Consider the following 60,131-nt stretch of genomic DNA (forward strand, 5'->3'; position numbering starts at 1 on the left):
AAATAAAAACAAAAAATAAATAAAAAACTAATAACAAAACAAAAAAACAGTTACCGACCGAGGGTAAGGGTTATGGGTAACAATGATAGAAAAAAAAATTAAAATTGTTAATCAAAAATACTATAAAATAAAAAAATATATAAAAAATGATTTGTAAAAAAACAAAAAAAAAGGTAAAAAAAGTTACTGACCGAGGGTAAGGGTTATGGTTAACTAAAAAAAACTAATAAAAAATTAAAGTAAAAAGTTTTAAAAAAATATAAAAAATTTCAACCAGAGCAAAAGTGTCTTCGTGAAAAAATACCCTTTCGTTCAAAATTGACCCTTCGTGCAAAAGCGACTTTGTGCGTATTTTACCCTTCGTTTTCCTTTGTGCTTATACGACTCCTAAGCTTTTTTTTGAGTTCGCTAAAGTAAAATCAGTTACATGTCAGTTCAAGTTCTTTAAGGAGTTTAAAGAGACTATATCTCAAGTAAAAATTTGAATTTAAAATAAAAAGTTCCTTAAATTTTAATTAATATTTAATATAATAAAAAATAAAATAAACGTTTGTTTCATAACCACTAAAAATAGCCATGTTGTAGTAAAGCTATTTTTTGTTATATATACAAAAATTATTCAAAATTAGATCAAATGCACCAGAATCACCAAAAAGTAACCATTACTGTGGTAAAATCATTTTGACAATAAAAAAAAATATTGTTTTTATAATCGCTCAAAGCTGTCGGAATTTTAAATAATCTAGTTCGAATTGTCAGAAATTTAAATGCCATGCACCAACTAAAACAGTTTATATCTGTCTGATCAAGTTTTATGCTGCTTTTATTGACAAAAAATTATATTGATAGCTTTTTTTAAATTTGATAGTTTAGATATTTTCAAATATTTACCATAATAGTTTAAATCCAAGTAATTTTAAAGTACTATATGAAAAACTCATTTAACTAATTTTCCAACAATAAATGTGCTGACAACAATAAACACGGTAACGTTAGTTTAAGTTAAAAGTTTTTAGAAGGCTATGAACCCAAAACAATTGATTTAAAAAATGTACTAGATTCTCTAGATCTTTTAGGTCATTAGTATATATTAGGTGTCAACCTATTTTTTGATGATTTAAAAGTAAACGCTACTGTGTTTATTGTTGTCAGCACATTTATTGTTGTAAAATTAGTTAAATGAGTTTTTCATATAGTACTTGAAAATTACTTGGATTTAAACTATTATGGTAAATATTTGAAAATATCTAAACTATTAAATTTGAAAAAAGCTTTTAATATAATTTTTTGTCAATAAAAGTTGCTATTTTTTATTTACTATTGCTATTTAGCTTATTTAAACATAAAAGACCAATGTCTTAATAAATTTTAAAATTTTATTTAAATGACATTTTGTAACCAACTTTACTTTTTTGTTGATTTAGAGAAAGGTATTATTTAATCAACTAAGCCAACATAACACATAAACCATAAAAGCGTCTAAATACGGTTTGTCGTAGTGTATCATTAAACAAAAAAATATTGTGACCAATTATAATTTTTGTGTACTAAATTTCTTAAATGAAATCAACATTGGCTTCTGTCCTTTTTAATTCTTAACAAATCATATAAACCATTAAGTTAAAAAAGTTTAATAAATTTATACTTTTTATTTTCATTTTGTAGAACAACTAAAGTAAAATAAGTAAAATATATGATATGTTTAATTGTAGAATTAGTTTTAAAACATAAAGCTTATGTAGCAAGCCTTTTTGTCAGTAGCTACTATTAAAGTATACCTATTTCTAAAAGTTAACATAAAGTTTTGATAATACCACTTTAATCATCAAACCACAAGCTTTCGCTAGACTGAAAGTCATGATCGATGAGTTTCAATAAACCCGGGTCTCAGACTACCAAAAGTTTGTGGTCTGTTGATCGATTTGATTAGAACAAAAATTTGTGTAAACTTTTAGAGATAGGTTTACTTTCATAGTAGCTACTAATAAAGGTTAGCTTTAAAGCTTTAAGTTTTCGTAATATTACTACCACTTGACAATAGACGTCGCATATTTTTTACTTTTTTTACTAAATAAGATTTAAAACTTTATAGGATGTAAGAATTTTTTTTTAGTTTTTATTTTAAACCGAAGAGTATAAATCAAATTTTTCGACGACAACTAGTTCTAATCAACGTTGTAACTAACAAACTAGTACAAAAATAAATTTTTGATGGTAAATTACTTATTAATAAACTAAAATAAAACTTTAACTTTTTTTAAATCTTTAATTCTACTGCCTGAAAATAAGTAGAGGTTTCAACTTTAATTTTCTCACTTACCATAATGCTACTTTTTCTTTATCTTTCTCCATTTACTTTAATATTTAATTTCAATCCAAACCAAGTATTGTATTTTTTTATATAAACTTATATTAATTAAAAAACTTCATATTTTGTTTAGAAAATTTACTTTTTATTTATATTACAAATTTTTATTAATATTATTTAAATGCGTTAAATTATTTTTTTGAAAACTTTCAACAAACTAATTTTACAGCTAAATTGATTTTCATTATACATAAATTTTAAAATAATACAATCCTTTTATTTTAATAGCTTTGTTTTTAAATAAAGTTAGAAATTTTGTTTAACTTCTTTCAATTTTTTTTTGTTTAATTTTGTTAAATATAAAAGTATTTTGTTTTAAATACACCTAATATACATTGTGCATAAAGTAAAGTATACATTTTATACTTTTGTGTTAAGAGCTAAAGCATTTGAAAAATATCTATCGGAAAACCTTAACTTATTTTAAGATTAAGCTAGAATATTAGAGTGTTTATCTAAAAATCTTCCTTGGAAGTTTTCAGTATTTTGACGTAATCTACGTTTTAGTTTTAATTATTTAAGTTATAACTAAGCTGTTATAACTTATAAAACCTTCAAATTAAAAAATTAAACTGTTTAGTTTTAATTATTTTCTAGTTTTGAGATTTAAAATAATTTTATTGTATACGATAACAAATTAGCATAAGTAAAAAAAAATTAAGTTATCATATAAGATATTAAACAACATTTTGATATTACTTTTGATCAGTCAGTAGTTTATCGTATATATTTGAGTATTTTTAAGATTTGACTACGTTTAAATCATAACAAGAATCAGTAGAACGGCTAGTTTATTTAATTTTAGTGTACTTCAGTTTATAATATTGAATATAAAACTATATTGAAACTAATCATTAAAATCAGAGGCGTGTTTTGACTAGATTCCTGTTTCCTGTGAACCCCCTGAAAAAAAAAGAAAAGATAAAAGAAAAAATATTCTTAGAATATCACTAAAAACGTTGTTTATTGACTTTGTTTTGGTTATTTGATAAACTTTGAATTATGAAATTTGAATTTTTAACACTGAAAGATTATAAGTTGCCGTAACAAAAAATGCTCGTTTTTGCCCAGCTGAAATAGATTTCAAATAAAATTTTAAAAGTGACGTGATGATAGTTAAAAGTTTTAAAGTAGCATTTTTTTTTCTGGGAAACTTTCTACTAAGATTCTTACTAGTTAATCTTTTGAGAAGCATCAAGTAGCATTAAGTCAGTATTTCTACATAAGTTTGTACATATATACTTCAGAATATTACTTTGTGTTTTTTAATTAACTCAGTTTCGCTAAAAAATGTAAAGGCTTTTGTTTCTAATGTTTTAATCGAGTTTATTTTACAAGTTTTAGTAAGTTTTAATATTTAAATTTTTTAAAGAACTTTGGTTTTCTTAGTGATGCATTTTTGTAAAATGCATCTTTAAGTAGTAACAAATTTATAGCTTGGCTTAGTTTGTTAATGTTAATTTTCTTTTTTTTTTTTGCTCTCGTTATAATTATTAGCTTGACTGTTTTGACTGGAACTACTACTTAACTAGGTAATTTGTTTACAGATCATTTAGCAAATTTTTCTATTATTAAGGCAAGTTTGTTACTAATTTTAAATAGTTCTTTGTTTTTAGTATCTTAAGTAAAAAAGTTTTCATTCCGCATGTTAGCTCTATAATGTAAGGATTTTTTTTTTTAATTCTATATAATAACATCACAGAACTTAGGTTAATATTTTAGTAAAAAATAAAAAAAAAAAAATTTATTATCAAGATTTTACATTCTGTTTTACTGGTATTTTTAGATTGTTTAAAGTTCAAAGGTTTTATTTACCTAGGAAAATTTTGTTCCAGCTGTGCTTTTTATTAATTCTGTTCCAAACAAAATATGAAAATTAACGATAGTGCTCGTAAAAATTATGTTCCTAATTGTTTTATTTAACTGACTTGCAACTTTGTTTTCGACAACTTGTAAAGGTTTTTTATTGAGTTTTGTATTATACAATAGATTTATTAAATTTTTTTTTTCAAAGTTTAAACCAATGATTATAGTATACTAAGACTACCTGCAAGTTTTGGTCTTTAATTACCTATATTAGTCATAATACAATGTTCGTTACTTTCATTAATTAAATAAACTGTATATAATATATTCGTTTTAAATAACGGATTAGAATTTTTATATACAATTTGTAAATTCATGACTTGTTTCTAGCCCCTTTAGTTTTAATTTATCTAAATATAATACAGTGTAATAAATAAAATGTTATAATATTTTTCTATTACTACTTATATGTTTTTTTTTATTTCTAAGCAGAAAAAAACATTTTAAACACAGAGTTTTTCGGCTAAATATTGCGTACTTAACTGGCAGTGCATACCTAAGAAATGCGTACTTAAGCGGAAAATTAAGAACAAAAAAAATGTGAACTCCCTTAGAAAAATGTCTAGACACGCCCCTACATTAAAATAGATAGAAGACATTTCAAAATTAGTCACTACAAAACATACTTTTACAGATTTTAACATTCAAGGTTTTACAAACTTAAAAAAAGTCCTTAGAGTACTTTGTTGTTTTTATAGTTAAATTATAAAAATAAAAAAGAAGGTAGATATTAATTTAAAATTAAGTTGGTAAAAACAAATTCCATGAAATGTTTATAGTTTCAAAAAAAGTGATACTAAAAACCTATGAACTTAAATTGCTCATGAACACAATTGTTTACTATACCAATGGTTACCCGAAGAAGTATTTACAATTCTTTCATTCTTTCAGCTAAGGCTCTAGATATAGCACTAAAAGTTCTGCCTAAGTATTTTGTACTCATTTATTTAATTTAGGCTTTTTATCTCAACTAAAACGTAAGTATACTAAATCCAGTTGATTGTAAAAATTTAAAACAATTAAAATGTTTGGTTTTTTAGTTTTATTTAGGACACCTGCTTATATCTAATTTTTTTACAAAAGTACACAGAGTTACTTTTTTTAATTGGCAGAATAAGTAGTAATAAAAAGTTATCTTGTGCTTGCTAATATTAGACTTACAAGCATTTATTCTTGTGGCTAATACAATACAACAATCTTAATTTTTTACCATCTAGTACTTAAAACAATATTCAAAAGTGTAAGTAAAAGTATTGTAATAAAGAGAAAACTTAGAACAAAATAGTTCATATTCATACTAAGAGTAAATAAATATTTTATTAATAAATATGAAATCAAATGAAAATTTTCCAACGTGATGTTTAAAACAAAATCGGAAGATCAAAAAATATCTTTTTTTTTTGCAGCAAACAAGTTTTTTAATATTAGCTGAGTAAAAGTTTTATTTTTAAACTTGAGGCAGGAATAAAAGTAAATCAATTTTAAACCGATATAGTTGTTCAAAAAAGTTTTTCGACAAAACATGTTAGGCAAACCTAAAAACATTTATACTATTATTTTAAATTATCTAAAAACTAACTATGCAACATATAAACTAAAAATCAACAAGTTTTAAATGAGTTACCAATTTAAGCTTTAATTAAAATTAAAACTAAAGTAAATTTACAAAATTATTAACTTATTTTACTAAATAATTGTAAATGAAAATACTTTGATACTTTTACTTTAACGTTTTCGACATTAAACAATTTTATAAAGCTAGCAGTATGTACAAGCTCTAGAATTCTTAAAAGTTTTTTAAAAGGCTTGAATTAATTTTAATAAGGTTAAACTTTAAGCATGAGTTTTAAATAAAAGGTGAGAAACATAATGGTTAAAGAATTACTTTTTTTTAAAAACATATAGCTTTGAACATCATAACACATAAAAGTTTTAAGTTCCTCTTATTTTTACATGCATGCCTCTCGCAACTTTTTTTATGTATGTCTATGTGTTATAAAATTTTTATATAGACTACTACAAGGGTAAATAAACTTAATTTAACAACTTTCTACCCGTTTAGCTTTTTATTTTTTTACTTCTTTAAAACTTTAAGAAACAGCTTGATTTAAAGTGCTCGTTGTAAAAACGTTGTTTATAATTTTCTTAAGACGATTCTTTTAAAAGTGATAGAACTAATTTTCACATTTATTTGTTTGTTAACTTTAAAATTATATTACAATTAAATATTATTTAAATGAACATTTAAAAAGATTTAAAGTTATTCCGTGCAAAAGTGTCACTCTGTTTTTAAGTTACGCCGTGCCAAAGCGTCACTCTGTGCTAAAGTGACGCCGTGCTAAAGTGAAGACAAGTGCTAAAGTGACGCTGTGCTTTTCTGAGACCTACCCCTTCAAGTCGAGTGTAAAGGCATAAAGCAATAAAAAGCAAATCACCTAAGTCAGCTGAATATACTCTTGTTAAAAGATTCCTTATTGAAAAAAGTTTTGTAAGTATATAGTTAAAAGTAAAAAAAATATCAAATTGCATTTGGGATTTAAAAGACAATAGTGCAGACTTTAAGAATTAAGAAAATTATTAAACAAAGTAAAGTCAACATTTGGTTTCTCATTTTGTTTCAGACTTTGTAGCTCAAAAGAATCTAAATAGATAAACCAAATAAGACTAAATAAATAAACAAGAGAAGAAAAAAGTAAAATATATGCACCCATTACCAAAAGTTCTTCTTTTGAAAATAAAACGCATAAACCAACAGTTTAAAGCATTTTTATAAAATAATTTTTTACGCTTTATTTAATAACTTATATACCTATTACAAAAACAAACCGTTTTCTAAATGAAAATATTGTTGAATTAATAAAAAATTAAATACAGCGTATATTTAATCTCAACTAACTGTAAATAACTATGCTTTTTTTAGTAGAAGTTTAGTTTCAATTTTTTTTTCGAGTACTATTGACTAAAATTAAATAAAATATATACTTTTGTTTTAAAATCTATTAATGGTAAAAGAGGCTCTGCACTTTTTGTAGGTGTCAAATATAAGTTAGGTAAACATAAAAAAAATAAATATAATAAATCAAAAATGTACCAATAAACAATAAAAGTTTAGCTTAATAATGTTGAACGATCATTTTTTCATTAATCAAACAAACATAAAAAATAAATGAGACCCAACAAAACTGTGTGTACATATTAAAACTAAGTATACATATAAAATAATTATTCTATAATCTATACCATTATAAATTTACTCTTTAGAGTGATAGTCCAAGTATTGTTCTAGGTCTTTCAGTTATAAAATTTGATTTATTTGAAAACTTTGTTTTGTGTGAACGAACAGAACAAGCAAGGATAAATCTATTTTGGATTACATCAAACCCTTTTAAAGTACTACGAATCAAATTTTATACCTTTATACACATCTTGTAATTGAGGAGCTGGCAGGCATTATGTGGTCGCGGCCGAAGTTCAAAAATTAATTTTTCTGACTACGGTCGTAGTTTCAGTTTTTATTCTTTACTTCAAACCTCAGGATACTTAGTTTAAGATTCAAATTTCCCGTGTATTTTACTTAGGACCTTTTTTTTCGTTATTTACTTCAGACCTAAGAATACTTAGCATTAGTTTTATTAAAATTCCCGGGCCAAATTTGCATGCTCGTGGGTCGCAGGTAGCAAAAAATATTGTTATTTATATCTTAATAAAAAGCTTCAAAAATACTTTGCTATGACATACTACAATTTTACAACTTATTTCAAGAAACACAATTACACTGTTTCACTGTAATGCGGATTTTCAAATTGTAAATCTGTAATAAAATAGTAATAGTAAAAACAACAAATAACATAAAACTTTTGTGAAGTAAGTTATATGATGAGGAAAATAAAATAATAAAATAAATGTTATGAAAGTTATAAAAAAATTATACAGTAATCTTCCTTTATTGTACCAACATATGTTTCTGTGTGTTAACGAATCAACACACTTCAACTATCTATTCAACTATCTATATCTATCGTTTATAATGGAAAGTTATTCAATAACTACGTCCTATAGTTTTTATGGTATTAGTATTTGATGACTCAGCAAATATGCAAACTATTTGCATGATTTTCAAGCAATTCAAAAAAAAGTAGTGGAGATTTGAAGTTACCCTTTTCGCAGTGTTGTAAATGTCAAAGCTGCTAGATCTAAAGATCATAATTAGGCGAGTTTATAACTTTCATCTGCTGCAAATTGCTGATGAAAAGCAGCTGCTGCAAGCAATAGGTTTATATTCTTCCTTCCTTTGTTATGAAAAAAAAACATGGGTCTCAAACTCTACCCGATACAAAGATAAACGTTATCTTCATTTAAATAATTAACAATAAACTTATGTAACTATAATAACTGAATAGAATTCCACTTTTTTGAATTTGTAATGATAGCAAAAATTTAGTCTAAGAATAGATTACAAAGAGCCTATTATTACTCAACAGTATATCTATTTTACTCAACACAATATAATTGACACTATTTACTATGTTTGGGACTTAAAAGGAATCATTAACAAATTATATCACATTAACATCAGAAGCAGTATTTATGTCATTGAATTGAGTTAGTAGAAAAGTAATTTGAACAAATTCCTAAACTTGAGGTATTTCCACATTTTTAATTCATCCTAAAAACATAATTTATTATTATAGTAAATTGAATTCTGTTTTTTAAAGAACTTTTTTATAATTTTATCTTTGAGCATTTTAATTTTTTTTTTTTTTACTAATGCATTGATTATTATTGTTATTATTATAGCCACAAACGATAAATATGTTTTTTAGCCAAGCTCAATCAACTAAGCAACTACCTGATTTACTACCAACTCAGTTAAACTATTTGTTCTTTATCATAATATATGCTTTTTCCACACTAACAACTTAAAATTAAAGTTTGAAAATGGGATAGTTGAGAAATAGGTCTATAGTTGTTAGCATTTTGTTTACCATATTAGTAAATTGGAGCAACCTCAGAGTGTTTTATAGACTAAAGAAACTCATTTTTATAATCACCCCTTACCAGAAGTTAAACAAATAATTGCCCCCCATTTCATGAATATTCTTTTACTAGTATATTATCCATTAACAACTTTTTTGCTGCTTACTAATTAACACCTGATAGCCAAAATTGACTCTAAAGGGGCTCCTTCTACACATTTATTATAAAATTTATTTCATTATGGAGCAAAAAAATTGTATTTTGTTTCACATACCTAACACCTTGAACATCACTTAGAAAAATTTTATTAGTTTTTGTATTTTTAGTTCAACTATAAATTTCACTCTCTGAAATAACATATAAAACAAAATTATTTTAATTAAATATAAACAAAACTCATAACTAAACTTATTAACAGCATCTACTCTTGTCATTGTTTACTCAAATGCAATAGATAACACATATTTGTTTTTTAGATCACAAATAACTTTAGTGTCATTTACAACTTCATCACAGTCATCTAGCACACCATTAATTCTACAACTAGAGATAGATTTAGTAGTTAGTTACGATTTACAATGCTTCATAACTCTTTACTGTTTGTTTTTAATTAACTATCTAAAATAAACTTAAATTTTTGTTTAAAAAATTTATTATTAAAATGGAAGAGTCCATTATTTTATTCTACAAAAAATAAAACAGTCTTTTATTTGAAAGCTCAAATTATATACAATAGATAAACTTAAAAAAACAATATGATATATTACCAGTTTACTAAAAATTGTCTGATAAAAATCTATAAAAAAATACTTTTTATAGCAAAATTTCTTGGAATTTTTTATAACTTCCTGAAAATCTACATTCTTAATTTGTAGAGAATTAAACTCAGATTTTTAGCTAGTCTAGTCTTCCTTGCATTATAAGAAAATACCTTTTTGTAACAACTTTTATAAAATTAAATAAAAAATTATGGCTTTGAAAAAAAAAGTATTACTTAAAAAAAGACTATACTCACATTTAAAAAGTATTCAAAAATAACTGGTTTTTATTAAGTTTAGCTTAGACAGAGAAAGTTTAAGAGAAACTGTTTAAAAATTTAAGGAAAAGTTTTATTTTTATTGAAGTAGTCTTTTTTTTAAACTTTCCTTTTATAAGGAGTCTATTGACCTATCTAACTTTACACTCTTACATGACAAAAAATAAGTTTAATTTAAAATACAGTAAAAATCTTCTACTACTACAGGGTTGCCACACACTCAGGCTAGTTTTAAATATAATAAAAACTCAGATCAACTCAAGCTACTTTGGAATTTTTTGAAAAACCCAAGCTGGCTCAGGCTAGTTAAATAGTAAAAAAAATCTTTTTTCTTTTAAAAATTGTTTATTTTAAAGTTGTTTTGTTACTATATTTGTACTTAAAGATATTTGAGCTTGATTAACAATATTTTTTAGATTTTTGGCTCATACTACTTTTTTTCCTTATTAACTCAAGCTGACTCAGGCTAGTTCTTTGTAACTCAAGATGACTTTTTTGCTTTAAAGAGTAGCAACCCTGCTGCTAGCTAAAACAAAGGTCTTCCTTAAAATAAGATCAGTTTCTGAAAAATTCTTAACCTATCTATGGCCTTAGTTGATCTAATTTTACCTTAAGTTTGGTGCATCATATCTCAACTTCTAACCATTCAAATTCCAACATTTGAAGTTTTTTAATTTTTTATTGATTATGGTTATACTTTTCAGTAATCAAAAAGAACACAATATATTTGTTAATAGGCTGGATTTTCTCATAAATTTTAGTTATTTAAAGTTTCAAATAATCTATTAAGATATAGATAAAGTTGTATTGTCAAATTGCTCTAGATTTCATCAAGAAAATGCTTCTAATTTAACAGAATAAATCCTTCTGGGGTTGAAGTTAGTAGAAAATAAGTTACAGCAGTTGAACATGGTTTGCTAATTGTATGCTTTAAAAGTTAATAAAAAAATTTTTGAAAGTAAAGTAAGTTTATACTGTTTTTATTTATTTTTGTGTTCTGACTTTTTAAGTTAAATGAGAATTAAAAATAATTTTAAATCAATCAAAAATAAAATTTTAGTTTTAAGCTTCCTTTAAAAAAAATTATTGAAAAATCAGGTTTGCAAAAAAACTTAAAATAACCTGGAGTTTGACAATTTAAGCAAAAAATGCTTGAAAAACCTAAATTTTGTACATTTTTTACATGTAAAATGATTAAATTTTGATTAGGTAATCTATCATATACAAAAGTTTTTTATATAGTTTTAAAATTTATTATAAAACATATTTAAAGTAGCATTACAGTATATTTTCTATATTTTATACTAGTTAAGATATTAATTCCTTTAACTTAATTTTATACTAAATATGGACAAAAAAAACATGTACTTTCATAAACCTGGAAGAAATTTAGAAATCCTGGAAAAAAAATCAAAAAATCTTTGGCAACAATGTAAATTAATCAAATGAGAAAATTAAACTTTTTTATATTTAGCATTTTATATATTTTAGTTAAATTTTTATGATAACTCCAAACTTTCTATACAACATTTGTTTTAAATTGCCACATAAGCATATTTTTAGTTTAAGCACTCATCATAGTTTTAATAGTTATTCAAAACAACCATAAACATTTCTTTAATTTTTGGTTTGAATTTTTTTTTGTCAAGACTATTTCATATATACATAATTTATCTGTATTATTTTAAGGCCATAGGGGGGGGGTAAGACATATTTTTTACAAGCTGATCTTAATTTAAAGAGTTTTTTCTAAGCTTGAAGATGCTTTTTATCGTTTTAAAAAATTCAAATTATTTTTTGAGATATGACTAGTCAAAGTCGGGCCGCATAATAGGTTCCCTGTGGAAAGGGAAAACTAAAACAGCAAAAAAAGACTATTTCATTTAAAATCTATCTCCTCCTACATTTTTCAATCAATCTTTTATAAACTTTCACAGTCTAATTTTTATACAATAACAAAAAACGTTACTTTGGAATTAAAAAAAAATGTGTAAAAATGTTATTTTTTTGAAAAATAAAACACATTTTTTTTTAATTTTTGTGATAAAGTTTTTATTTTTTTACATTATTAAAATTCTAATATAATGTTTTTTCCTTTTAATATAAGGAACATTTCCTGAAAATTTGAAGAAGATTGCTTGAAAAATGAAGGAGGAGATAGATTTTTAGTGGATTTTTAAATTTCTGAGAAAGTTGACCCCAAAATATTTGCTTTCAGTTTGTATCGGAAACTTTTTACAAAAAATAAAGTATCTCAAAACTTAAATGAAATTTTAAATTCTATAAAAACAGGCTTGTAGTTTGTATTTGAAGCTTTCATATAAAAGCCAAAGTTAATTTTTGTAAAAAAAAATGTCAGACCCCCCACCTATGGCCTTAAATGTTAGTAGCTTAGAGGAGAATAGTACTTAAATTCACTTATTTACTTTAAACCATTCTTAATTATAACTTTGAAACAAATTTCAAATAGATAAAATTTTCTGCAAGTTGCAATTATTTAAAATAACTGTAGTAATTAATGTATGGTACTACTTTAAACCACAAATTTTATAATATACCTATAAAATAGTTATCATACACTCAAGATAATTCAAGAAAGCTTGAAGTTTCTTAAAATTTCATGATAACTCAGGCTAGTTAAAAGTTTTTGAAAATCTCAGGATGACTCAGTTTATTTTTTTTAAATCAGGATAATTTTAATTTTTTTTTTGAACAATTTGTCAAATTTTTTTTAACAAATCAAGATTTTTTCAAAGGGTTTTTAAACTCAATCAACTTAAGGTCTCTTAGGACAGTTTTTGGTCATTCAGGTTAGATTTTTCACTTAAAGAGTGACAAAGCTGCAATAATAAAGCACTGTTTGTTATCAAGTTTACAGCCTAATTGGCTTTTATAACAAAAACTTTAAAAAACTATTTTTAGAAGTTATGTTTTTAGCTGAAAAGAATATTTTCCATTGCAGTTTGCCAACACCTAGGCTAACCACTGAAATTGTCTAGTTTTTATTTGTATAAAAGAACATTTTACAAATATATATTGTTTTATTAAATAGTAAATACTAAAAATGTGTACATTTAAGGCAAATATTTTCAAGATTTATGGTTGAAAGTCTCTTTTTTTTATGTTAGTTGAATTAAAATTAATAAATTAAATAACAAAAACACAAAAAATAATGTTTATGAAACCTTAATCACTGTATTTCTTAAAGTTATTTTGATTTTATTTATTAACATAATTTGAAAGAATTTTTCAACTTCAGATATTTTTTACATAATAAATTGATTAAAACACTTATGAAGTTGAATAAACCTAATTAAAATTTTAAGGTTAAAAGCTAACATTTTAAAAAGAAGTATTAAAATTGATAATGGACTTAAGTCTTGAGCTCAAACAAATGTGCTTGTATTGCTTTGACATTCTCGAAAATAACCTGTCTGGGTCAAATGAAGTCAAAAGTCCTGCTTTTACTAATGATGCATATCCTTTGTTTGTGACTTGGAAAATGGGCCAAGAACTAGACCTACGTGGGTGTATTGGTACTTTCAGTGCAATACCTCTTCACGAAGGAGTGAAGGACTATGCTTTAATTAGTTCCTTGCAAGACAGCCGTTTTGATCCAGTTACACTAGATGAGTTGCCAAGCTTGACATGTACAGTATCGTTGTTAGTTGGTTTTGAAGATTGTCAAAATTGTTTCGATTGGACAATAGGAGTTCATGGTATTCGTATAGAGTTTATGAACAACGGACGTGTTCGTAGTGCCACTTACTTGCCAGAAGTAAGCAGCGAGCAAGGATGGAACCAGGAAACAACTGTTTTAAATCTGCTGTATAAGGGTGGCTATAGAAAAAAAGTAACTGAAAACTTTCTTTCAACAGTCAAGACACAAAGATATCGTTCTGAAAAGCTTTCTATAAATTACCAAGCTTGGATAGACTCTAAAAAAGCATAATATTGTTATGTAGACATCATTTTGTTGTATACTGCTTAAAACTACTATAGAGGGACAATTTTATTCTACATTTGCACTAAAAGTGTAAATTTGTCCCGTACACTTTATTAAACTTAGCATTTTCATCAAGAGTAAAACTTTATGCTTAATGCATTTTTGAACTTTGTTTCATTAAACAATATAGATCAATTGATTAATATAAAAACTGTTTGACATTTGTAATATTATTTTCTCATGTAGTTAAATTAACTGTTATAACATATTTAACTAAATGGAAATATTCTTGTGTATTAAAGAATTACTCAATTATACAAAAAAAATTATTAACAAACTTAAACTACTTTTAATTTTTTTGTTATGATGAGTCCTAAAGTAAACTACTTCGCTCTATTAGTGATTAACTTTTAGAGATATATGAATAAATTGTTTTTTAAGTCGCTGAATTACATCATCAAAAACTATAGTTAATTTTCTATGACAAATGAATGTGAAACAAAAAACAAATTTATAACTGATATGCTTTAAGTAGCTGTGCATATTTATTCCATTCAAAAAAGTTTGCGTTACAGATAAAACAAAGTTACATAAAGTAGAAATTCATTTAAATATTTTTTTAAGTAGATGTCTCTAATAGTAAAAGCTTAATCTATGGGAAAGATTAAGCCCGCAAACAGTTTTTAGCTTAAAGTAATTTTTTAAAAACAACCATAATTAAGATTTTCTTATTAAATGTTTTTAAAACAAAAGTTCTTATATATTACTTGTAAATTGGTGCTTGTTTAATTTAAATTTTCTTCAAAAGAGTTATTTAGAATTTTTTTTTAAGATTACAGTAGAGCTTGAAGTTTTTTCAATTAATTCTCCCATTTAAAACTTTATAGTAATTGTAGCCCGTTACTCTAAAGCAGGGGTAGGCAAGCTGCAGCCCTCAAAACCAAAATCTGCGGCCCGCGAGGTACTTTTTAGCTCAATATATAGCTTTTTAAAAACAGCAGTAAAGAAAGTTAATGTGGTAAAAGTTCACAATTAGGCTCTTTATTTAATAACTGCACATTACTAAAGCTCTACTATTGCTTGAATTATCACATTTTTAATTAAAAATAGTGTTTCTATGTTGATGGCTACAAATATTTTGAAATAACTGCGGCCCGCGGAATACCTTTTTTATACACTATAGCCCGTGAGCATGTTTTTCTAGGAAAATTTTCCCGCCGCTTATAAAAGGCTTCAAAGTCTGGTTTATTAAAACTTTAAATCTAGCTTATCTTTGATTAAGCATTTACATTGTATGTTGAAGGGAATAAATGCTCAAAAAGTTTGGTCTAAAGATCTAGTGTACGAATATACATTTTTGTTATCAAGTTATACTCTACGGATACAGTTTAATGTCTTGTCCAGTACTAGGTTAATAATGCTTTATTTTTTTTGATAAAGAACTTAAATTTATTCAAAGTAGTACTTATGTTGAATTGCAAGAAAAAAATACACTTATTTACATTATTCGTTCAGATCCTTATGAAGTCATACTTTTGTTAACTTTGATAATGAACATTTCTAAATTCTATAGTTGCTTAAATGTATTATAATTTTGTTTTATATGAATCAAAAATATTTAAAATATTATATGATGAATAATTTTTTTAAAATTAATTAAAGTTATTCTGTTAGTGACTGACCACTTAAATTTCAACACATTTTTTGAACTAAGGTCTATAAAAGTTTGAAATGTATTTCTTCAATTACTTTTGTGATCTTGTTTGAGCTTTGAATTTTACGATATTTATTATTATAAGTTTTAAATATCTACGTTAAGACTTTTCTTAACAATAGTCAAATCAATGGATCTACCAGATCCAAAAGTTTTGGATATTTTGTTCAAACTAAAATCTGGTCGAATCCAGTAAGTTAAGAATTTTCAAAACTTAAGAGGTGAACCAGACTTCTTAGTTTTATTTGAATCATGATTTCCGAAACTTTTTTTTTATTTGACTCCCTTTGAAGAAGTTAAAAATGTTATAGCCCCCTTTCTAATAAAAGTAATGTTAAATACGCCTGAGGCCTTTTTTTTTTGCTCTTCAGAATTTTATCAGCTTCAGAATATCTAGTATAACTTTTAAACGAAAGCCAATAATTTTTAACCCGAGATGATTTCTAACCCAGTCATAAAAACTTGTTTATTTTCAGGTTTATTTTAATCAGGATTAATAGTTTTTTTAACACAATTTTAATCAAATTGTTTTTATATTGTGTCAAACAAAACTAAATGTTAATATAATTTCTCTTGAAACATTTTATATATAATATTTTTTTAAGGTTCCACTATTTAAATTCTATTCTTTATTTTTATTCTTCTTTTTATATCACACTATTTAAGTGTAACTTTTTTGATTATACAAGAATCACTAAACTGTTTTGACAATTCTGCTTTGTAGAACTCTTAAACTAAGCTGTATTTAATTAGATCTTTTGGTCTTTAGCGTAGCTAGAATATTTTTAGCGTATATAAATTTTAAAAGTTAAACCTTTAAAATAGCAATATTCAGGTACAAAATATTCATACTGCTGTCTATAAGCATCGGTCTAAGTCTAGTACAAATGTTGTGTAGTTGTTGACTAATCTATTACTGTTGTATAGTCATTTAGTTTCAATTTTCAGGTTAAAAACTTGCTCGACCTACTTAGATAATAAATTGGAGAACTTAAACAAACATAAGCCGAATTTCTATACTTTTGTTTTATTTAGTGGAAAATCAAATTTTTCATATATAACCTTTCTAAATAAGACTCATAAAACGGTTATGTCATTTAACAAACCGGAAAAGCATGTAGTGTCTGCTGATTGTCTAGCTCTTATTTAGTTGATAAATTTCTACATAGATCAAAAAACACGAACACTTAAACAGACATGTGTACTGATATAAAAAAACAAAAAAAAAAACTTATAGTTAAATTAAGTATAGTTATGTGTAAAAACTCAAAAAAAAAAACCTTATTTTGTAATTTTAAGGTAACTTAAAAAGAATAGATGTATCAACGTTAATACTACTTTAAGTCGAAATTAAAACATTTGAATGTTATCTAAACCTGATTTAACTCTTTTTGAAAAACAACTAGTCGAGTTCTGATCACCTTCGAACTTGTTGTACGAATAAACAAGTCTGTTTTCGCGTAGGTGACTTTTTTTGCCTTAGATCTAAGTAAAAATTTATTAATAAAGTGAAAACAAGACGGTCAGCTATTACATGCTTTTGCGGTTTTTGAAACGGAATAACTGTTTTATTTGTAAAGTTTTATAAATTCATGTTTTCAAGACTTTACTTTACAAACTAAGTTTCGGTCAAAGACCTCGTCAGTGCTTAATAAGTACTTGTAAAGTTTTTTTTTTAAATTCTGATTTTTCACTAAATAAAACAAAAGTGTTAATTCGCCAAATTTTTGTTTAAATTCCATTATCCGAATAGGTCTTTGCAAGTTGTAAAACTATTTGTGCAAGTTTTTAATCTGAAAATGGAAGCTAAATGACTATAAGTAGTATAAGATTGGTCAACAACTAAACAACGTTTGCGCTAGACTTACAGCTTAGCTTATAGACTGCAATATGAAGAACTTTGTGTTTAAGTATTACATTTCAAAGGCTTATTTTTTTAAATTAACTTGCGTTGAAAATATTCAATCTAAGTAGATAACAAAAGATCTAAATTAAATATAGTTATAACAGATTACTTAAAGAGTTCAACAAAGCAGAATTTAAAAAAATTTAAAAACAATTTAAGAAACCTTATTTAATGAAAAAACATATATTTAAGCAGATTAACAAAACAAAAAATTAGAAATTATAATGAGTTCAAAATTAATTAGTACTGAAAATATATTTTAAGTAAAACTACAGTAAGCATTTAGTTTTGTTTTAGACAAACTATATTTCAATTTAAGAACAATTTTGTTAAGATTAACTTTTTTAAATAAACCCTGAAAAAAATAAACAAGTTTTTACTAATCGGGTTAGAAATTATTGGAATAGAAATGATCGGAGGTTAGAAATAATCGGGTTAGATCAAGTTAGAAATAATCGGGTTAGAAGTGATCGGGGTAGAAATGGTAATAAACCGTTTTAAAATTACCCTTAAATACGCTTAAGACCTTTTTTTTTGCTTATCACCGTCAATTTCAGTGTATCTAGTGTAAGTTTCAAACTATGGCCTTATGCCCTCCTCTTTGGCTCCTTTGCAACTAAAGGCCCATTTTTTGAAACCCTAATTTAAATCCTTCACAACCTATAATAAATTTTGTAGGGTTTTTTTTTATTCGAAGAGTCATACTTACCAAAAATAACTGTTTTTGCCGACATATTAATAAAAAATTGAATGCTAAGTTCTATTGAAAAATCAATTTTTAAGTACTATAACGTACAAAAAGTCGAACTATTAGCAAATGTGTTTTAAGAAAGCTATATCTTAGTTGGGGAAACGCTTAATTCCAACCTGCACAATTCCCATCTAAATTAATTCCAAATCAATTCAAACCAAATCAATTCTCACCCGATTATTTTGAAGTAAAAATATAATTAAATAAAGGTAAAAAAATATAAATTATAAGAAACAAATAATGACCAATGGTTAGGGGTAACAGTGATAGTTGAAAAAAAGTATATTTATTTATCGAAAAAAAGATTCAAAAAAGTTTTGGGTAGGATTTTTCTGGGTTGGAATTGAATTGGGTGGGAATTGTGCGCGAGTGGGGATTCTGAGTATTCCGTTAATGGTAATACACAAGTTTTTTTCTCAAGAATAAATTTACGTATCACGCAAAAGGTTTCTGCTTGACGAGCTAGTTTCAGTAAATGGATCGTACAGGATTACATGGCATATCCCATTCAGACAATTAAAATTCTTAAAAAATATTTAAAGAGTATATCTCAAAAATCAGTTTATATTTGAAAAAGATTTAAAAATGTATGTAGGTTTTTTTAATGTCTACAAGACTTTTTTAAACAATTTTTGAGATTTTAAAAAGTTACCTAAAACTGTTATGCTTTAAGACTTATTTTTGCCTTAATTCAAAAAATATCAAAAACTTTTTTTATTTATTATGAAGCAAATATTAAGTAGCATTACGGTATCTTTTTTAAAATTTTATCTTATTCAAGGCAGTTTTTTATCTTAAGTTTAGTTTTTTACTCTTAAAAACATGTAAAGTTTTTTAAAAAACTATTGCAACCCTGTATGAATTAGAGGTGCATGACTATAAAAATTCATAAAATATAAATTCCGACAACTTAAATACTTTTAAAAAATTTAATGGTCATAAATAAAAAACGTATGTAGGTCTAATAAATGGGAACGAGTCAAAATTGCACGAGGTTACTAAATTGCACGAGGGGACTAAATTGAATTAGTGCATGAAATTGCACGAAGATACTTTTGCACGAGGACACAAAATTGCACGAAGAAAATTTGCACCAAGGATCAATTTTGCACGAGTTACATTTTTGCACGAGAGTAAAAAAAAACAAAAAAAAATTAAAAGTAAAAAAAAAAATTAAAGATAAATTAATAAAAAAACAAAAAGAAAAAAAGTTACTGACCGAGGGTAAGGGTTAGGGGTAACAGTGATAGTAAAGATAAAAATACAAAAATAACTTATAAAAATTATCATGAAAACAAAAAGTTAACTAATTAAAATAATAATAATAATAATTTTAAAAAAAGCTACCGATCGAGAGTAAGATTTAGGGGTAACATAACAGTGATAGTAAAGAGTATAAAAAAAAACTAAAATTAAAAAAAATAAGTTACCGACCGAGGGTAAGGGTTAGGGGTAACAGTGATATTTAAAAAAAACATATATAGGTAATGAAAAAAAATAAAAATAATATAATTAAAATAAAAATATTTAACCCGTGCAAAAGCGTCTTCGTGCAAAAGTGACCCTTCGTGCAATTTTGTACGCTTATGCAATTTTGACAGCTACCCCTAATAAATACCTACAAACTTTAATTTTTATTTAAAAATGTTTAAGTAGTTTTTAGATATTGCTAAAATAAGTTTAAATATATGGTAATTTTAAGTAATTTTTTAAACTTCTTTTTTGATAAATATTATTATCCAAAAACCAAAAAAGTGTTTGTAGGTAGCTGTCAATTTTGCACGAGCGTACGAAATCGCAAGAGGGTACAAAATTGCACGAGTGCACAAAATTGCAAGAAGATACTTTTGCACGAGCAGACAATTTTGCACGGAGATATTTTTGCACGGGTTGAATTTTTTTGAGTTTCTTTTTATTTTTTTAGTATCACTGTTACTCCAAACCCTTACCCTTGGTCAGTAGCTTTTTTCTTTAATTATTATTATTATTTTTTTTTTCTATAAATTTTATTAGTTATTTTATTTTACTTAATATCTTTGTTACCCCTTACCCTCAGTTAGTAACTTTTTTTTTAAATTAATTTATCTTTTAGTTTTTTTTATGTTTTTTTTCTAATTTAGTTTTCTTTTTTTTTTACTCTCGTGCAAAAATGTAATTTGTGCAAAATTGACCCTTGGTGCAAAATTATCTTCGTGCAATATAGTTCCCTCGTGCAATTTAATAACCTCGTACAATTTTGTTTTCGTGCAATTTTGACCCGGTCCCATTAGTTAGGCCTACGAACTCTTTTTTAATTATTTTTAAATATATACTACTTTTTGAGTTGTGGCCTTTTTAACACTATTTTAGGAACTTGACTTGTCCGAATTTGAATTGTCAAGTAACCATAATTTAGTTGTGAGTGAACAAGTAATATCATTTTCAGGCTAATTAAAAATGATAAGACTTAGTTGGCAAATATTTTACTTACGATCCGTCTCTAGTAAAACGTTAACTTATGTATCTTTAATTTACACAAACGCTAGCTTTAAAGGTATTTTTCAAAGGTATGAAAACTTAGTCGAGTACTCTTGAAATCTCTAAATAGTCAAAAAAGATTATTAGATCTAAAAACTTTCACTATTTTCCATGTATTTGTATAAAGGATGCCTTGCTCTATATTGAAAAGGTTGTTAAGCTTTGTTTGAAATTATAAGATAACTCTACATAAACGACTTATTGTACAAGTATAATACCAGTTTACATGTATGTTGCAAATATTGATTTACAGAATTCACTATCCGGATATGTCCGGATATTGCCTATTTTCACTACTATCCTGATCCGGCCGGATCCTAATTCTGTGGATCCGTTTGATCACTTGTTTTGGCATATGATATTAGAAAAAAAAGGACTTACTATTAAAGACGAGCAATATTCACTTTTATTGAAAAAAAATCCATAAATAAAAAGCCTACCAAATTAAATTTATACCAAAACGTTTCCTTAAAAAAACACTAACAAACTATCGAGCGTATTCAAGTTTACGGTATCAGTACTTTTGAAAGTTTTAATTGTTGTGTTTGTAGGTTTACAAACATTGGTTTTTGTTTTCTTATTGCTATTAAACGAAATTTTTGATGAAAAAGACAAAGCTAAGCTTTTTAATTGCTCTTTATTGACATACTAGACCATAGCTTTATAAATAAAAGTATTTTGATAGGTTGATTTATAGTAACTTTGCTATCTTACATGACAAACTAATGCTTTTTTATGTAGTGTTTTAAATTTTAATGATTTTCTTTTGTTTCTAAATAAGACACTTTTAGTACACTTTTTCAACGACCTATTATAAGGCTAGGCTACTAATTTAATTAGTGGACCCAATGTGGTACCGTTCTTTACATAACAAGCGATATTAATATATAAAAAAATGACAAAAGCTTTAAAGTGTGTTGTTTTTCAGTTATATATTGTCAGATAATTATATAGTAGTTAAATTAATAGATAGTAGATAAATACTGTCGAAGTTTAGACAAAACAATCGTTATTACAAGAATTTAAATCTATCATTTACAACAGTATTTTGATAAACTTTACGTAGTTAATAAACTCTGAAAAAAGTCTGTGAACTTTTCCCTTATTTTTTGAATTGATTTTAGACTTTAATTTTACTTTTTTAACAAATAAAAATCTGTGATGCATTTTAAAATTATGTTAGATTTATTTAACTAGTCTTATTAACAAATTATTTATATATATTTTTCTTTAAATGTAAGTTAAAGTTTACAACTTTAAAAAGTTTTCTTTAACGAAAATTTTTTCTACATATTTTCCAAAATTGGCTAGATTTTTTTAGACCCTGAAAGAAACCAAGAGTATTAATCTTAACAAAAATTCTGATCAGTTTTAAATTTGGCATTTAATAAATATGTATAATAGTAGTAAGAACATTAAAATTTAAACTGTACTGAAAAAACCATTTTATGTAAAGTAAAATTATCTTTTGTTGTGCAAACCTTTAAAACTTAAAAAAAGCATTTAAATATTATCTTTAGGTTTTTTGAAATTATGTTATTTATTTTATTTATTTAATCATCTTATTAGTTAGCTTGAATATGAAAATTTTTTGACACTTAAAGTCTGAACTTCGATATCGATGTTTAGTTTTTTAATATTTTCGACTATTTGCAAAAATAAACTTTATTAAAATGTTTTGAAAAATAATTTTTTGTAACGTAAGTAACGTATAGTAAAAATGAATAAATTTAAGCTTCCTTAGGCTAATTTAAAAACATAAGTACAAATTAACTTTTGATTTTATACAAAATTTTGTAGCATAATAGAAAAAAATAAATCTAAAATTAGATAAGTCATAGTATTATTATATATTAACAGTATCTAAAAAAAATAAAGAATAGTTGAAAAGTTTTTACTAAAAAAGTTACCTAAGTCCTAAAGTTTTATGTCATAAGAATAAAACCATTTGAAAATGAGCATTCGTAGCTTAACTTAAAAAAAAAACTTTTAATAAAATTTAAAATATACGATATTTATAATGTTTTCAAATTTTTTTTTTTTCAATAAAATACAAACTAATATTTACTCAATAATTTAGTAACTTGTAAAACTATCAGACATGGTCTTATGTATTAAAAGTTAACAATTTGTAAAACGCCAAAAAGTTTCTTCAAAATCTACAAAAATTACTTTTAACTTCCAGGTCATAGCCCACTGTTATTTATAAAATACTTAAATATAAAATCAATCTTATGTGATGATTGAAAGTTTATCACAAATTTTATTATATAGATGTTTATGATTAAAACAATTAAACAGTCATCAAACTTTAAAAAATTATTAAAAGTTTTTAGAGAAATTAATTCTACAAATTACTCAAGTATACATTTTCAAGGTTACATCTAAACTTGTCAGAGGTCAAAAATAAACAATAATTCAGTATATCAGGAAAAAATTTGCTGACTTTTAAAAAAAGAATATGTGTTTTTTTATTTTAAAATTGATGATAAAAAATGATATAAATTGATTCTTCCCTTTTTTTAAAAATTAATATCTCAAATTTTTACCTTAAAAAGTACATTATAATAGATGTTGCTAAGTAAAACTTTAGTAATTTTTTGAGCGTTGATTTTTTATTACAAAATTAGCTTTGTTTTGCAATTATTTTTAAGCAACTATACTCTTGATAAAAATAAGTATTTTGCACTAAATTATTTATAAGGTTGAATTTAAAAATGTATTATTCTTATGTACAATAAGACCTTCTAAAAACCTGGTCTTTAAACAATAAATAGTTGAAAAAAACAAACATTATTTTCTAAAAGTTTATAAACAAAGCAGTTAGGTCTTAAACAAAATTATTTTCATTGATCCTTATTATAGTACATTCTAATATGTTTTGGTTGCAGCATAACTATGTACCATTTAAAAGTTGTAAAGAGTTTTAGTTGAAAATAAAAAATATTCATATTTATTGTAGTTTTGTATAACAAAAACTTAATTTTGAATGTAAGAAAAATGTTTTGACACGTTGCTTAGCCATTCGTCACAACTTATGCTAAAACATTGTCTAGGATGGATACATGACAATTCACATTGACAATTAAAAAATTCTACACTTTAAATAGTTATAAAATTTTAAAGGGAAGATGCAAAAGTTTAACTTTAAGTTGAGAAAAAAAGTTCAAACATAGATCTAGTTAATACGATAATGTGGTAAAAAAAAAAAAGTTATAAGTACTTAAAGTATACTACAGGTTTGATTGTGGGAGAACGATTAGAGGTATCTACTTCATTAAAAGAGAACAAATGCATTTTTTTCTAAAATTTATTTAGCAAACTAAGTTTTGCTTAAAAAGGTCTTCGAAGCATAAAAAATAAACACATAAAATAAAGTAAAAATTAATAAATATTTTTTTTTATTAAATTAATTAAAAAGCTTTTCGACCGAACCTTAGCTTGCTTAATAAAAAAAAAATATGTTAAAAGTATTCATAGTTTACTAAGTTTAAAAGTTTATTTTAACCATATATCAAAAAAAAAAAGGAAACAAGTACTGTAAAGTCTAATTTAAGTCTAAGTATAATTTAAAGATTATGATGTTAAAAATTTATAAAAAACAGATAATTCATAACAGCTCAGAATTATTAGAATTTAATTCATCGTGGGTACAATATAAAAAAAAAAAGTCAATGTTTAGCATTACCACAAAAACATTTATTTTTTAGTCAGTAAATAACATTTGTAATAATTTTAAGATTTTGTTTTATTTCTTCCCTCAAAGTTCTACCTAGAAAATAATGTACCCTTTTCTGAAGATCTTAGCACAAAATTTGACAAAAATAGTTAACTTTCAATATTAATGGTTAAAAACTTTTGATAAACTTAAAAAAAAGTATTAATTAAAGAATATGCATAGTTTTAATTAAACTTGTATATAATTTTCAAAAACTAGATAGTAGTGTTTTTATCGAATAATTTATTAAAAACTATCGATTGGGTTTTGTAAATTTATTCTATAAGATATCGCTTCCTTTGAAACTATTAAGTGTTTAGATTTTGTAGGTAACTAAAAGTATTTTTTTGAAAAACAAAATCTTTCTACCTTAAAGCCATATAGGGGGGTCTAACTTGTTTTTACAAACTGATCATATTTATTTTAGTTTTATTATAGCAACTAGTGACCTTTTACAACTTAATGTATTTCTAAGTAACTTAAAATACATAAAATTTAAAATTGGAGCTAATAAGAGGTACCTTATAGAAAGTGCAAACTAAAGATCGAAAATTACTAATTACTCTCATTTGAAATCTATCTATTTCACAATTTTTAATCATTTTTCAACTTTTACTAGTTATTCTTAATTTTAAAGTACTTTCAAAACACAATAGCTTTTAACCTAAAGAAAAGTCGTCTTTTTAACAGAAAAATACTTTTTGATACTCTTATAAACCAACTTTTAATGTTATAAATCTGATGTATCAAATCAAGTGCTTACTATGGAAAAAAAAATTACTAGAAACTTTGAAAATTCAAAAAACGAAAATTTTTAGTAAATTTTCAACAAATAGGAATAAAAATATTACGCTCATGAGTTTAAATGCCAAGTATTTTACCATCTCAAATTATATAAACTGTTTAATAACTCTCACTTTTGAAGAAACTTATTTTAACAACCAGTAGAAAATCTTTTTCCACCTGTATGGCTTTCAGGATAGAAACTTAATTTTGTATGAATTATACTGTTTGTTCTTAGTTTTATACAAAGTTTGTATTTGAAACTTGAAATGAAAATCTACAAGAAATATTATGTTTATATCTATTTAAGAACTTTAATATTATTAATTTAATTAGTTTTAGTAAAAACACATAAACTTTGCTTTTATATTGTAATAACTAATATTTTACAAGTTTTTATTAAAAAAAAAGTCTGAAACTCTTCTTTTTGCAACGATGAAGGTTTTCAGGACCTTTTAGTTATAATCAGTCATTGGCAAATGTGAAGCGTTAATGATATACCAAACGTGTTATTGTATTGTTATTAAAAAACTGAGTTATACAGTGTGTACAGTTTATTTTTTAAGTTGTTGCGATAAACTTAGTTATTATTTTTACCTTATTGTATTTTTAAAATACAAAGACGTTTTTGAAGTTTCAGTTGTTTTTATTTATTTCAATATTACCTAACAGTTGGGTTTGAAAATTTTGAAGTATTTTTTTTTAGAAAAGATTGAAATATATTAAAACAGTATTATTTGTTTAGCAGAATTGTAAATTGTCTGTTTTTTAAGTAACTATTAAAGTAAACTTGTTCTAGCATACTTAAACAACTTTTTGTAATAAAAGCCAATTTTTTTTTAGAGTTGCTGGATAAAAGCTGTAACCAGTTTTAAAACTATATTTGTTTTCAAAATATTATTAAAATATTAGTTAAACACTTTTTAACAATTTTTCTTAATTATATACTACTTTAAAGTTTATATTATTTTATACTTGTATGTAAAACTAAATTTTGATTTATTTAGTGTGTCATAAAATGTGGACTTTTCTTTAAAGATAACATTTTAATTATAGTTTTGTAAAATTTGTAAGCTAATTAATATGGATAGCTTGATGCACTTAACTTAGATATAGATTTTAACTTATTTTTGTGTTTAGAGAGACTAAATTTGTTTAAAAAAATGACTAAATAATAAATAATAGGACTAATAAAGTTATGTTATTTTTACTTTATGTAAACCTTTAGTTTATTTTAAGAGAAACAATTAAAGTTTTCAACTTGAGTTTAAGGAGATAAATATAGATTTATTATTTCAAGAAATTTATTTACAAAACATTCTTAACTTGATTTTTTTCAATAAATAGTTAACTAGTAGGTAGTAGTTAGTCGGAAATGCTCCAACAAATTTTGGTAAAACAAATTATTTTAGCTGTTCCATACCTTGATTTAGTTTTATTCAATAACTAAACCTGTTTTTAAAGTTGTAAAATACATCGAAAGTATAAAAACAGTCTTTTTAATAAACATTGTACATATATATATATATATATATATATATATAATACTCAATTCTGTACATATTTTCATAGACAAACACATCTTGCTCAAATTAAAATATGAGTCAAGGTTTTGTGTACTTATTAGTCATTAAAAAAATATATAAGTGTAGTATTTTACAAACATATTGAAAAATAAGTATACTATGAGTGCAGTAATTGATTTTTCAATTTACAGTTTGCGTTTTTACAACAATAAAAATAGCTTATTGATAAAACTAGCTTTAAAGCAGAATTATTCTATTCAAGTGAAATATGTTGTAGAGCAGGGTTTCTCAAACTCACTTTCATAATCATCTCCTTTTCAAAATATAATCGCTCCTGTTAATTACCTATCTAATATCTAATGTAAGTTTAAGTCTCCTGCTAATTGTACCTCAGAACTTATTTTACTTTTTGTTACAAACCCTAGAATATGTAGTGTAAGTGTTATTGCCGCCTTACTAGTTATTGCTCACCAAAATTTTCAAAATCTGACCCTTTTATTTGTTATTGCCCCCGAATTAATAAAATCTCCCCAAAAGGGATGAATTTTCCCCATTTGGTAAACCCTAATTTTGAGCAATGATCCAATTTAGTTTTTATATTTAATAAAATGCAATGCTTTAAATTAACTTTATATAAACAAAGTACAATTAAAAAAAAAAATTAAGTTTTTTATAATTTTTATTAATTTATGAACTTATGTTTATAATAAAGTACTACACAAAAATTAGTTGTTTATTTTTTTAAATATAAAAATTAAACAAGTTTTTTCAGCACTGAATACTATAACTTATTGTAGTTTTTAATAAACTTAACACAATAATTAGTTTATAAATGTAAGTAAACTTCATAATAGTTAATCTTTACATTACTTTTTATTATGAATAATTTTATAAAAACTTCTAAGCAAAAATAGACTTAAAATACTATTTGATAAGTAAAAGTTGTAAAAACTGATACCATGTTGAAAAAATTAAAAGACAAGTAAATTTTTATATCTTTAGGTAAATTATAAATTAAAAAAATTAAAGTTTTCATGAAATTAGTGTATAAAGTTCTATTGGACGAGTTAAGTATACAGATTTAGTTGTAAAGAATAGTTAGATTCGAGTGAACATTTTTTTAATGTAAAACTTTTTTATCTTACAAGTTACTTAGTTTGAAAACTGCACGTTTACAGACATGTACCTTTCACTTATTAAAGGTTTTAAGTAGTAATAAACAAGATAAAACTGTTACTGTGCAAATAGTTAATTTATATAGATTACTAGTTGATATTTATCTAAAAATCTCGAATATAAGTTAGTTTTTTTTCTTAACCATTTGTAACTTTTCTTAAACTTAATTATTACAACTCAATATTATACAGATAAAGCTGTTATAAGTATAACCAAAATGTCATCACGAAGTCTGAGAACAAAAGTGTCACCTAAAAAGTATTCTGGTCATGAATTTTATGATGATGATGATGATGAAAATAATGGTAACAAAAATTCATACGACATTGAAAACAAAATAAAAAACAACCATTACAATGCATCAATGGTTAAAGAAATGAATGATGGCTCAGAAATGACATTTGCTTACTTTCAAGAGTTTGGCTTTGATACTCCATTGCGTTTTAAAACAAAGGAAGGACTTGGTTAGATTTTAGATTTCTAATACTTTTTATGATTGAAACTTTGTTCTTTGTGCTATTTAACTTACAAGTAGTAACAAAAATTGACAGTAGTTTTTTGAATTTATTTTTTTTATTCAAGTAAAATTAATACAGCAGATGACACTTAAAATACTATTTTACCGTTTATTTCCAAAAAAAAAAATGCATTTAAAAAACTTGTGAATAGTATTTTTTTTATACTTTATATTTTTTTTATTTATTTACTTTAATATTGAACCTATTCAACTTCTTAAACATTGAAAAACTTGTGAACATTTGTCAGTAAAACAAAAACAAAACATAAAACTTACTTTATGTAAACTCAAAATTTACATTATTTAGATTATAAATGCTATAAGGAAATGATTACAAACTACAATTAAATTTTTTTGTACAGAAATAATGACCATCTAACAAAGCTTTTGTTTAATTAGTGGTTTAACTTATAAAGCCATTTATAAAAATAAAAAATTCGAAATATAGCAATACAAAAGTGTTTTAATTCAGATACAGATAGACTTTTAAATGTATTTAAATACCATTTTATTGCAAGCCACAAGACTTTTTCCTTTATAACTTTTATTAACAATTTATCCCATTAGGAACTCAAAAATTCTCCTGTAAAAATACTAAACACTCACAAATTAAAAAAATAATAAAAAATAGAGTGAAACTAAATAATTAATAATAAATCACAATTAATTAAATCGACAAGTAATTAAAACGGATTCTTTAAATATGTTAATATTTTCACTTTTTATTCTTTATCAGGAACAAACTGATTATTCAAGTTTGGTTGAAGAATAGTTTAATAGTAAAGCTTCTGTAGATAATAGATAGATTATTAAAAGAACTGCACGTTTCAATGATTTTAAAACACTTATAAAAAACTCTTTCCCGACCAAGTTTATTGATAAGCAGATACAAAAGAAAAACAACTTTGAGTCAGAACTAATTGAAAATACAGATGAAATTAAACACTAAGGTACAATACCATATGTCATAAAGATATCCGAGACATTTTCCAAGAAAATCAAAGCTATGTTCGAAGAGATTGGATTAAAAATATGTACTGCATATAAAATACAAAAGGATACGTGTATTGTTTCTCCCTAAAGGACTCAATAAATCGTATGTACCAAAATTGCTTAGTCTACAACTTAACGTGTCCAGGTGATCTGAACAACTAATACATTGGTGAGACTGAAAGACAACTTTTCGTAAGAGTCAAAGAGCATTCGACTTCAACTAATAGTGCAGTATTTAAACATATCAAGAATTTTGCAACATTGTTTTGAAATCATTAAAACGTACAGTTCTAATTTATCTATTATCTACAGAAGATTTACTAATTGAAATACTTCAACTAAATTTAAATAATCAGCTTGTTCCTGATAAAGGATCAAGAGTAAATTTTAAAATATTTGAATAAACCATTTTAATTACTTTTCGGTTTAATTAACTGTGTTTTTTATTATTAAGTATACAATTAAAATACTTAGTCTTACTCTTTTTTGTTGTTGTTTTTAGTTAGTCTGTGAGTGTTTAGTATTTTTGACAAAAAAATTTGTGAGTTCTGAAAGCGCTTAGATTGTTAATAAAAGTTATAATGCAGTAAAGTGGTATTTAAAAGTGTTTTAGTTTATTGTTAGACTGATAGTTTGTAAGTAAAAAATCGTAGGGAGAAATAGAATTTTAGTGAAATAGTTTTTTAAATTTTTAAAGCTTGCTTTGTTTTTCTGAATCTTCAGTTGTTTTATATTTTTACAAGCTTCTTCTGTTTTAAAAAAAAATAGTCAAAATTTGTTTATAGATTAAACTATAATTCCACTAACTAAATTTATTACAATTAAGTACCATAGACATACATGACCTAAAAATTTAACATAAGTAACTAGGTTTATAATAACTGAGCAAATAGTTTATTATTTGAACGTATTTTTCGTCGTTCAATACACTATAATATTAAAAATATAAGTAAAGATAATAATTAAAAATGAAAACATAACTTCAGTTAAGTTCTTAAACAATTTAAAACAGTTAACAACTAATTTATATTTGTAAGATTAGTATTTTTTTTAAATAAACCTTTAAACAAATCAGAAATTAGTAACTGATAATTTAGGTAAATTAGAAAATATTGCTCTCCAATTCTGTCGTTTTTATGTTTACTTAAATTTAAGTACCTTGTTCAACAAACATTTATATTTGCTTAGTTCTATTAAATACATGTAAATCATTGCAGTTTTCTTTTTTTTTCTTTACATCTAGCTATTCTAAATTTTTTTGAATGTATATTTCTTGTAATTAATTTATTCACGACCGGTTTCAGTGGCAAAAAATTGCGACCTCTTCAAGCAAAATAAAATATTAAACTGTAAAACTAAAAATTATGAATTTCAAATTATCTATGCTATCTTAAGCTTAAAAATATTGTAGCTCTAATGTTACATAAACTGTGAGTTAATCATTTTTTATTTATTTATGAAGTATACATAGTAGCTACATTTAGTTCTAACTAACACAATATAAAGATAGTTTTATATTTAGTTGAAAGTCTTGTTATTAACCTACACTTTTGAGTGTTTTTATTTAAATGGATCATAATTATCTTTCGTTGCATTTTTACTTTACAACTATAAATTTATAAACTTTTATATTATTATTAGACTTTAGATACTGTATTTAATTTTTATGTCAGTTGGCAAAACACAGTTTTATTCAATTTAGGAAGATTATAATAAAGTGTTTTAAAATTTACCACACACTCACGGTACTCGTGGGTCAGATTATTTTGAAGTTTTCAAAATTTTAGGATGATCCAGGATATTTTGAATTTTATTTTTAAACTCAGGCTGAGTCCGGATAGTTTAGTTTTTTGATAAAAAACTCAAAATAATTTTTTTATAATCTCAGGACAGATTTTTAATGAGATTTAGTTGATTTAGTTTCAATATTTTTTTATTTTATAACCAATTTTTTTGAAGAACTTGTTTTTAATTTATTTTGAAAAGTAAAAAAAAAAAAAGATTAGAAAAAACTCAGGATGACCCAGGACAGTTTAAAGTCACTCAGGACAATTTTTTAAGACTGAAGGAGTTGCACTTGTAAATAATTTCAATTTTTTTTTAAACTAGTCTAAAGATTTCTTTAAAAATGTTAATAAAAGTTAATATTTCTGAGTATAAGATAAAAAAATTTATAAAAAAATGCATTTAAAACTAAAATAAAAAAATCAGTTATTATTGTATAAGTTTTGTGGTTGAAGTTTCTTCAGAAATAAATAATTTTTAAATTATCTGTTCCTTTATTTCCAAAGTTAAAAACCTGAGTTTCTCAAGCTTTTTTCTTTTAACAACAAATGTTTATAAAAATTAAATTATTTGTTTAAAAATAGTTATGCTTAAAGCTGTATTTGGAATTTCAAAAACTTCAACTTTCGATTAATTTTAAGTTTTTTTTTCTCTCTTACATCAAAAAAAGCAGATTAAAAGTTTAAACTTTGAACCCTCACCTTAAACTAAATAAATGTTTTTAAACTTAAAAAAATCCAGCTAAAAGTTTAAAATATAAACATAAGTATGCCATCTTTTAAAATTTTAGGTTCATTCTCAGAATTGTTATAATTTTAAGTTTTTTTAAATGCCAAACAAAACATAAATAAATAAACTTCAAAAATGTCATAAATTGCTTTAAAATCTATATCAGTCCAGTCATGAAAAAAACATTAAACTGTATCCGTAGTGTATGACTCTTTAGCCGAAAGGTTTTTTCGTACACCAAGTCCTTGGACCAAACATTTTGAGCGCGTATATTTTTGTCGTGCATTAAATTAAACAATTATTATGTTTAAGCATAATTAATGGGTTAGCTAAAGAAAGGCTGCTTTTGAAAACTGTATTGTTTTTCTTACAGATTAATAATAAGTATATATAAATTTTATAATGATAACAAATTATACAGTATCCTTCTTTTATTACACTGACATATGTGTTAAACGAGTCAACACACTTCAACTGAGCTCTGTAAAAAATAAATACTGTAAGGAAAGAATAGAAGCTAAAGAAGTTATATACATGTGTCCATTAAAAATAAAAAAGTAATTGCTAAAAATTTTTATAGGTTAATGGTTAATAATAGATACAAAAATACTTAATGTTAAATCCGACTGTTATAAAACTATAAAATATTTGTAAATATTAAGTCTAAATTAAATAATTTTAAGTAAAAATACAAAATAAAATAACAAATCATAATATAAACTACTTACATTAAAATGAAGGAAGTACTAACTCTAAATATTTACTGGTTACTAATGATTGAAAAAAATATATCTAGTAATTACGTCACGATATATATGAACTTTAGTGCTAGCTAGTTGATTTATACTACAAAGTTAGATAATTTATTCTCTATGTATGGAAAAAGTAGCAGAGCGCCTCAAGTTGTGTGTTGACTCGTTTAACACACAGAAACATATGTCAGTGTAATAAAAGAAGGATACTGTATAATTTGTTGTTATTATATATTCTAATGAACTTGTTTCGCTAGGATCTTTTGTTAAAAAACACTAAAATTTATATTTTGAATAGTTATAAAGTGTATAATAAATTTAAATTAAATAAGATAATATTTATTGTTTTCTTATAATATGGCTTAATATAAGGTATTTTAAGCTAATTAGTTGTTTATCAAAAATTTGAATCAATTTTAGTCAATATTGAAATTTTGTATTCAATAGTTTTTCTTGATTAATTAAATTTTAATTATAATCTTCAATTTATTACTTTATATACAATTTTTTTATGTATTCATAAATACTTGCATTTAAATTATTTTTTTAGTGTTAAAGTTATTAGTTACGCTTAGACTGATTTAACAAATAGTACTAAAATTTGTTGATTTTTTTATAAATGTAAACTAAAATTTTTAAATTACAAGGAATTTACTTAGTCTTTACTTCATAACATTATTACTAACTAATTTTTAGTTATTTTCCTTGAAGTCGTAGAAAAATAAGTCAAGTTGTAGTATATAACCTTATTTTATGTACTTTCAGGTATGATGGTTCCATCTCCTGATTTTACGGTTCAGGACGTTAAGCATATAGTTGGAAGCAAACGCATTGTAGACATAATGGATGTTAAAACTCAGCAAGGATTTACAATGACAATGAAAGAATTTGCAAAGTATTATAAAAAACCACCTGAACAAAGGAAAAGACTGCTCAATGTTATTTCATTAGAAGTTTCACATTCTCAGTTTGACAAATTGGTTAAGCGACCAGAAGTTGTAAATTACCTTGATTGGATCGATCTTGCTTGGCCTTTACACCTTAAAAATGTTCACACTGAGCAAACGAATGACATGAATTTGATGAAATACCCTAAAGTTCAAAAATACTGCCTGATGTCAGTTCAAGGATGTTACACAGATTTTCACATTGATTTTGGAGGAACTTCAGTTTGGTATCATATATTAAGAGGAAGTAAATATTTTTGGATAGTTAAACCAACCGAAGATAATTTAATGCTGTACGAGAGATGGATTATGTCTGGAAATCAAGGAGGGGTGTTTTTTGCAGACATGGTAACTGAGTGCCAACTTGTGAAACTTGAAGCAGGAGATACTTTTATGATTCCTTCTGGTTGGATTCACAGTGTTTATACACCTGAGGATTCTTTAGTTTTTGGTGGAAACTTTTTAAACTCATTTACAATACCGATGCAGTTAGAAGTGTCTGCCTTAGAACATAGAACAAAAGTTCCAAACAGATTTAAGTTTCCCTTTTATAACCAGTTACACTGGTATGTTTTAGACAGGTATGTATTTTCTCTTAGAGGAAAGTCTTTTATGACAAAAGAATTTAAAAAGCTTAATAATGTTGTAGAAAAAAATAGGCTATTTAAAAATGATGTTGTTGCTAACAGCATGCAGTCTAATAACGACCTAAATAGTGTTTCAACTGAACAAAGTAATACGTTTTATATAAAAGTAGAGAATGAAAGTTTTGACATAGCTTCAAAAAAACTTACTGTGGGTAGTGAACCCAAAGCGAACTACGTAAACTTGACAAAACTTGAGTTGATAGGTTTAAAAAAGTTGTTAAATAAATTAAAAAGCCTGCCTGTAAATAAAAGAGATGTACCAGAAGGTATTGCTGACGCAGAAGGGTTACTTTTAGAAGCTACTAAAGTGCTTGAAGAACATTCAGATGATGAGACAGCTCTAGCAATAAATGGTAAAGCGGTTGCTAGTTGGCCTGTACTGAAAGAAATTAAAAGTTTTGACACAAATATAAAAGTTTTAGATACGACTGAAAAAAAAATTAAAAAGAAAAGGAAAAGAGCCCCTAACGGTGCACCAAAACCACCAAAAGTTGTTAAAACGGGGAAAAGAATCAGACGAGTTAGATGCAAACAATGTGAAGCTTGTCGCCGAGAAGATTGCCGAACTTGTGTTTTTTGCAAAGATATGAAGAAATATGGAGGTCCTGGCACAATGAAACAAACTTGTCAAGCTAGACGATGTTTAAATCCGCTTTTACCTAAAACAGTGATTGATCGAATCAATGTACAAAACAATTTAGATTCGAAAAAAACTGTTGAGGATAAAAATTGTCTGCAAAACACTGTAGTCAACGAAAGTTTACATAAAAATAATGAATTTGAAGCTAGAGAACCAGACAGTAAAATTTTTCAAAACTTTATAGATACAAACAGCAACATTAAATTGGAACCAAAAATAAAAACTGAAGTTCAAGAAAACATCATGTGTAACAACCAATCTCCAAAAAAAGACCCCACTTTAAATGAAAGTGTATCTTTTTTAAACGGCAGTTTATTTCATGGCCCAAAAGAATCATCTTCAGACGAAAGTTCTGAAGATGACTATACTAAAGAGTTTGTTTCAACTCAACCTGAATTATTTAAATCTGTTGACATTAGAAATGTTGCTCAAGTTCCTATAGATTTTGCGGAAATAAAAAAAGTAGTAGAGAAGGCCTCTGAAGTCAAAAATGATCTCCAAATAAACAATTCTGAAAAGTTATCAAAAAATAAATTGAACAAAAATAATTTACTAGATTTAAAAAACACCATGATAACCAAGGATGTTTTAAAGTTAGTTGTTAAAACTGCCCCGTCAAAAATAAATCTTGAAGGAACACAAATTTCTTACAGTCAGCTTTCATGGATACTTAGTCATGTTGAAAGTTTGCGTTCTTTGAATATATCTCGTAACTCTAGCAGTATTGTACGAGCTCTTTTAAATGACTGTTGTCCTTTGCTAGAACACTTAGATATATCTTACATGACTCACTTTGACGATGACAGACTAAGAAGCATATTTTTAAACCCAAAAAATCTTCGACCAGGCCGAGTAATAAGCCAATCTAAGTTAGGATTTTGCAACAGTATTAATCTTTCTGGTTTATTTTTGTCTGAAGTATCGTTTAAGTTAGTTGCTTCACGAATGATGTACTTAGAATCATTAAATGTAAGCTTTACTGATATCACAGATGCCGCTGTTGACTTTATATGCAAAGAAAGAGCGTTCACTTTAACCAAGTTTACTGCACGAGGGTGCAACAGGCTAACGAATAACGTTGTAGTTTCGTTGAAAAATCTCAACGAACTATTGCATGTAGATTTAACTGACTGTAAATTAATTAGCGGTGGAAAGTGTCTCTCCCTTTGTTCAAAACATAAACTTTTGAGTTTAAAAAACTCAACAAAATGTCTATCTGCTATTGAAGATAAAGAGTAAAAAGTATATAGAAATTTATATCAAGTAGTTCAATTTTTTTTTCATAGATTCTTATTTTTATTCGGTTTTATAGCACAAAAAATGTTTAAAAAGCGAATAATCTTAAATATAATTCGGTTTATTTAATTTCAAGCAGTTCATAACATATAATTAAAAACTAATAGCACCAGTTAAAAAAAGCACTTTAACTCATTTAATACAACTTTTAGTAAATGATTTTATTTCTAATCAAGTTAATGCTGATCACCAAGTTTTACATAAATAGATACTAAAGACACATTTTTATAGAAATCAAGCAGCACTAAAAGCCTGAAATCTTTGCTGCTTGTAATTAAACTGTTAAAAAAGTTAATATAATGATTACTTTAAACTTTAGTACATACAGTCGAGTACAAAATTTTTTGATCGATTAGTTCATTTTCTAAACGTATTTGCAACAGACACTTGAGCGAACCTAATTGTTTACTAAATTTATAGTGTAAATCGTGTTTAAAATTAGTTTAGGTTGACTTTTTGTACAAGTGTATATAGATAATACTACTTTTATTTTGATAAATCATTTAAAAATTTTTTAATAGAGTATTTATTTAAGATTTTAAATAAAGGTAAAAAAGAACTTTTTTTATAGATTTATTACACATAAATGTTTTATATATTTTTTAAAATCTTTAATGAATATAAATTTTATTGTTGTTTCAAAATATATTTTTTATCAATTTGATTGTCTTTGAAATAAAATAGTTACTCAATTTAAATGAAATTAGTTTACAAACTAAGTATTACAAGACTGTCAGAAACCAGTAAATTAAATAATATTTAGTTTTAACTAATTGTTAACAGACACAATTGAAAAAACGATGAGTTTTAAATAAAAACTTCATTTTTAATAAGTTTTGATCAATGTCGTTAAAGTTTAAAAAAGTTTAAATAAGAAAAATTCTTTTATTGAACCTAAAAACTGATTAATATTATATAAATTAGTTACATATTAGTATTAAATCACTTTGGATGGAATATAAAGCTGTTGGCTAAAAATAAGTTTTAAAGGTGTTCCACTAATGACTAATTTCTGGTTTTCAAAGAGCTCTTAGGTTTTTTAAGGATTGAATTTATTTAGTAGTCCGAAAACCACCTTCTTTTACACATGTAATTTTTATTTTGACCTGAGTAAGTTGGTCCCTACCAAAAATTTAAACTACCTTAATACTCATTAATCTAAACGGTCCAAATTCTGTATTAGGTTTTATGTGTTATTTTAGTATACTTTTTATACTGATTAAAATTTATCTACCTAATTGTTTTTGTGTAAATGTTATTAAACAGTATAATGTATAATATAAACAGTAAAACTTACTTTTATTTTAGTACTATGCAGAGTTACCACGCCTCAGGACAACTCAGGCTAATTTGAGATTTAAAAAAAAACTCCGGCCAAGTCAGGAAAGTCTGAATACATATATTTTTTGAAAAACTAGGTCTAGACAGCATGTGTTTTATCTCGCTGGTATTTTTTTTGTTTTTTGAAGTTAAGTATTATTTTTCTAAAAATTGTTTTTTAATTTAGTCCTCTTGGTATTATTTTCTAATTGTTTGACATTTAAGCTTCATTATTTGCAGTTAATTTTTTTTAATTTTTATTTATTCAAAAAACTTAATAAATCGGTGTAACTTTGGCTAGGTTTTGGTCACTCAGGCTCGGTTTTTGTCTCAAAGAGTATCAACCCTGATATGAGCAAAAGTACTTTAACAATTCTCTTACAAATGATACAAATAGTTAAAGCTTAATTTTTATTGTTAAGAAATAAACATTATTTTCAATAGATTAAAAAAAACTTTATAGATGACTTTAACATATTTCATTTAGATTATGGTAGATAAAGATTTAATAACGAAACCAAGGTGTTTTTCTACATACTTCGCTATCAAATGTTGTCAAGAATTCTTTTTTTGAATAGTACTAAACTTTATCGTATACTCTAATTCAGGGTTGCCAAAAAACCTGTAATCCTGGAAAAACCTGAAACTTAACTATTTAGGCTATAAAAACCTGGATTTTGAGAAGTTTTGAAAAAAAAAAAACGGGAATTTTGAACAAAAGTCACCAAAAACCTAAAACTTTGAATAAAAATTATTAAAAAATCTAGAAGCTTAAACGATTTTTACATTTTAAGTAGTAAAATATTAATTTGATACGAAAAATCTTCCATATAAATAATTTTTTTTGTCATCATAATAAAAAAAAATTATCAAAATAGACATTTAAAGTAGCTTTACAGTATCTTTTTAATGTTGTAATACTGTTCAGCACAGTTTTAACCTTGAACTAGAAATAAACCAAAAAATGAGTTCTTTTAAAACCTGGAAGAAATTTCTCAAAAAAGTTTAGCAACCCTGTTTAATTATGACATTACGGGATTTGAATTGAAAAGATAAAAAAGGTCTTTAGTCTTACAATTTACGGGATATTTAAAACTTACAATAGAAAGCTATAGTACTTTCACTGAAACCTGGTAGTAAATGAAATACTTAATTTATGTTTGTATTTATTTTTTTAAAGAATTAAAAGAAAACTAAACGGAGTCATATTATAATGTACTTTCTAAAGATAATGCATGGAAAAGTTCGTAGAACATGTACTTTGTAAAAATTAGTTATGTCTACAAATATATAACTTACAGTTGACAAATATAAGATTAGAACTATGTTTACTAGTGTAGTATACTGATTTTAATTTTTACTATTTCAACGAGTCTTTCTTGAACAAATCTAGTACTTATACTGAATTGTTATAGTACTTAATTTATAATATGAACTATTATACTAAATTTTTACATAAGTTAAGTGTATGAAATAGGCATTTTATATAGCAGGGGTCGAGAGACATTTATAAATTTTGAGTCAAACTTTTAGAAAAAGTTGCTCGCGGCTGCAATGTAGAAAAAACGTCTTCCGCGGGCCGCCGTTGTTTCAAAATATTTGTAGTAGTCGACATAAAAATACTGTTATTTACGAAAAGTGTGACAAAATAAGCAATAGTAAAGCACTATTATAGTATAATGAACAAAAAAATACGCTCAAAAATTTAGTTTTAGGACCTGGTGCACGAAGAACCATTCGGTTATCAAATCGCACACCACTTGGATACCTTTTAACGTCTTGTTCAGGACTAGTAATGAGTAATTATTAATTTAATATCTTAGTTTTAAGCTTTTACCACAAAAAAAATTAATGACTTTTTCTATAAGGTATGCTTTAATCTGAAATGTACCCCGCGGCCGTAGTTTGCCGACTTGTCATTTAAAAGTTTAAAATTTTTTAATAAACAATAAATCTAACTAATAACTTTAAATAAATGTTTAAATAAAAAAGTCATCGAAAAAAACTGTCGCAATTCTTAAAACAAAAACGCCTAGCAAAAATTTCTCCGTTTGTCGAAACATTTTCAATTCTGCTCATCAAATAGAATCTGTTTTAAGTATTCTTTTGATAAGTGTTTTTATTTTACGAACTGATATAGATTTTTACTACTTTTTATATCTCAAACTATCACAAGCTGTACGATCCATATCTAAAAAAGACAGACTAAATTGCACATCATTCATCTTATAATTCTTTTAATATTAAAAATTAAGTATGCAAATAACTGAATTTTATTGTAAGTTTGTACTACATATAAGCTAAAAAGAACGCTAAGTTTAACAAAATTTTAGTTTTTTTTTAAAAGCAAGGAAAAACACTAAAAAAAAAAAAACTTAATAAAAAAAATTGTTTGGTATAAAAAAAACCGTAATTAAAGTGTAATAATAGTTTTTAAATTATAATTTTTTTACTTAGTAGTTAGTTTTTTTTCTGTATGATTAAATGTGTTCTTTTTTTGAACTTCTGCAAAAGGGCGACTTTAAAAACGAGTTTTGGAAATCTTGCTTTATACCTAAGGATAGCTCTTACTGAGTATGTTAATTGAGTACTAATGACTTTAATCTAGTCTAGATTATTTTATAATCTAAAAAATACATTATTAATAGTTATATAATAAGACGTAACATTAAAAGGCGTTAAATATACATGATTTTTTTAATGTATGTTAATATTTTATAGACTCCGTAGATCTGTTCTTAAATTTATTTGAGAGCAGTGAAACGCCGTTAGTCGGAATAAAGTTTTGACACAAAAACATCTGTGGTAGTTATATAATATAATAAATATTTTATAATTTTAAACAATTAATAGGCTTGAGCTTATTATCTTAAGCAAAAGTTTACTCTACAATTTATTTTTTATGGTAAGTGATTCTGAGTTAAGTGTCATATTTTTTTTTGATTCAATGTATGTATTTTTAAATATCATATAGTTATAAGTGTACATGTTGAAAAAGTTATATAATATTATTTTTATTTTATTTTATAGCTCCTGATATTTGAAGTAAAAAAGTGGTTTGTTGCTCGATGACCGGAAGTCTTTCTATGACCTTAATTTTGAGCTTCAATTCATTTACCTTCTTAAAGCCTTTTTTCTATTAAGCTGCCTAACCCATCCATGTCTGGTAAAATTTAAATTTTCATACAAAGCTATTTACTTGTTAGGCTAGTTAAGAACTTTAAATTAGATAATATGCTGAGATGCATAAATTCAATATTAAAATGCTCAATACTTTATGAATAAAGAAGAGACAATTCTTCTAAAATAAAACAAACGTTGGTATTATACATTCTTGAGCATTAAACCTTCTTTAAAATTGGGTTCTAAAAACTTCAGTAGCAAGTTAAAAATACTACTATAAAATATATATTTTCAGTAATGTTACTGTTCTCAAGAAGGTTAAGTATCCAAAAGTTTTGAAATTAAAAAAAAAAATTTTTAGCTCATTAGTAAAAAAAGAAACTCTAGCTTGATCTTGATTGAAAAATTTATTTTAGATTTTTTTGTGACATCTTATTACTTTTTACAACAGCATTTTATTTTAAGTAATGAAGGAGTCTTTTTAAGACCTTATAGTGATAATTATTTAATTTAGATTTTTTATTCATCGAAAACGTTTAGTTTTTTTATAAAAAAAGGTTTTAAAGTTTAAAACTTTCACAAGATTTTGAAAATAATAAATACTTATGCTGTAAAAAAAAAACTAATACTTTTAGATTTTAGTTTTGAGACGTTATATTTAAACTACTGAAACAAAACTACTAAATGTAGAAGTTTATTGTACACAAAGCTCAATGTTAAACTTAATTAAATCATATAAGCATGTATAAACAGTTTTTTTAAATATTTAAACCGGAATAGATACACATAAAACAAACAAGACCCTATTAATATGAAAGTTTGTCAGATAATTGAATTTTCTTTAAATAGCTACCCCTGATCATGATTGTTAGAGACACGCCTTCTGTACTTCTTAAATGTAAAATAACCGTAATACATACTTTTAGATTCATAGTTTCAATTGTTTAGAGTGTTTTAGTTAAAAAAAAATTATTTAAAAAAACGTATTAGAAAAATGCATAACAAAATTTCATCTTACATACTAAGTCTTCTTATTGATTTATACCTGCCAATTAAGTTGTATGAAAAAAAAACTATACCAACTTTTTTTTTGTAGGAATAGCCTTAAGTATCACATTTAGACTATTTAAAAGTAGTTTAACTAGATGCTGTAGAGTGTAGGTTATATAAACAGCAATGCATTTACTTTTAGTGCTAGTATTATATGTGAACTAAAATCATGTAGTTTTTATATGCAACGGAATAATTTTAAAAGCTAAACATCTAACAAAAAAAACAACTAAACTTTAACAGCTTTTTGTATATTCACATACTTGTTGACCACTATATCAAACCGCTTAGAAAAAAATTTATCAAAAAGTAAAAATCACGGATTTGTTGTAGGATTTTTTATTTTGAAAATATTGCTATCCGTTTATATAGGCTAAATTAAATATTTTAATTTTTTAAATAATAACTAAGTTACACTATGATAACCTAAGCGCTTTTATTATTTATAAAACTTAAAAAGCAGCAACTGTTAATTTAAAACAAGGGGTTTGTGAGTAAGTCAATAATTTTTTACAACGTACTTATTTCATTTTGTATTTCACCCACTGTATTCCGCAATACTTACTTTGTTAAAATATATAAATCTTGATAATGGCTCAAGTTGTTTAAGTTTGTTTGATATCGATTTAGTTAAAGAAAAAGTGTTTGCTAGTGTGTATATCTAAGTATAGATACCACATAATTATTATTTATTGTTTATGCACGTTACAACTTTAAGCTAAAGATGTCTGGTACTTTTTTCTAATCCAGTCTTAAGATTTATATGTTTATAATACTTTCATGTTAAGATAAATTTTATACTTACACAGAAGTTTAGACAATTTTTTTTTGTGCTTGTACTCTGAAATCAAAGTAAAATTCAAATAGAAAAATTGTATTTTATTATACCAAAGATATTTTCAAAATGAGTCCTGTTACTAAATTAGTTTCTATTGGTAGTTATACAAAGAAAAATTATCTTAATTTCATGCAAGCAAAGTTTCAAAAACTAACAAGAAAACTGATAAATTAGCAAGTCAGGTTTACTCTGTTTGAAAACGAGAGAAAAGAAAAAAAAAATACAGTAACGGACTTAAGACGGGCGAGGTTTACACAAGTGTACTTTACAGTATTTAAATTACCAAAATTGTATTGTAAATTGCATAAGAAGTAGACATGTTAAGCATAATAAAGCCTTAAGGGTTTTGCGTGTACAATTATATCATAGTTTGGAAACTACTTAATTATATTGGTTATACAACTTTGGAAAATTAAAGTAAAAGAAAAAGAAAAAAAGTTCGTGTGCGAGCATTTATCAGAAAGCTTATCAAGTCGAATATCTCATATATGTGTCAAGCACTGATAAGTTTTTATTTTGAGGTACAAAGTTTTGCGAGCGTTGTTTTATTATTTTTGGCTTAGGATTTTTTTTGATCTCTTAAAACTAGTGTTTTTTTACAGCTGGATATAAGAATGACTATACGATTACATACATCAGTGTAACGAAGTATATTAAAACTAAAACGTATTTTTAAAACTGCATTATAAGAAAATCCTGAAATTGATTCATAGTTTTTTTTTACCATTCCTAAAAATAAAAATCGAAGTTTTTTAATGAAACTTTACATATTTAAAGTTGCGATTTTAGATTAGTTCAAAAACTATTTAACCTATGCTTGGATTTTAACGAGTATAAAATAAACTAATCTTTTGTTTTTATTAATTTTGATTAGCTTTTATTAAATACTAGTTAAAAACCAATAAAATGATTTTATACTTACAAACTTAAAATACATGTAAAATATACTTTAAATAAAGACAATAGAAAAAAAAAACAGTTTAGTTAATGAATTTTTCAGGAAAATAAATTTTATGATTTTTAGTAAAGTAAAAGTTGATAAAATTTTACAAGCAGTAGAAAATATGTACATTACAAAAACCTATAAAAGATAATGCTAGAAAATTTTCTAAACATTTTGAAGTAAAAAAAATTATACAATGAATTTTTAAAAACATTATTAAGGTTAAAATTTGCCGTACTATCTGTTTGGAACAAGCGATTTATTACTAACATTTTAAACTTAAAAAATTTAGTAGGAAATTAAAGCTTTTTGTAAGTATATAAACTACAAGCACTACAAATGAAAAATAGACAATTTGATTGACTTATATTTTTTTAAAAATAGCTTCTGTAGATAAGATAAGATATACTGTAATTAAAAATTTCAAGCATAAATATGTTTATGAACAAATTTATTTTGATTGTTTTTATAAACAATCTTAAAAGTGTTTTATGTTAAATATTTAAAAAAACTTAATTAATTGTAGATATTTCGTAGATTTTTTTTGTTTAAAATGAAGGTTCTTCTTTTAGCTTTTGCTGTTGTTGCTTGTTTTTCTTTAGTTTTGGCTGAGTCAAGATCAAAATTAAATGGTAAGATTATTTTACTCTATACTTTAATTATATACCTAAATTAAAAAAAACTTTATTTGAAAAAAAGTCCTCTTTTTAAAAGCTAAAACAATTTTTAAAACTTTTATAAAGAAAGATTAGCACAAATATTTTTGCTTTTAATTTAATAATTATGATAGATTAGCTTTATTTGTACTAATTCGATGTATGATACAATTATAAGTTTTGTTTTAGATCGTTTCGTAAATAATTTTATAAAATTTTGGTGGTTGAACGTTTTTGATTATAGCTTAAAATAAGAGTTGGTTTTTACACTAATGATATTTAAAAAAATTATAAACAGCTCGTAAGTATTAGTTAATTTAGAGCTTCTTGAATATAGATACAAAAATAGCAGACTTATCAAAAACAAAATAATTTTATTTAACCCCAACTTCATTATTCATAGCTTTATATAAAAGTTTATACATTATAAAAAAACTATAAAAACTTTAAAAGTTTGTGTAAAAATTGTTGTTCATAAGTGTTTATATTTCATAAAAAATAAATAACATTGAATTAGAAAGTTTTAAAACAATTTATATATCAGTCAAGTATGAGGTTTGGCACTTATCAATGATTTGCTTTATGAGTAATATTCAATTAAGGAAGTGTCTACTTTACATACAATTTTTTAATTATATTTATTTTAGTAATCTAAATGTAGTTTGTTCTATAAATTTCTTTTGAACTTCTTAGCTATCATCATAGAAAACTATCTAAAAGCGAGTTAAATAAAATTGTTTAACAAGTAATAACAATTTTACGTTTTAGTTTTTTTGTCTTATAGCTATATTTTTGCTTTCTTTAAAATAAGTTCAACGTATTTTATAATAAACAAAAATTATAATTTATATATTTGAATTGATCTTATCTTCAGTACTAAAATAAGTAAAAAAGAACACATTTAATATAAAATAGACACTCTTTATATCAAATTCATTAAACTAAAATATTTAAAATGTATTTAAAGAAAAGTAGTAATTTTTGAATACAGATGACTTGGACAATTTTGAAAAAAGCGAAAACCTTAGCCTAATGGCACGAACCATTTTTAGAATACGAAGAACAACGCCAAGCGTATGTGCGAACAAGTGTATAAAAATGGGTTCTTCGTGCGGCAGCTTTGAGTTCAACAAAAACCACTTTTCTTGTTTCGGAAGGCGAACAACAAGAAAAGCAATTTCTCGGATGTCAAAGAAAAACAATCGTCGACACAAGAAGTTTTACTTGAGAGCCGATCCTCGTTACGATGTCTATTACAAAAATCCAAGTAGCTACTTTTTTTTTAACGCTAAAGCTAAATAAGAAACTGTTTAGTTTATATTTTTCCATAACCGTTTAACATTATCGCTTTGGTTATCAATATATACAATAAAATATCAGATTAAAAGGGTTGTACTTAGAACTGAAACAACAAGGAAAATGCTTTCTAAAAAAAGGTTATGCCAATTTTAAACATACATAAGATACTTTAAGATAATTTAAATGTTCTATTAGTCTTATGCAAACTTGTACTTATGTAAAACACGAGCGTAAAAAACTAATGATTGTTTACTATAAATACGTAATACTTAACTATACAGTATTTTATAGTATAAACTAGAGTAATTAAGTTTTCAAAACTATTTCATATTAATAATTTTAAACTATTCGTAAATTTTTTCTAAGTAAGTTTAGCCAGATAAAGTTGGTTTAAAATAAACACAAACTGACAGTTACTTATCTATTCTCGACATTAAGTTAGACTTAGATTATTTTTGTAAGAACTTTTTAAATAAACTTTAAACTTAATGTTTTAAAAAATAAATACTGTTGATGTTTGTCATAATATCAGGAGACTATTCTATAAATTAATTAGAAATTGTTTATGTTTTTGTATCGTATAAATATAAAAACGGTGCAAAAAAAACGTCTTTTGGATTTCCATATAAAAGATTTTTTCCGAATACTTTTTTTTTGTCTAATTTGGTACTTATGTGAAATTACTACAAGTTGTAAGTGATTAAACTCTGCTTAATTTCTTAAACCAAAGTTTTGTAATTAACAATTGAAAAATTTTGAAATTTCAGTTTGCTTCGTTTAAGTTTTCCGTAATAGTTAGCAAAAAAAAGTAATTGTTTTAATGTTTAAGGTTTTATGAAAAAGGTTAATGTAAATTAGCGTTAAAGTAAAATATAAATTTTAAATCTGATATTATGCAGTCTTAAAAATAACTAGTTAATTGCTAGTCCTTTTTAGACAAAGTTGAAGTTAATCAAGAAAGAAAAACAAATTCTATTCGACCGACAAAAGTAGAAATATCATTCCAAAAAACTACCACAACAACAAAACAATCAACAACAACAACACAATCAACAACAACAACACAATCAACAACAACTGCTAATAGATTAACTAGCACTACTGAATCCCTAAGATCGTATAAATCTAGTCATAACTCAAATAAAAACGACGATATAACTGACCTAGAAACTACTACTACAAGGCGCCCAGAAACTTATGCAAAGACTACAAGTACCAAAAAATGGAACAAACTAGTTTTTCCTACGGTCAATTCGAATCAAAGAATAAGAGAAACCTCGGAGGAATACAAAAGTACAGAAGAAATTCAAGGTTGGTGATTAACTACTGTTTAGCTTGCTATACAAAAACAGAAACTTATTATTTACAGATAGATATTTTTTACCAAAAGTTAAAAGTTTAAACAAAGATAAACACAATCTTAAAAATTTCAGATTAAACTAAAAATCTTTCTGACTTCATAATCTAACTTTTATTGTAACTCTAGTTTTATTAATAGGTTTTTTCACTCATTTCTTAAAGTTCTATACATCCACAGTTTAAACTTTAAGTTATCAACAAAACCATCAAAACTTTATAAAAAAAAACTGCTTTTGAGTTATAAATAATCAGATATGCATTTAAGACACCACCTAACAAAACTAAAGTGTACCTTATAAAGCTAAAAAAACGGCGGAAAACTTTTAGTTAGGATTTTAGAACAATAAGCTATTTTAATAGCAACTTTTATTTTTTCTGTTAACTATTTACAATTTACTTGTTTGACAGTAAAGTAATAAACTCAAAATAAAGTAATTTACAACTTAAGTACGTTATGTTAGCATTAAAGCTTCTTACCCAACAAACTAATTAATCGTTTGTTAAATTTTCTAAAGGTTTTGCTATCAAAAACTATATTTTAGTTGTTAAATACTTATTAAGCAATAAATATCATTAAAATAAAAATAACTTATTTTTGAATTTTATCGTTAAAGTTAAACAAGTAAACGTTTTGTTTTAACTTTAAACAAACTAGAGAAAATCAGCAAAAATTAAAACTATCTTTGAAAAAAGTTTGTGCTAAAAAAGAGCTTGTAAGTTTAAAGCATATACACAGTTTTAAACATGCGTTTCAAGCAAAAATAAGACCACTAATAGAGTTTTTAAATTTAAGTTAATGAAAAAACTGAGTGCATCTGTCAGTATTATGCTGGTTATTATCCTCATGGGAAATCATTTGTGACAAACGCTACGCACTTTCATTTACTTACTTAGTTTACAGTCTAAACTTTAAAGTTTTATTGAATTCTTTGAAGTAATTGAGATTTACTTCAGAAGCTTTTTCTTGTAATACAACTTTTCAAATTAAATCTAAGTAGTAAAAAGTTTTGAGAATATTAACAAGTAAACGATATTAGTACAAAAAATGTACTGTTACCGAAAATTTGTCTTTAACAATAAAGTAAAGAATTTTGTTTAAATATTTTTATACAATATTTTAAGCTTTAATTAATCAAAATTTTAAGTTTTTTAAACAATAACTTTAAAAACGTTAACAATCAATACTGTTAAGTTTATAACTTTAACTTATTTGTTTATTAGATTTTGAAAAAAATAAAAATTAAGCCGTAGTTATATTTGCAACAGCTTTTATGAAACATGTAAGATTTTACAAAAACTTAAAATTTTACTAATTTTACAAAGAACAATGTTATGAGCCAATCGGCATAGAAAGTGGTGAAGTTGAAGACTCTGCGTTTTCCTCCTCGTCAGATTATAGCAACGCATATTCAGCATCAAAAGCTCGTCTCAATAACGGTTATGCATGGTATCCAAAGCAATCTTCTGCAGCTGACAATATGTTTTTACAAGTTTGCAGTAGTTTTCACTTTTTTTGTTAAAAGCTAAAAACTGATAACTTTCTATAACTTGTATACCTTAGATGACACAAAAATAAATATCAGTTCTAGTATTCGAAAAAATAACATCAAGGGTATTTAATTTAGTTTTAAAGTATGAATGAACTGGTAGTAAGAAAGATTTAACCGAAAACTTACAACAATTTGCATCTAATTTATCAAAAACTTTAAAACTTGTAAAACATACACAAAGTTAAAAAATCTCAAACTTAACTTCTTAAACTTAATGTTTTTAAAACTGTTTTTAATTAATCATTTTTTATCAGATACGTGACTTTATAAAATTCTTATAAATAATTTGTCTATATGATAAATATAAAGAGTACCTACTTTTCATAGAGATCAAAATTTTTAGACAGCTAGCAGCTTTATAGGTAGTTAAGATAATTATTTAAAAAAAGCTATACTTTGAAGTAGATGTTGTTTTTTTTTGAAGTTAAGTTTTAAAAATAAATAGGTTGAATTTTTATTGATTTATTATGTATTCAGATCAACTTTGAAAGCTCTTTTTATTTGGCATCGATAGATATTCAAGGTCATAAATACTGGACCACTAACTACTATGTCACGTATTACAAAGTTGAGTATAAAACAAAAGACCAAGAAGAATACACACTGTATGAAGACGAGACCGGCGTTTCTGAAGTAAGCATGTTTTGAAAACTATTATTTATCCTAAAAATTTTTGACCTAAAAAGATTTTGCCAATTGGTTTAAAGCAACTTAAGCTATCAATAAAATATAAATTTAAATTTAAAGCTGGTTTGTTTACAGGGATGAATTTTGCGGTTATTAAAAATTATTTATAATTTTTTTTTTCAATCAAAACTTAAAAATCTTTAAAAAATATTAAAAAATGTAGTTTAAGACTTTCGAAAACTTGTACAGCAATTAATAAATTTCACTTAAAACTATTAAAAACAGAAAGTTTAAAAACTTAATGATTGTAAAATTCAATAAAAATAAATACATTTACTTCATTAACAGTTAAAATACTTAAAATAAGTATTTATAAGTAGCAGTATTTTGTTTAAAACAATTTAGATTTTTACTTTTCACAAACTATTCATCTTCAATTCTTTCTTTAAATTAACTATTAAAAATGTATGTTACAACACAGACCTTTAAATAGTTGACAAGTTTATTATTAAAAGAAGTAGTTCCCAAAGTGAAATAGTAACTAGGGGAGCTATATCGCTCCTGTTGGGGAGCCCTGACTTAAAGGCTGTGTATAAACTTAGGTATAACCTTTAACAAACACTGATTTGATATTAGCAAAACTAAACTTTACTGCAATCAGTTGAACAAATTACATATACGATCCGAAGTGAATGAATGTAATATTGTACTATAAAATACTGCAATTTAATATAAAATTTATTGCTGTAGTATAGAAAATGTTTTCATAAAAGATGAAGTTATTAAGAAATCTATACAACACTAGTCTATAAAATAAAAATATTATGCACAAACACAAATTACTTAACTGGTAAAATTAATTAGAGTAAAGTTTAAACCGCATGTCATATGATTTCATCACTTAAAATGATTATTTAAAGTTAAGCTAAAAAACTAAAAAAAAACATAATAAAATGTTATAGACTAATTATTATACTTCAATTTATTATTGAGTTAGTATACAAATAATTTATTGATAAAATATTATTCATATAAAATAAACTTCTAAGCAGCAGCGGGTAAAAGTGACATTTTATCAATTTTCATTAAAAAGCTCAGAGCAACTTTTATTCTCTAGATATTAGGTTTTAACTTTTGAAAGTTTAGAGCAAATCAAATTTTAAACGGGTTGGTGTCAAATATTCTCGGATCATTTTTTGCAAAGGTAACACTTTTGAACGGGCGTCAATTTTACACTTAACTTGACTTTCGTACTACGGACCTTCACTTTTTGATGATTTGTCACTTGTGCTCAGAAGAATAGTTTATTTATAAGTTTTCGATTTTGATTAAAAAATCTTAAGATATGTTTATTTAAAATAAAACTGTAAATTCTTTAAAAATCTAAAATTACGATTAAATAGCACTTAATAACTAAAATTACTTTATTTTTTTCTTACAAGTTAAAAAAAAGTATATAAACGTTAAGATATTTTCGTTTGAGTTGAAGAAATACATCCAAAAATTTAAATTTAAATTTGTAAGTTGCAATCTTAAACGCATTATTTTTTTATTCAGTTCAAGAACTTCAAGCTAAGAATTTAAATAATCTGATTATAATGTTTCTTTTTCCCAAAAAAACTGAGGTTATATTGATGATAAAATATAAGTGATTAAAAACGATTATACTTAATTCCGTGCAAAAAAGACGATACATGCAAAAGTGCCGACACGTGTACTTTATGACCCAATACCATTTTTAACTAGAAGAACAACATATTTACTAAACTTAACTGGTAGCTTCAATTCGACTATCTTAAGCTGAGCTTAGATCTTTACACAATAAAAAATAAGGATAGACTGTACCATGACCATAAACAACAAATTTTGCATTAATTCATAAACATTTTTGTTCTTATCAGAAATACTCAAGTAGGAAATAAATTGAGTAGTTGTTTATCGGTTACATAGCAGCATTGTTTTAATTAGTATCAGAAAAGCTAAGATGCTTTCCCCATCATTTAATAAGCACTTCACCACACTACCATTAACATTAGCTTTCTTAACAAACAACGGCAATTTTTTCCTTAATATCTATCTGCTGTTGGCTTATTAAAACTTTTCGAAAATTTTTCTGTTTTCCTGAGATAGCCAAGACAATGCTACTACTTAATTAACCAATTAAGCGTATCTTAAGTCTCAAAGTGAAACTGAAAATGTCAAAAATGATTGAGTTATAAACGATTTGATTGCGAAATTTAATTCAATGTCTCAACAAATGGATGCTTGAGTACAACAGTACAGAGTCTCGTTGGATTTGACTGAAACTGCGGCCCACGCAAGTATGTCTGCTTAAACGAAACCGGTCGTGGGTTGCTGCAAAAACTGATCTTGATGGTTTTGTAGTGCAGTCTAGTGTCAGTCTAGTTTATGTAGTAAATTAGATATGTCACAAAGTTTTAGTCATATTGAAAACATTTTTACAACACTAAAGCTGTATTTTATTTTAATATATGTGTTTTTCAGATTGCTGGACCATCCGATGCAAGCACACCAAAAAGATACAATTTTGACACACCTTTTCTTGCTGACAGTATTAGAATTATTCCCCTTTCTTGGTCAAAATCTGGAGTTGGAATTCGCATGGAGCTTTACATTAAGAAAAATTGCTAAAATTATAATTTTTTTCACAGTTTTTTTTAAGAATGTTTTTATAAAGCTCTTGTTATGAAATTTTTGTAAAATTTTCAACTATCAAAAAGGTTGGTCAAATACTTACAGACTAGTTAATACATATTGTTCTGATGAGTTTGTTTGAAATAAAACTCTTTGTTTTACCGCCAGCTTTTAGTTTTATAGTTAAATGATAATTGCTGTTAAGTAAATTATTTTGGAAGTTTTTCTTTAGTTAAAACATTTTGTAAAGAAATAATTGATAAAAGTAGAAAAAAAGTTTACTTATCTTGGTTTGCTTATGTATTGTTTACTAAACAAATTTAATATAATATTTCAAAATGTATTACAACCATTTAGATAATTTTCAATTTTTTCTTATTATACTTAATTGCTAGATTTTATCAACAAATTTATTTAAGTTATTAGTTACAATAAGTTTATCGTACTTTCTAAACAAAGTTTTATATATTGATCTAAATTTAGAACCTAAAACAATTTTGCTTATGTTTTTTATTACACAAAACTTAAATATTTATCAATCGCATTTATCTAAAACTTTAAAAATCATTGGTATATTGTTGGCTTGCTATACATTGCTATTGTTAGCAAAAGAAAACAAAATATCACTGTTTTAAATATTATACTTTTAAACAACTGAAAAATTAAGATATTTTTAGAAGCAGATGTTAATTATGCAAACGAAAATTCGTTTTATAGCTTTAAGACATTAAAGTTCATATTTTTTTAGTCACGAAAATACGCAAGCATTGTACAAACAAAGGCACAAAAGAATATGAATTGCTAAGCTAAGAAAGGAAGCTAAAGTACTTATTAACGCTTAACCTTTACTTTGATTTTTTGAAGTTTAGATAAGAAAGCTTAGTGATAACTTTAGATAAATCACATCAACAAGTTAAAAATACAAACAGTATTAAGAAAAAATAAATTGCTTAAACATAATTTTTATAAACTAATAAACTATTTTAACTAAACTACTTCAGTAGCTAAAAACTTGCACAATTTCGCACAAAAAAAAAAAAAGTTTATTTGTATTTTATACTTAGTAAAGAATCTAACATGTTTGATCTGCTTAATAAATACTTTTAAAGTACTACTTTTTAGTTTTAAAAGTTTTAAGTTTAAGATAGGAGCTTTTTATATTTTTATTTAGTACTTCGTTACAAAAAAAGGCCGCACTTTTATCAGTGACTCAAAGCAAAAATAAAAAAGTCATATTATTAAAAGACGACTAGCTTTTTGAAACATCATTAAAAAGTTTCAAAATGATGAAAGCTTAAATAAATTATAAAACTAGTATTTATAGAAAATTTAAAGCTATACTCATAGTTACATTTATCTTAATTCCTAAGTCATGTTTATATCATGATATACACTGTCCCAAAAACACAATAAATAATTGCACGCTAGAGCTTTTTTCTTACGATATTAAAATAACAGAAAAAATTAAGTTAATTTTTCTGCCAGTCAAGATTTTATTTATCAAGAAAAGACAGTACAAAGTATTTAGCTTCCACTCTATCATAGTTTTGACTTTTATATGTTTTATTTTTATTTGTAATAACCGCGTTACTATAATCAAATAAAAAAACTTAACCGTACTTTAAGAAAGAATGATAATATCGATAAATAATTCAAAGTAATGTTAGTTTTGTAGACAGGTTATCAAATTCTATTTATATATATATATGTCTTTTTACTTATTTCATATAATATACCTCAGTACTTGGTACAACACATTTAGATCAAAATATTTTGTCAATAAAACATTTTGTCAAATACTGAATATCACTTTATTGTAACAAAATAGCAGTTTCTGTTCATCATAGTTAAAATATTTGTATCAATAAAACTTATATAAGCTTTAGTAACCCTGGTTGTTTATATACTATAAACAGTCATGGACGTTAAAGGTATTCATGGTGTGCGACTCGATAACCGAAAGGTTTTTTTGTGCACCAAGTCTTAGGACCAAATATTTTGAGCGTGTTTTTTGTCGGTCAACAAACTATTTGTACTTAAATATAATCTTTTAACTGAATTCAAAAAAAAAAAGCAAGCAACTAAGTAAGTTATTTAAAATTTGAAATGTAAGTCGTAAGTATTTCCAGTAAAGTGAACTTTATAAAGATTATTTAACACTTGTTACTTACAGCTAAACTTTTGATGCAGATGACAACACAACATTTGAGTTGTACATATTTTGTTTTACCTTAGTGTATCGCTATTTTAATTCAAAATAAAATTACTCAAAAAAAAAACTCTACACAAACTGTTTTAGTTTTAAAGCCTTACGGTAACTTTTAGGACTAAGTGCTGTATTACGTAGTAATAAATACTTTTTTTTTTTAAAGTATACTTTATAAACAATTTTTTGCTCAATTAGCTCGTTTGTTAAAATAAATCTAAAAAAAAACTCATAGATATAAATGTTATATCGAATATTACTATAGTAGATATTTACTATTGACTGAAACCTTAAAATGTTGCTCATAGGTTTAAAAACAACACACTTTATAGATAATGTATAACAACAACAAGTTATACAGTATCCTTCTTTTATTACACTGACATAAGCTAAAGTAGGTGTATACATGTGTTCATTAAAATAAAAATTATTGCTATAGATTTTTAGAGGTTAATGGTTAATAATAGATAAAAAAATTGATAATTGATAGTTAGATAATATATATTACTTTTCTAAAAAATCTTTATCTAAGTCTAAACAACAAAGTAATAAAAATGTAAAGCAAAAAAAAAAGTGGTTTAAATAGAATTCGGTGTGAAAAATTAAATTGAACTTAGTAAACATGATGGTGGTAAAAACTAATTAAAGTATTTATATTTTTTAAACAGAACGTGTTTCATAGCAGACAACTGAAAAACATTCCTTTTAACTTATAAATTTACCAACCATTTTTGTCTTGTGTAACTGTCTAGATTTAAAAATTATGACAGTATGAATAAATATTTTCATAAATACTAATTAATAAGAATTGTTTAATTTTTAAACCAGTTTTATTTCAAACTACAAATCAAAGTATACTTTTAGTAAGAACATTTAAAACTCAATTGAAAAAAATAAACCATAGTATTAATTAAAATACTCAAAGTGTAAAAGCGAAACTTGGTGTTTTTTAAGGATAAATTTCTAGCAAAACATTTATAAATGTTTAGTTTAATTACTGATATCTTTTCTTCTTCTTCAAAAAAAAAAATAAATTAAACTTTCGTCGTAAAAAAATAGAGTATTAGTTAAGTTCGTAGTTGTTACAGAGTTTGACCTATATTAAAGTGTTGAAAGACTTTAGCAATTAGTTTTCTGTTTTAAGGTCAGCTATTTCAGTCTTCTTTCATTATGTCATCATTTGAACAAGTATAATCTTTTTTTAATAGTTTTATAAAAAACTATTTACGCTTACTGTGTTTTGGTCATGATTGCAAAATTAATTAAAACGAAACAAGAACTTTGTTGTTATTTGATAAAAGTAATTATGAACAAAAGTTAAACCTTTATAAGATATTAGAACAACAACTTACTTTAATGCCAAGCTGTTATTAAAACTCAAATACTTTTTTTACCTCATAACGGTCGTTAATTCCTTGTTTTATTTTTAGTCTGCAGTAATAGAACAATTACATTTATAAAAAGTAAACATTTTAAACTTAGATATATTAATTTGAACTATTAGCTTTTTATTACTTATACTTTAGTAAAAAAGTATCAAGTAAAAGTAAAGTAGGTTTTAGTAAAAATAAAATGTACGATTTTTTGGATAGCAACGTAAAACTTGTTTTAAGGTTAAACAGTTTTTTAAATAAGATTTTTAACATGCTTAATTTTCAAAGTTTAAAAATTATTTTTACTTGTTGTAGATAAATTCTAAAAGTATTTCTCATACTTTTATAATATTTTTATATATCAGTTCATTATTATAAAATGTATCATTAAAACTTATTTTCAGTCAGATGTAACTGAATTATATAATCTTTAAAGTTTAGATGCACACAACTCATTGTTTGAAAAATAAATCTCATTAGAGGATTTTCAAAGTACACCGTTTACTTTAGATATCATTTTGTACGTACTCGTAATAAAGATATAATTTTCTTTTTAGTTTGTATTACTTTGTATTTAAAGAACATTTTAATCAAATTTTAGTAAAATAATTTATTAAATATTTTTTTTTACTTTAACTTACTTACGTAACCAGAGTTTTTGTAACTTACGAGTTATTTGAATAAAATGTTTTTGAATACAGACTTAGTTAAAATTACCATCTATGTTAAAGGTCATTTGTACACAGTCACTTATCCATAGACTTTCAAGTTTTAGTCTACAATTTTTTTCTTGTATTTAAACATTAAACAATAACGTACTACCAACTAATTTTAAATACATACGCTAGTTGGTAGTTGGTACTAAAGAGCTTAACACATAAAATATTTGCTTAACAATAATGGTTTTCAATTTCTTTTTAACAATCGTAGATTAGTTTATATAAAAACGCAGTAAAATAATTGAAAAAAAATGTTATAGATGGTCAACTTATGATTCAAAAAATGGATTAATCTAAACAACAAATAATTTTTTCATTAAACTATTACTGAAAAAAATTGTAAGAATAAGTTCATCATCTCGGGATATACTTTGGATACTACTTATGGAATAGTTTCACAAAGTTTTTTTTTACATAATTTTAACAAAGAAAAATCTTAAAATAAAAAATAAAAAAATTAAGTAAGTAGTTTAGTTATTTACTAAAAAATATAAACAGTTTATAGATAAACTATAGTTTATTTCATATCAAAGTTTACAAAATCAGTTATTTAAGCTGAGATAACTCCTTGAATCCAGCTGTAGACAACAACGTTTTTGGACCAGATGCCTGGTGTAGTAGTTTTACAAGTGCTTGTACCCCATGAGGTGTTTCCAACGAGGTACCATACACCATTTTCTTGAACGGCAAGTGGACCACCAGAATCACCCTATTGCAAATTGAAGATTAAAGCTAATTTCTAACAAAGTTAAAATTATTCTACTTAAAAGTTACTGTAAATATAAGATTTTATTGTTAAGTTCTAATTTTCACTAAAAAATAAAGTTGGTTTTGTAATGAGACGTTTTCTTAGAAGTCTTAACTAAATAAATGATTCTTAACTAAAGATAAAAAAGTTCACTTTTTTGTGTAGGTTTTCTAGACAATTGAAAAATATCATTTTTTAAAAGTACAGTTTATTTAGACTGTAACACAGCTTTTAATTTCAAAGCCACATGCACTTATATTAAGTTAGTCGATTGTCTGGTCAATAATTAAGGCAAAAAAAAATTGTGTAACAAAAAACTGCAATCTTAACAAAAAAGTAGAACTTATTAAAATTGTTTTAGTTAAAAAAAATAACTAACCATGCATCCGCTGTTAATTCCTTCACCTCCAACGCATTGCATTCTTTCGGTGATATGACGACTTCCCCAGTACTTTACACATTCTTCGTAGGAGGTAAGTTTAGTAGCAGCACCTTGAAGTTGAGTTGGGAGATTATTGTTAGAAGAGTCAGTGAGTCCCCATCCAGTTATTTGAGCAGGAGTATCAGCAGCAAATTCTTTGTTGGCAATTTGAATATATTTAATCTAAATATACAAAGCGTTAAATAGTTATAAATGTTAATATACAATACTTACAAATAATTTTGTACTAAAACCGTAAGTTTTTTAATAATGTTTATAAATATTTAGTGTCCGTAGAACTACTAAAATATTAATTTATGTCTTAAAAAATTTATAAAACTAAAACAAGCAAATAAAATACCTAAAGTGCAAAGTTGATAAAGTTTTTTTTTTGAAATAATAACAATAAGTCAATTTCTATGCAAGATTATCGAAATACTTTATCCTGAAAGAGTAGTTTGTTAAACTATTTTTTGTATCATATAAACTCCTTCTAGGCATTAGTATTAGTAAAAAAAAACTTCAAAAACCATTTTTTCCTATTAATGCGAAAGCTAAATGGTTTTTTGAAAACGACGTAATCGTTTTACTGATTAAGACAATTAATATTGACGTTTTACTTACGTCGTTATCTTCTGCAATTGGGCTTGAAAGAGTGAGAATTGCGTAATCGTAATCGTTATTAAAGGAGCTATAGCTTGGATGGCACTGGAAAGAACCTCTGACGGAAATTTTTGGATAACGATAGTCGGTAGTTCCAGCAGCAACGGTGGTTCCTCTAAACTCAAAAATATGAGAAGTTAATTTATAGTTACTACATAATCTTCTCAGTTCTGCTACTTAATATACATAATTTAAGTAGCTTAGTTAGTAAATAGTGTCATTTTTTCGCAAAACCTTCTAGTTAAGTTTTTAAAACGATTTTTTTTTAATGTACAATTAGTTGAAGCTTATGATTTTTTTTTTTTTTTTGAATCTGATAGATTTATGGTAAAAAAAAAGACTAGTTTGTTTATAATGTAACTGAAGATTAGATAAGTTAAGACATATTATATAGTTACTTCGATCACATTCTGTTTAAAAATGAAGTTACAAAAAAAAAACTAAATTTTAGAACTTAATTTCAAAGAATATAGGAATAAAACGGTTAAAAAAACTTTAAATACAACTACTAACAGGTTAAAAGAAGGCATTTATAGCCAAAATTATGAATATACTTACGCATTGTTGCAGTGGCAAGCAGACATTACGTAGTTGGCATTCAAAAGAGAGCCTCCACAGAAATGAGACCCAAACTTCTGAAGGGACACTTGCCAAGGAGCAACAGAAGTGCTAGTCACATCTTGACCATTGATGACTCGAGAAGAAAAGTCATCGGTAGCGAATGGATGCAGCGCTAAAACGAAATATAAAAACAAAGTTTAAAAAAGTTTAATTTTGTAATTAAAAAAAAAATTTAATTGTTAGGTTAAAAGTATAAGTCTTAAACTTTTTATGACTAGATGCCCAACTTTAACTTGATAAGAAATTCTTGTACTACATTTTCATTTAACAAGTTTGCATTATTAAAACTGCTGATTATATACACATACACTTAAAATTGAGTATACTTAACCAAATAAGCTTGTTGATAAAAACTATTAAACTGTAGTATCGACTACAAATTAAAAAGATTCAAAAACAAGCAATCAATAAAACATTTTTGTGTTGTTTGATATAACTATTTGTGTTTAATATCAAAAAATTGCTCAATTTACTGGGTAACAAGCTAATTCAAACATTTATATTAGTGCGAATTAACTATTCTATTTGTTACTAGGTCTCAGTGAGAAGAAATTCTGACTTTATCAAATAATAGTAAAACATATCATAAAAAAGAGTTTAAAATTCCGATTTTTTCCATAAAAAATGATGAAAAATAGACTTATTAATTCGGACTTGTATTATTGTTTGTGTTGTTTTAATAACTTTTAAAAATAAAATCCGTCAGTAATAGTACTTTGGTTTCTCAAATCTTCCTAGCATGCTAACAGTTTTTGTAACTTATTTTTTCTTATTTTTGTATAATTAAATAAAAAAAAGATCCTTAATAATCAAGTCTGATAAAAAACTTACCAGTAGAAACTGAGAAAATACAAGCTAATATAAACAACATTTCGTTTTTTATATAGATCTAAATTCAAAATGTAATGTATTGTTGTTTATTCGCTTTTAAGCATTTAGATGCATAGCCAGATACTCTGTTTCTCACGCTAAAAATAAACCAACAGTAAACAACAGCTTATTTTTCTCATTGTTGTTACTACTGTTTTGTTTTATGTGGTTTTATACAGCTATATTTTTGTTGCATAACTTTTTTAAACATATACAATAGGTAGATTAATTTTTCAAACCTGTAAAAAAGTATGACTTACAGCTCAAAGTTGTTATCCTATAAGATGTACTCTGACCACCTCTATTAGGAAAAGTATTAAGGAAAATTTAACCTATAAAACTCTTAATAGCGGAGTGTTAGAAAATCTACAACTGCAGTTTATTTTAGAAACTAAACTAATTTAGGAACTAGTTATTTTAAAGTTATTTAAATAACTTTATAGCAATGATCCTTAAAAAAGTTTAAATGTGAAATACAGTATACTATTTTTTGTTTTGAA

The 60,131-nt window shown here is 24.9% G+C and overlaps 4 protein-coding genes across 4 annotated transcripts in view; 3 read left to right on the forward strand and 1 right to left on the reverse strand.

Moving 5' to 3' along the window:
- The first annotated feature begins 13,575 nt into the window (after positions 1 to 13,575).
- Positions 13,576 to 14,388, forward strand: LOC145840469 (AMMECR1-like protein). Its single transcript, XM_082947738.1, has one exon. It carries the CDS (start codon positions 13,615 to 13,617, stop codon positions 14,197 to 14,199), a length of 585 nt encoding a protein of 194 aa, XP_082803864.1. The 5' UTR covers positions 13,576 to 13,614; the 3' UTR covers positions 14,200 to 14,388.
- A 14,098-nt stretch (positions 14,389 to 28,486) lies between these two features.
- LOC145841761 (lysine-specific demethylase 2A-like) lies at positions 28,487 to 37,065 on the forward strand. Its single transcript, XM_082949116.1, has 2 exons — positions 28,487 to 28,748; positions 33,826 to 37,065. The coding sequence occupies exons 1-2, from the start codon at positions 28,502 to 28,504 to the stop codon at positions 36,531 to 36,533; spliced, it is 2,955 nt and encodes a 984-aa protein (XP_082805242.1). The 5' UTR covers positions 28,487 to 28,501; the 3' UTR covers positions 36,534 to 37,065.
- A 7,329-nt stretch (positions 37,066 to 44,394) lies between these two features.
- Positions 44,395 to 52,171, forward strand: LOC145840526 (uncharacterized). The gene is made up of 6 exons (XM_082947815.1): positions 44,395 to 44,496; positions 45,512 to 45,787; positions 46,756 to 47,130; positions 48,502 to 48,668; positions 49,206 to 49,361; positions 51,861 to 52,171. The coding sequence occupies exons 1-6, from the start codon at positions 44,418 to 44,420 to the stop codon at positions 52,005 to 52,007; spliced, it is 1,200 nt and encodes a 399-aa protein (XP_082803941.1). The 5' UTR covers positions 44,395 to 44,417; the 3' UTR covers positions 52,008 to 52,171.
- Positions 52,172 to 56,858: 4,687 nt separating this feature from the next.
- Positions 56,859 to 60,131, reverse strand: part of LOC145841372 (chymotrypsinogen A-like) — a 4,774-nt gene continuing 1,501 nt past the window's right edge. The window contains exons 2-5 of the mRNA XM_082948734.1: positions 58,699 to 58,873; positions 58,102 to 58,255; positions 57,436 to 57,660; positions 56,859 to 57,017 (exon numbers count right to left, since the gene is read on the reverse strand). Of these exons, the coding sequence (XP_082804860.1) occupies positions 56,859 to 57,017; positions 57,436 to 57,660; positions 58,102 to 58,255; positions 58,699 to 58,873 (713 nt within the window). The remainder of the gene's footprint in view (positions 57,018 to 57,435; positions 57,661 to 58,101; positions 58,256 to 58,698; positions 58,874 to 60,131) is intronic.

Source organism: Thalia democratica, chromosome 7 (genome assembly GCF_965202585.1).
Source record: "Thalia democratica chromosome 7, ktThaDemo2.hap1.1, whole genome shotgun sequence".
Taxonomy (NCBI): Eukaryota; Metazoa; Chordata; class Thaliacea; order Salpida; family Salpidae; genus Thalia; species Thalia democratica.

Excerpts from the sequence above, each read along its gene's own strand:
- LOC145840469 (XM_082947738.1), top strand. The coding sequence starts at position 13,615 with ATGGACTTAAGTCTTGAGCTCAAACAAATGTGCTTGTATTGCTTTGAC.
- LOC145841761 (XM_082949116.1), top strand. The coding sequence starts at position 28,502 with ATGTCATCACGAAGTCTGAGAACAAAAGTGTCACCTAAAAAGTATTCT. Across the intron at positions 28,749-33,825 it reads TAAAACAAAGGAAGGACTTG|GTATGATGGTTCCATCTCCT; the intron begins GTTAGATTTTAG and ends ATGTACTTTCAG.
- LOC145840526 (XM_082947815.1), top strand. The coding sequence starts at position 44,418 with ATGAAGGTTCTTCTTTTAGCTTTTGCTGTTGTTGCTTGTTTTTCTTTA. Across the intron at positions 45,788-46,755 it reads TGTCTATTACAAAAATCCAA|ACAAAGTTGAAGTTAATCAA; the intron begins GTAGCTACTTTT and ends AGTCCTTTTTAG. Across the intron at positions 49,362-51,860 it reads ACGAGACCGGCGTTTCTGAA|ATTGCTGGACCATCCGATGC; the intron begins GTAAGCATGTTT and ends TGTGTTTTTCAG.